The following is a 72,089-nucleotide window of genomic DNA, read 5'->3' as shown; positions in this document are numbered from 1 at the left end:
ACCATGAAATACTACTCAGCAATTGAAAGTAATTCTGATACATACAGAAAAATTGGATGGATCCCAGTGTAATTAGGTTAAGTGAAAAAAAAGACAGCCTTAAAAGACTACATACTGTATGGTTTAATTTATATAGCATTCTTGAAATAACAGAACTGTAGAAATGGAGAACAGCTTTGTGATTACCAAAATTTAGGGAAAAGGAGGGAGGGTGTGACTATAGGTATAATATGAGTGAATTGCTTTGTGGTGATGGAACCGTTCTTATCTTGATTGTGGTGATGGTTGCGTGCACTATCTATGTGATAAAATACCACAGAATTATACAAAAAGAAAAAAAATTACCTGGGAAAGAAGGTAAAATCCAGGTAAGATTTCTAGTCTACTGTATTCTTTAAGAAAAAAACGCATGCATTTATGTTTGTTTTCCAACTACACCCTCCCCCACCACAAAGTATTTTTGTAAGCAACACCATGGCAATTTTTTTTTTACGCTTTACTGGAAAAATATTACCATAATGCACTTACAAAAACATCTCACGAGGAAGAGCTCAGTTGGCAGACAAATGTAGAAGGTGTTCATTGTTTGCATAAAAATACGGTATTTAATTTTATTGTGCCTACACAATTTACAGGTTTTGATAATGTATTGTCTTTATCTAACATGTAAGAAGCTAGATGATGCCTATATGGGACCTCTGGTGAGTCCATACTTTCAAAATAAAACATTTTTTAAAAAATAGCGAGGAAGAGGGAAAGAGAAACCTCTTTCTTTCATAAAGATGCTAACTAATAAATATAGAAAGATTGATGGGAATAAAAAGTCACCGTTTTAAAATTATAATTGTAATAACAGATTCTAGTAAATATCATCAGTGTATGCTAGAACCATCAGGTTAAATGTTAGTGAAAAACAGGTTATTTACACAGTCTCAAAGTGTTGCTCCACAGGTTACTTATCAATTATAAGAGGGAAAGCCACCTTTACAGTGAAGAAAACTGGTAGACACAACCTTAACCAAATAATCAAGCCTAGTGTCATCAATGGAAACCTGGTGGTGTAGTGGTTAAGAGCTACAGCTGCTAACCAAAAGCTCAGCAGTTTGAATCCATCAGGCATTCCTTGGAAACCCTATGGGGCAGTTCTACTCTGTCCTATAGGGTCACTATAAGTCAAAGTTGGCTTGACAGCAAAGGGTTTGATTTTTTTTGGTATTAGTGTCATCAATAACGTGACAAACAGACCTCATGTTGCTTCTGATATGATGCTCTGAAAAGGACATGATACCAGCTAAGTGGAATCATGAACAAAAATATATTAACTCAATTTAATGATGAAGAAACAGGCAAATCTCAATAGACCTGCACATTTCAATAATATCTATTATTATTCCTAAATTTCATAAAAGTGAGATCATACAATATTTGTCTATAGAGACCATAGTTTATTAGTGGTTACCAGGGCCCGGTGGAAGTGAGGGGGAAGGAGGAATCGTTGCTTAGGGAACATGGAGCTTCTGTTAAGGGAGATGGAAAACTTTGGGAATGAATAAAGGTGGTAGTTAAACAACATGATGAACATAATTAATGTCACTGAAATGCACATGCAAAGGTGGTTGAAATGGGAAATGTTTTGTTACATATATATTTACTGCAGTAAAAATACTAACCCATAGATGAATTTCCTAGCTTGAAGGCTAAGGACCATAGACTTGGGCATCATCTATATCAATTTTTACAACATAGTTCATGAAGTTCTGCATCATACTTTCATGAGTAGCATCTAGGGTCTTAAAAGTTTGGCCATCTAAGAAACATCTCTTGGTCTCTTACCCTCCAGAACAAAGGAGAGTGAAGAAAACCAAAGAATCAAGGGAGTAATTAGTTTAAAGGGCTAATGGACCACATGAGCCTATACAACCCCAAACCCAGAATTAGATGGTGCCTGGCTGCCACTACCGGCCACTCTGACTGAGATCACAACAGAAAGTCCCAGAAAGAGCAGGGGAAAAAAAAAAAGAAAAAACTTGAAGAAAAAAAAATCAAAATCACAAAAAAGCCTGGACTTATTGGTATGACAGAGAGCTGGGGAACCCCCAAGAATATGGCCCTAAGACACTCTTCTGAACTGGGACTGAGGCCATTCCCAGATACCATCTTTCAGCCAACCACCAGCCCATAAAATAAACAGTAACACCCAAGAGGAACTGCTCCTTTGAACAATCAATTTTGAAGATCAAAAGGGAGATATTTGCCCAAAAGCAAAGATGAGAAGGCAGGAAGGGGTAGAAAATCAGGATGAAAGGAAACAAGGAAACTAGGACAGAAATGTGGAGACTGCTGACATATTGTGAGGGAATGAAACCAATGTTATGGAACACTTTATGTACCAGCAATCAAATGGGAAATGAATTTGCTCTGTAAAATTTCACCTAATGTACAATAGAAATTAAAAAAAAAAAACCCATAAAAAAAATCATGAAACATTTAATAAAATTGGTGGATAGAGAGTCTTCTAGATTAAGAAGGCTGGAGAGGTGAACATGAATCTTAACTTGATCCTGAATTTTTTTTTAAGGCTAAAATGTACATTTGATTGCGAATTGTTTATTAGACAATAGTATTCAAACTAGATTTCTCGGCTTTGTAGGAAAATGAGCTTGTCCTTTGGACATATACATTGAAATACTTATGAAAAAAGAGACAAGGAGAAGGGAAACAGGTGGAAAACTGAGAGAGAGAGAGAATGGATTTAGAAAAAAAAACCACAAGCACTGTCTTACTTATCTAGTGCTGTTAAAACAGAAATACCACGAGTAGGTGGCTTTAACAAGCAGAAATTAATTTTCTCACAGTTTAGGAGCCTAGAAGTCTGAATTCAGGGTACCAGCTCTAGGAGAAGGCTTTCTTTCTCTGTTGGCTCTGGAGGAAGGGTTCTTGTCTCTTCTGAGCTTCTGCTCCTGGGTGGTCTTCAAGTGGCTTGGCATGTGTCTTCCCTAACTCTTCTTGACTCTCTTGTTTAATCTCTTCTTTATCTCAAAAGAAACACTCTACTCTAATCCTGCCTCATTAACATAATAAAGACAACTCATTCCCAAATGGAATTATAACCACAGGCATCAACAAAACAAACCTAGTTGCAGTCAAGGCCCCCCAAATTCATGTCCTTGGCACATGTAAAACACATTCACCCCATTGTGTCACCCTAAAAGTCTTAAATCAACTCCAAGTCCAAAATCTCATCTTCTGAATCATCCAAATCAAATACGGGTGAGATTTTAGGCATATTTCATCCTGGGGTAAATTAGAGGATCAGCAAAAAGAGGAAGATCCTAAATGAAATGGAATGACATAGTGGCTGCAACAATGGCCTCAAGTATAGCAATGATTGTGAGGATGGTGCAGGACTGGGCAGTGTTTCATTCTGTTGTATATAGGGTCATTGTGAGTCAGAACCGACTTGATGGCATCTAACTACAACAAAAACTATCCTGGGGTAAAATTCCTCTTCATCTGTGAACCTGTGAAATATAAACTACAAACAATGCATTTCCAAAGAAATGGAACAGACACAAGGTAGACATTTCCATTACATATGGTAGAAATTGGAACAAAAGAAGTGATAATGGGCACCAGGCAAATCCAAAACTCAGCAAAACACATTATATTGGATCACAAGGCTTGAAAATAACCTCTGTTCTCTGAGACTATCTGAGCAAGGGCCCCACCCTCCAGAGTCTGGGTGTTGGCCGTGCCCCATGGATTCTTGGTACAGACCCCTTGACCCAGGACTTCAGCCCCACCTTCGAGGCCCTCTGGGATCGCAACTCCGCTCCTTCAGTTTTCGGCCCCATTCTGCTAGTCCTCCTGAATATCATGTACAATTCAGTGGCACTAGTTACATCAATCATATTATGCAACCATCACCAATATCCATTGTCAAATTTTCCAACACCATAAACAGAGTTTCCAAAACCATATTTTTCCCTTCCCCCTCCCTCCCTTGCATTAACCACTAACTTTAGTCTCTATATGTTTGCATAATCTATGTATTTCATATAATTGAGATCACACAATATTTGTCCTTCTGTGATTGACTTACTTCACTCAGCATGATGTTTGCAAATAAAACGGAAAATATTAAAGGAGTCAAAAATCAATTCATCAAGAACTGACCAGGGCTATTCTGTAAAATGTTTAGAGAAAATGGCTATTAAGATAAAAATCGTTGTGAATCATTTGTAAATACCATTTTTCAAAATTTTACCTTATTTCCATGGGATAACATGACATAGAAATAAATACAATTTATATTTTGCCAACCAAAACTTACCACTTTTAAATTAACACTCTATTAGTCAACTCAAACAGATGCATTTAAAGAACCCATATATTATTTAACCAGCAGTTAAAAATTATATTAGGGGGATTGAAAACCCATATGCACAAACTGTCTTTGGAGAAAATGAAAATTTACATTTTGAAGTGCATACTTCTTCCTAATCTGTCTTAGTCTGGAAGCTCAGCTGAAACCTCTCCTTCATGGGTGACCCTGCTGGTATCTGAATACTACTGGCATAGCTTCCAGCATCACAGCAACTCACAAGCCCCCACAGTACGACAAACTGGCAGACACATGGGGGCTTTGTATGCTGAGCAGATGATCCGAGAAGCTGGACTATACAAGGAAGAAGAATGGGACATCAGGATTGGAGGAAGACTTATTAACAACTTGTGTTATACAGAAGACACAACCTTGCTTGCTGAAAGTGAAAAGGACTTGAAGCACTTACTAATGAAGATCAAAGACCACAGCCTTCATTATGGATTACACCTCAACGTAAAGAAAACAAAAATCCTCACAACTGGACCAATGAGCAACATCACGATAAACGGAGAAAAAGTTGAAATTGCCAAGGATTTCATTTTACTTGGACCCACAATCAACAGCCATGTAAGTAGCAGTCAAGAAATCAAACGACACATTGCATTGAGTAAAGCTGCTGTGAAGGACCTCTTGAAAGTGTTGAAAAGCAAAGATGTCACCTTGAAGACTAAGGTGCACCTGACTGAAGCCATGGTCTTTTCAATTGCCTCTTATCCGTGTGAAAGCTGGACAATGAATAAGGAAGACTGAAGAATTGATGCCTTTGAATTGTGGTGTTGGCAAAAAATGTTGAATATACCATGGACTGCCAAAAGAACGAACTAATCTACCTTGGAAGAAGTACAACCAGAATGCTCCTTAGAAGCATGGTCGGCAAGGCTGCGTCTTACATACTTTGGACATGTTGTCAGGAGGAATCAGTCTCTGGAGAAGGACACTGTGCTTGGCAAACTACAGAGTCAGCGGAAAAGAGGAAGACCCTCAACGAGGTGGACAGGCACGGTGACTGCAACAATAAGCTCAAGTCTAACAATGATTGTAAGGATGGTGCAGGACCGGGCAGTGTTTTGTTCTGTTGTGTGAAGGGTTGCTATGAATCAGAACTGACTCAACGTACCTAACAACAACAACAGTATAGGATTGACTTGTTGGCAACCGGTTTTTAGGAGTCCCTGAGTGGCTTGGTTAAGTTCTCAGCTGCTCTCCAAAAGGTTGGCTGTTCAAACCTACATAGAGGTATCTCTCAAGAAAGGTTTGGTAATCTACTTCTGAAAAATCAGCCATTGAAAACGCTATGGAGCACAGTTTACTCTGACACACACACGATGTTGCTATGAGTCAGAAGCCACTCAATGGCAACTGTTTTGTCTTTTGTATATTTGTTTGTTTAAGATAAAAAGAACCAGTTACATAAAATTAGTTAAAAAAAATTCAAACTAGCAACTGATTCTTCCTCTGATATTTTTGAACCTGAAAGACAGTGGGGAACTTTTCATCTGTGGAGAGGAAAAGAGTGTTAAGGTAAGAAACCAATATGCCACAACATATCTAGAGAAATATAATTGCAGATGTAAAAGAAATAATAAGTATTTCAAATAAAGAAAATAACAAATAGTAGGGAGCTTTGCTGTGTATGTATACTACATAGATTACTCACACGTGTGCATAGTATTATGAAACAGCAGATTTCTTCAAGTTGCAAGCAGAAAACAACTTTGCTCTTTTGTTCCAGGGCCTGTTCAAAATCTGATACTTTTTTCATCAATCACAGGTGTTTAAATGTTCTCCAGGCACTTTCAGTCCTGAAACAGTCTGATTCATTACTAAAATGCGCAGTCCTGTGGCATATTCACAGCTGTGAACTCTCTGTAAAGGTACAGCTTCTTGGCCTCTCAGCTCTGGCTGTGCCAGGCTGATAAGTTGCCTGCAGAGGAGGAAAAGCAGCTGCTAACTGTGACCTGCCCTGTGCTTTTTCACCTCCCGTCACCCCCACACCTGCTCACTGCAGGCTTCAGCGTCTGATCCCACAAAGGTGGAGATGGCAGAGAGGGGAGTTGTAGGGCAGTGAGGTTCTTCTCTCAATGGCATGGACTATGTCTCATGTGAGTTCCTTCTAGCCATGTGTTTTAAGATGAGTTTTCTTTCAGGAAATACTCTTGGGGATGCTTAGACATCCACCATCACTGAGATCGCGCCCTCGCAACTCCCTTAATTTCATCCTGTGTCCCCTCTTGCTGGCTGCTACTACTTCCCCCATATCCCCTTGTTCCTGGAAGAACAATTCATAATTCTCTGCTCCCTCTCTACTGGTGTGACCCCATGGTGCACTGCTCTCTATCCCACTAAATCAATTTCTTCCATGGCACAAGGCTGGACCACCAGAAACTACATTTCTCAAAATCCTTTGCAGCTGGGTGTGGCCATGTGACTAACTTTAGGCCAATAGGTGTGAGCTGTAGCCAGTCTCCCAAATCTGCATTGTCACCAACCTAAAGACTTGGGGTGCTGTCCCTCCATTTTGTGGCCTGGAACCTGGCCAGTGATCAGCTTTGGCCACCCAGATGAGACGAATGTCCTCTCTCAAAGAAAAGCAACAAGCTGGAAAGAACCTCTGAGCTCATGGGGTGAGACAACCACACAAGCTTAGGCTGGCCTACTGGTAGCAGAAAAACAGACTTCTGTCTAGGAGTCCTTGAATTTAGGAACTTATTTGTTACAGTGTCTGGACACCGTCCCCTGGAAAAAAAACACCCCTTCCGGCTGTTCTCCTGAACAAAGTCCTGTGAAAACAGCTCTAGGTCTCCAAGGTGTCTGTTTCTGGTCCAGGAAACATCAATGATAATCCTTTATCCCAATAAACCCTTTGAACAATTCTATTTCCTCTCCAAATCCTCTCTTTTCATTTTCTCTAGAATCCAGTCCAGTCCAACTTTCATCCCCATCACTTCTTGAGGCCACTGCCACCAAAAGTCACAATGACATCAGCATCTCCAGATATAATGACAAATTATCAACCTTCATCTTTCCCCACTGGTTACCAGTGATAGATATCACAGATTCCTCCCTTCTACTTAGAACACTGCCTCACTTAATTTCTGGGAGATCACTGTGTTCTCTTTCTTCATCAGAAGCAGTTATTTTTGGTCCATTTTCCTGGCAAATCTTCATCCTTTCAACTTCTTAACTTTGCAGTGCTCAGTGCTCCCTGCTCAAGTGTCTCCTCATCAAATGCTTTCATTCCATGGGAGACTCCATCTAGAATCATGGTTGTAAATGTCATGTATGTGCTGAAAACCACCAAACATCTCTTTCTCTTTCATTTCCCCTGCACTCTGGACTTGGATATAAGTTGCCTCTTTAGTAAATATCTCCTCTTGTCTAACAGATACCTCAAACTTCCATATTCTAAACTGAACACTTGATTTCCCTCTTCTTATGTGGTTTCTCCAGTTCTCCCCATCTCAGAAAACCCTATTTTCCTCACATCTCAGGCAAATAAACCTTGATGTCCTGTCATACCTCTTTCTTCCTCACATAATGCACATCTAATCCATCAGCATGTCCTGCTTCCCTATAGTCAACCTATGTCCTAAAACCAATCAGTTTGCCACCCCAATAACCTCCTATCCCAAATCCCTGTTCTTAGGTTTTTGTCACTTTGTTCTTCCAACAGAAATATGCAAATCCCTTGCTCAAAACCCTCCAATTGCTTCTCATGTTACTGAAAGTCCAAATGTAGTGTAGTTAATGCTATCTTCTGTGACAAACAACTCTGAAATCAGAATAGACTCGACCGCACTGGTTGGGCTATAAAAAGAGTTTATTTCACACTAGTCAAGGTCCACTATGGATGTTTCTAGTTGTGTAGTTCTTCCAAGACAATAATCATGGTCCTTGCCCCTCCTTCTAATGGGAGTCCTCTACAGGGTCCTGTATATTCATTCAGGAGATAACAGAACAACAGTGGAAGCTCACACACCTCCTTCTAGGTTACTTTGGCACAGAAATGAAATGCACCTCACATTCCACAGGTGAAAACTGATAACATGCCCCCCCCAGGTATAAGGGAGAGAGGGAAATGTAGTCCCTCTTGGGACTACCACATCACGGTAATAACTCTACATTATACAATATAGACACATAAAAAATATGCCTTGTTTATTCTTTATTCAGATCTTAGTCCAAATGACACCTTAACATAGAAATCTCTTGTGACCATTGGGCCTATAATATAGCAACCATCAGTTCCTCTCTATTATGCTATCCTGTTTAGGTTTAGTCATTGGACATATCTCCACCTGACATGTTAGGTAATTATTTATTTGTATGTTATGTCTTGGAGTCCCTCAGTGATGTAGGCGGTTAACACATTCAGCTGCCAACTGAAAGGTTTGAGTTCACCCAGAGGTTCCTTAGCAGAAGATTGTGAAAGACCTGAATGTACTTTTGTATGTTATATGAAAAATCATCAGTTGAATCACTGGGTATTATGTAACATTACTAGTACAACTAGGTTTGAAAAATAAAATTAGACTTCTGGCAAATAGCACCATAGACAGAAGCACCACATTGTCCCTCTACAGCAAAGGCCCAAAAACTAAGTAAAACAGAAACAAATATCATTCCTGGAACCCAAAGTTTCAAATGAAGGAGAAAGAACTCAGCCAAACACCAAATGGAACAGGAAACTGATAGAAGACAGAGAGTGAGGAGAGATGTGAGTAGAGGTCCCCTATCAGCTAACGCAGCACATATTTGCCGTGTTGGACTCCTGTCAGTGATTGGTGGACAGGGAGCAGGGGAAAGCAGCTTCACAGAGCTCCCAGAAGGAAACAGAGCACCCAGTAACCAGAGATACATGCTTTCCCACCCCCCATCCTCTCCCAGCTGCTGTACCTCTGAGCTTCCTGACTTGCTGTGGTGACTTGGCTGGCTAAGAAGTGCAGTGTCCCTGCCACTTGGATTTGCCCCACCCACATTGAAGAAAGCAGCTTCACAAACTTCTCGGCAAGAGACAGGGCACTCAGTAATGACCAATATAAGGTTTCTTAACCCCCATCCTTCTTCCCCCCACCCCACTTTAGCCTCCTCTGCTTCCAGCCAGCTACAGTCTGTTGTCCAGAAGACAACTGCTTTGGTCTTGGGCCACTTGGATTTGCCCTGCCCACACTAGCTGGCTCTCTGAGCTGATGTTGCTTTTTTCTGTTTCTTTTGGTTTCTTCCATGCCATCAACCACCTCCCCCTCCTTCTTTCAAACACCTGGGTCTGTGTGCCATCTTTTCTTCTTCTTGGAAGGCTGTGAAGCCCCAGTTGACTGGAGAACCTCTCCCTCTGCCACGACGACACGCTGGTGGGTTCCCTGGGGCTTTTTGTTTGTTTGTTTTATTTTTCTTTGTTCTGTTCTGTTTTGTTTGTTTGTTTTCTTCTTCTTTTCACAGTTGGGAGCTCCTTCTAGCCAGACTGCACTGCACAGCTTAAGAGCCACTCTCCCAATCTGTGCAGCCACATAGGTGGGATCCCTGGGGGCATTTCTTTTTTCTCTTTCCTTTTTTCCCCCTCTCTTTTTCCCTTTCTGTGTTTCTTCATTTTTCACTTCTCATCTCTCTGTACTTACCTTCTTTTCCTCTCTCCTGAATACCTGATGCTGTGTGACATCTATACCCCCTCTAGCTAGGTTATACTGATCAGCCTGGAAGCCACGTCCCTAGTCTTCACAGCCCAACCAGTGGGATCCTGAGGCCTTTTCTTTTTTCTTTTTTTCTTTTCCAAATTATTATCTATGTGTTTTTTTTCTTTTACCCTTTTTACTTTTCCCCATTTCTTGAATTCTTATCTCTCCACTCCAATGGCAAGATCCATTAGCATTCTTTTTTTTTCACTTTGTTTTTTGTTTTGGCTCCTCTTTCTCTCTCCTGTCTCTCCTCTTTCCCATACCTATACTAGCTCCATACATCACAACCTGTCCCCTCTTTCCTCCCTGCTTCCATCATGAATTGCACATCACACCTCTGAGCACCACAGGCAGAGCATACTGGAACCTACCCAGTACTGACTCCTGGCCCACCCTATTGGCCCTAGCAAGTGCCAGAAACAACACATCCCAACGACTCCCTTTCGCTGGACCTGTCCTGCTGTGCCAAGGCTGAGTGACTGGCTCTGCCTATTGGACAAGGAGGTGAAAACAACAAAGAACACACAGCCCACCTGCTCAGACATAACCAAATTAAGAAAAAGGCAGGGTGAAACAAACAAATCTATAATCAAGAAATGAAGAAAGTAACTATGGGATGTCCTGAGACAGCAGGCAATATTGAAACATATTAAAAAAAAAAAAAAAAAAGGACAGGATGGTTCCAGCAGGCATCTAAAATAAAACACCAGATGACTTTCCAGTAGAAGAAAAGGCACTAGAATTACCTGACAGGGAATTCAAATTTCTAATATTCAGAGCAATCCAAGGTTTAAAGCAAAAAGCAGACAAAATGAAGAAAAAAACAGACAAATTTAGGAAAAGGCAGACAAATTCCTGGAAAACAGACAAAAAAGGAAGAGTTCAGAAAAAATGCAAGAACAAAATGCCAAATAAAATTCACAATTAGAAATCATACAAAAATGATTAGAAATTTAAAAGATAAACAGCCAGATTTCAGAGATGGACAGTGACTTAGAAGGGCTGAGGAGGAGGTTTGAAATGACAGCAGACAGGATCAGCAAAATTGAAGACAGACACTTGGATACAACTCTGCTTGAGGGAAAATCAGAAAAAGAACAAAGAAAAATGAGGAAACCCTGAGAATTATGTGGGATACAGTCAAAACCAAAAATTTGTGAGTGATCAGAGTTCCATAACAGGTGGAGAAAATGGAAAACACAGATAGGATCATTGAAGAATTGATAACAGAAAACTTCCCTAATATCATAAATGATGAAAAGCTGACCATCCAGGAAGCTCAACAAACCCCATATAGGATAGACCCCAAAAGAAAAACACCAATGCATGCTGTAACCACACTCACTAAAACCAAAGACAAAGACAAAATCCTGAGGCCAACTCAAAAAAAACAAGAAGTCACATTCAGGGAAGAAACAATAAGACTAAGCTCTGATTATTCGGCAGAAACCATGCAGACAAGAAGATAATGGGATGACATATATAAAATCTTGAAAGAAAAAAAATTGCCAACCAAAAATAATATATCCTACAAAACTTTCATTCAAATATGATGGTGAAATTAGGACATTTCCAGATAAACAGAAATTAAGGGAACAGGTAAAACAAAACAAAACTTACAAGAATTATTAAAGAAAGTCCTTCTGTCTGAGAACAAACAACATCAGACCAAAGCCTGAATCTAGGCCATAGGATTGTACCAGCTAGATACCAATGTAGGAAATGAACTCTAAAGGACTACCCAAAACCAAAACAATTGCAACAGGTAACCAGAGAGTTTATTCTGTAAATGACAACAATGTCAGAACAATAAAGGAGGGAATAAACGGTGTAGGTATAGAACTTTCTGATGCAGAGAAAGACAAAACCCAACAACAACAACAAAAAACCCAACAAAAAAATGTCTTAATGCAGAGAAAGACAGGCGATACCAAGTAATAGAAGACTGATTCAAACCTAGGAAGATAAGGGTAAATTTCAAGGTAACCACAAAGAAAGTTAACAAACCTACTCAACAAAATAAAGAAGAAAAACATAAAGTCTCAATAAAACCCAAATCTACAAAATCAAAAGAAATGAAAAAGAAATCCACAAACAGAAGGAACTCAGCACAGGAGAGTAAGAGAAAAAAAAAGAAAATGTTAGCTCCACACACACAAAAAAAAGCACTAAATTTGACATTAATAAACTCACATGTATCAATAATTACACTGCATGTAAATCGCCTAAAGGCACACATAAAGAGACAGAGAGGGACAGAATGGACAAAAAAAAAAAAAAAAAAAAAGATCCTTCAATATGCTATCCACAAGAGACACACCTTAGAAACAAAGATGTAAATTTATTAAAAATCAAAGGTTGGAAAAAACATATGAAGCAAATATCTACCAAAAAAGAGCAGAAGTGGCGGCACTAATCTCAGATAAAATAGACTTTAAAATAAAATCCACCATAAAAGACAAAGAAGGGCACTATATAATGGTATAATGGTTAAAGGGATGATCCATCATGAAGACTTACCCATAAAAACATTTGTGCACCCAATGACACGGCTCCAAAATACATAAAACAAACTCTAACAGCACGGACAAGAGAAATTGACAGTTCCAAAATAATAGTAGACTTCAACACACCACTCTTGGTAAAGGACAGAACATCTAGGAAGAAACTCCACAAAGATACAGAACAACTAAAGAACACATATCAGCCAACTTTATCTAGTAGACAAATATAGAACACTCTACCCAACAGCTGCAAAGTACACATTCTCTTCCAAAGCACATAGAATGTGTCCAGAACAGACCACATCTTCGGGCAAAGAGCCACCCTCAACAAAATCTGAAACACTGAGATAATACAAAGTCTCTTCTCTGACCACAACGCCATCAAAATAGAAACTAACAACAGGAAGAGTAAGGGAAAAAATCAATTACATGGAAACTGAACAACACCCTGCTTAAAAACCACTGGGTAATAGAAGAAATCAGAGATGGAAAAAAGAAGATATTTCTACAATCAAACGAGAATGAAAATATCATACCAAAATCTTTGGGACACAGCAAAGGCAATCCTCAGAAGTCAATTTACATTAATACGTGAACACATCAAAAAAGAAGAAAAGGACAAAATCAAAACATTAGCCACACAACTTGAACAAGTAGAGACAGAAGAGAAAAAGAAACACACAGCCACCAGAAGAAAGGAAATAATAAACATCAGTGCAGATATAAATGACATAGAGAAAAGAAAAACAATAGAAAGAATCAACAAAATAAAAAATTGATTCTTTGAAAGGATCAACAAAATCGACAAACCACTGGCCAAACTGACAAAGGAAAAATAGGAGAGGACTCAAAAAACCCAAATAAGAAATGAAATGGGGGACATTACAGCAGACCTAAATGAAATAAAAAGGATCATAACAGAGTATTATGAAAAACTATACTCCAGGAAATAAGAAAACCTGGAGGAAATGGACAAATTTTTAGATACACACTACTTACACAAATTAACACAAAATGATGTCGAAAATCTGATTGCACCCCTAACAAGGGAAGAGATCGAAAAGGTAATTAAAAAAAAAAAAAAAAAAAAACTCCCCACAAAAAAAATAAATAAATAAAACCTTGGCTCAGATGGCTTCACAGAAAAATTCTACCAAACATTCAGACAAGAACTTACATCAGTACTACTCAAACTACTCAAATTATTTCAAAACACACAAAAGGAAGCAATTCTTCTGAATTCATTCTATGAAGCCAGCATAACCCTGATACCAGAACCAAGCAAAGACAACACAAAAAAAGAAAATTACAGACCAATATCTCTTATGAATATAAAAAAAAAAGATGCAAAAATTCTCAGCAAAATTCTCAACAATAGTATTCAGCATCATATCAAAAAAATAATACACCACCACCAAGTAGGATTCATAGCAGTTACCCAAAGATAGTTCAACACTAGAATATCAATCAGTGTAATCCACCATGTAAACAAAAGGAAAGAAAAGAATCACATGATCATCTCAATTGACCAGAAAAGACATTCAACAAATTCCAAAACCATTCCTGATAAAAACTCTCAATAAAATGGATACAGAAGGGAAATTTCTCAACATAATAAAGGACATCTATGCAAAATGAATGGCCAACATCATTCTTAGAGAGAAGCAGAAAACATTCCCCTTTGAGAACAGGAGCAAGACAAGGTTGCCCTTTATCTCCATTCCTATTTAACATTGTGTTGGAAGTCCTATTTAGAGCAATAAGGCAAGAAATAGAAATAAAGGGCATGAAAATTGGCAATGAAGAAGTCCAAATTTGTTCAAGATATGATACTGTACATGGAAAACCCAAAAGACTCCACTACAAAACTATTGTAAAGAATAGAAAGTTTCAGCAGAGTAACAAAATACAAGACAAACACTTATAAATCAGCTGGATTCCTACACGGCAATAAAGGAACAATGAAAAGGAAATCAGGAAAACAATACCTTTTATAATAGCCCCTAAAACAGTAAAATACTTGGGAATAAATCTAACCAGGGGTGTAAAAGACTTACACAAGAACACTACAAAACACTACTGCAAGAAACCGAAAGAGATGTACGTAAATGGAAAAACATACTATGCTCACAGATAGGTAGACTCAACATTGTGAAAATGACAATTCTACCCAAAATGATTTACAAATACAATGCAATACCTATCCAAATACCAACAACATTCTTTAGAGAGATAGAAAAACTTATCATTAACTTTATATGGAAAGAGAAGAAGCCCCCCAAAAGTAAAGCACTATTGAAGAAAAAGAAAAAAGTAGGAGGACCCACACTATCTGACCTTCAGAACATAATATACAGCTATAGTAGTCAAAACAGTCTGGTACTGGTACGACAGATACATTAACCAATGGAACAGAATGGAGAACCCAGACTTAAAGCCATCCTTCTGTAGTCACCTGATCTTCAACAAGGGCCCAAAGTCCATCAAATGGGGAAAAGACAATCTTTTTAACAGATGGTGCTGTCACAACTGGATGTCCATCTGCAAAAAAATGAAACAGGACCCATACCTCACACCTCATACAAAAACTAACTCAAAATGAATCAAAAACTTAAATATAAAGCCAAAACCTATAAAGTTCAGAGAAGAAAAAATAGCATCAATGCTAGAGGCCCTAATACACGGCATTCAAGGTATACAAACCACAATCGACAGCACACAAGCTCCAGAGGAAAAGCTAGATAACTGGGATCTTCCAAAAATTAAACACTTATGTTCATCAAAAGAATTCACCAAAAGAATAAAAAAAGAACCTACAGACTGGGAAAAAATTTTGGCTATTACAAGTCAGACAAAGTCTAATCTCTAAAATCTACAAGAAAATCCAACACCTTTGCAATAAAAAGACAAATAGTCGAATTAAAAAATGGGCAAAGGAAATGAACAGACACTTCACCAAAGAAGACATTCAACTGGCCAACAGACACATGAGGAAATGCTCAGGATCTCTAGCCATCAGAGAAATACAAATCGAAACCACAATGAGATACCATCTCACCCTGGGAATACTGCCACGAATCAATAAACCAGGAAATAACAAATGTTGGAGAGGCTGTGTGAAGATTGAACCCTTATGCACTGCTGGTGGGAATGCAAAATGGCACAACAATTTTGGAAAATTATATGGCACTTCCTAGAAAGCTAGAAATAGAAATACCATATGATCCACCAATCCCATTCCTAGGAATATATCCTAGAGAAGTAAGAGTAGTCACACAAATAGACTACGCACATCCATGTTCATTGCAACATTGTTCACAATAGCAAAAAGATGGAAACAACCTAGATGCCCATCAACAGATGAATGGATAAAAAACTGTAGTACATACACACAATAGAGTATTACCCAATGATAAAGAACAATGAGGAATCTGTGAAGCATCTCATAACACGGATGAATCTGGAGGGCATTATGCTGAGTGAAATGAGGCAATCATAAAAGAACAAATATTTTATGAGACCACTACTGTAAAAACTCTTGAAAAGGTTTACACACAAAGGGGGCGGAGACAAGATGGCGGACTAGGCAGACGCTACCTCGGATCCCTCTTACAACAAAGACACGGAAAAACAAGTGAATCGATGACATACATAACAATCTACGAACCCTGAACAACAAACACAGATTTAGAGACGGAGAATGAACTAATACGGGGAAGCAGCGATTGTTTCCAGAGCCTGGAGCCAGTGTACCAGTCAGATACGGCACAAGCACAGACAGCTGCTCCACCCCCCTGAACTAACCCCGGGAGGGGGACCAGCCGGTTCCACGGGCGGCGTGGGACGCAGCCAGTAGGAGAAGTCCCCGGGAGGCAATGACTGGTCTTAGAGCAGAAAGAGCAGCGTCCGAGCCGGGGAACCATCCCACAGGGATATGAACTGGACACAGCGGATTTTCTGGAAAAACTAGTTTCCCAGTGATGGCTCGGAGACAACAATCCATATCAAACCACTTAAAGAAGCAGACCATGACAGCTTCTCCAACCCCCCAAATAACAGAATCAAAATCTTCCCCAAATGAAGATACAATCTTGGAATTATCAGATACAGAATATAAAAAACTAATTTACAGAATGCTTAATGATATCACAAATGAAATTAGGATAACTGCAGAAAAAGCCAAGGGAAAAAAAAAAAAAGCCAAGAAACACACTGATAAAACTGTTGAAGAACTCAAAAAGATTATTCAAGAACATAGTGGAAAAATTAATAAGTTGCAAGAATCCATAGAGAGACAACATGTAGAAATCCAAAAGATTAACAATAAAATAACAGAATTAGACACCGCACTAGGAAGTCAGAGGAGCAGACTCGAGCAATTAGAATGCAGACTGGGACATCTGGAGGACCAGGGAATCAACACCAACATAGCTGAAAAAAAATCAGATAAAAGAATTAAAAAAAAAGAAGAAACCCTAAGAATCATGTGGAACTCTATCAAGAAGGATAACCTGTGGGTGATTCGAGTCCCAGAACAGGGAGGGAGGACAGAAAACACAGAGAAAATAGTTGAAGATCTGCTGACAGAAAACTTCCCTGACATCATGAAAGACGAAAGGATATCTATCCAAGATGCTGATCGAACCCCATTTAAGACTGATCCAAAAAGAAAAACACCAAGACATATTATCATCAAACTCGCCAAAACCAAAGATAAACAGAAAATTTTAAAAGCAGCCAGGGAGAAAAGAAAGGTTTCCTTCAAGGGAGAATCAATAAGAATATGTTCTGACTACTCAGCAGAAACCATGCAGGCAAGAAGGGAATGGGACGACATATACAGAGCACTGAAGGAGAAAAACTGCCAGCCAAGGATCATATAACCAGCAAAACTCTCTCTGAAATATGAAGGGGAAATTAAGATATTTACAGACAAACACAAGTTTAGAGAATTTGCAAAAACCAAACCAAAGCTACAAGAAATACTAAAGGATATTGTTTGGTCAGAGAACCAATAATATCAGATATCAGCACAACACAAGGTCACAAAACAGAACGTCCTGATATCAACTCAAAAAGGGAAATCACAAAAACAAACAAATTAAGATTAATTAAAAAAAAAAATACACATAACAGGGAATCACGGAAGTCAATAGGTAAAAGATCACAAAAATCAAAAAGAGGGACTAAATACAGGAGGCAATGAATTGCCATATGGAGAGTGATACAAGGCGATATAGAACAATACAAGTTAGGTTTTTACTTAGAAAAATAGGGGTAAATAATAAGGTAACCACAAAAAGGTATAACAACTCTATAACTCAAGATAAAAACCAAGAAAAACAGAACGACTCAACTAACATAATGTCAAGCACTATGAAAATGAGGATCTCACAATTTACTAAGAAAAACGCCTCAGCACAAAAAAGTATGTGGAAAAATGAAATTGTCAACAACACACATAAAAAGGCATCAAAATGACAGCACTAAAAACTTATTTATCTATAATTACCCTGAATGTAAATGGACTAAACGCACCAATAAAGAGACAGAGAGTCACAGACTGGATAAAGAAACACGATCCATCTATATGCTGCCTACAAGAGACACACCTTAGACTTAGAGACACAAACAAACTAAAACTCAAAGGATGGAAAAAACTATATCAAGCAAACAATAAGCAGAAAAGAAGAGGAGTAGCAATATTAATTTCTGACAAAATAGACTTTAGACTTCAATCCACCAAAAAGGATAAAGAAGGACACCATATAATGATAAAAGGGACAATTGAGCAGGAAGACATAACCATATTAAATACTTATGCACCCAATGACAGGGCTGCAAGATACATAAATCAAATTTTAACAGAATTGAAAAGTGAGATAGATACCTCCACAATTATAGTAGGCGACTTCAACACACCACTTTCGGAGAAGGACAGGACATCCAGTAAGAAGCTCAACAGAGACACGGAAGATCTAATTACAACAATCAACCAACTTGACCTCATTGACTTATACAGAACTCTCCACCCAACTGCTGCAAAATATACTTTTTTTTCTAGCGCACATGGAACATTCTCTAGAATAGACCACATATTAGGTCATAAAACAAACCTTTGCAGAGTCCAAAACATCGAAATATTACAAAGCATCTTCTCAGACCACAAGGCAATAAAACTAGAGATCAATCACAGAAAAACTAGGGAAAAGAAATCAAATACTTGGAAAATGAACAACACCCTCCTGAAAAAAGACTGGGTTATAGAAGACATCAAGGAGGGAATAAGGAAATTCATAGAAAGCAACGAGAATGAAAATACTTCTTATCAAAACCTCTGGGACACAGCAAAAGCAGTGCTCAGAGGCCAATTTATATCAATAAACGCACACATACAAAAGGACGAAAGAGCCGAAATCAGAGAACTGTCCCTACAACTTGAACAAATAGAAAGTGAGCAACAAAAGAATCCATCAGGCACCAGAAGAAAACAAAACATAAAAATTAGAGCTGAACTAAATGAATTAGAGAACAGAAAAACAATTGAAAGAATTAACAAAGCCAAAAGCTGGTTCTTTGAAAAAATTAACAAAATTGATAAACCATTGGCTACACTGACTAAAGAAATACAGGAAAGGAAACAAATAACCCGAATAAGAATTGAAAAGGACCACATCACAACGGAACCAAATGAAATTAAAAGAATCATTTCAGATTATTATGAAAAATTGTACTCTAACAAATTTGAAAACCTAGAAGAAATGGATGAATTCTTGGAACAATACTACCTACCTAAACTAACACATTCAGAAGTAGAACAACTAAATAGACCCATAACAAAAAAAGAGATTGAAACGGTAATCAAAAAACTCCCAACAAAAAAAAGCCCTGGCCCAGACAGCTTCACTGCAGAGTTCTACCAAACTTTCAGAGAAGAGTTAACACCACTACTACTAAAGGTATTCCAAAGCATAGAAAATGAAGGAATACTACCCAACTCATTCTATGAAGCCACCATCTCCCTGATACCAAAACCAGGTAAAGACATTACAAAAAAAGAAAATTATAGACCTATATCCCTCATGAACATTGATGCAAAAATGCTCAACAAAATTCTAGCCAAGAGAATGCAACAACACATCAAAATAATAATTCACCCTGATCAAGTGGGATTTATACCAGGTATGCCAGGCTGGTTTAATATCAGAAAAACCATTAATGTAATCCATCACATAAATAAAACAAAAGACAAAAACCACATGATCTTATCAATTGATGCAGAAAAGGCATTTGACAAAGTCCAACACCCATTCATGATAAAAACTCTTACCAAAATATGAATTGAAGGAAAATTCCTCAACATAATAAAGGGCATCTATGCAAAGCCAACAGCCAATATCACCCTAAATGGAGAGAACCTGAAAGCGTTTCCCTTGAGAATGGGTACCAGACAAGGATGCCCTTCATCACCGCTCTTTTTCAACATCGTGTTGGAAGTCTTAGCCAGGGCAATTAGGCTAGACAAAGAAATAAAAGGTATCCGGATTGGCAAGGAAGAAGTAAAGTTATCACTATTTGCAGATGACATGATTATATACACAGAAAACCCTAAGGAATCCTCCAGAAAACTACTGAAACTAATAGAAGAGTTTGGCAGAGTCTCAGGTTATAAAATAAACATACAAAAATCACTTGGATTCCTCTACACCAACAAAAAGAACACCGAAGAGGAAATCACCAAATCAATACCATTCACAGTAGCCCCCAAGAAGATAAGATACTTAGGAATAAATCTTACCAAGGATGTAAAAGACCTATACAAAGAAAACTACAAAGCTCTACTACAAGAAATTCAAAAGGACATACTTAAGTGGAAAAACATACCCTGCTCATGGATAGGAAGACTTAACATAGTAAAAATGTCTATTCGACCAAAAGCCATCTATACATTTAACGCACTTCCGATCCCAATTCCAATGTCATATTTTAAGGGGAGAGAGAAACAAATCACCAATTTCATATGGAAGGGAAAGAAGCCCCGGATAAACAAAGCACTACTGAAAAAGAAGAAGAAAGTGGGAGGCCTCACCTTACCTGACTTCAGAACCTATTATACAGCCACAGTAGTCAAAACAGCCTGGTATTGGTACAACAACAGACACATAGACCAATGGAACAGAATTGAGAACCCAGACATAGATCCATCCACGTATGAGCAGCTGATATTTGACAAAGGACCACTGTCAATTAACTGGGGAAAAGATAGCCTTTTTAACAAATGGTGCTGGCATAACTGGATATCCATTTGCAAAAAAATGAAACAGGACCCATACCTCACACCATGCACAAAAACTAACTCCAAGTGGATCAAAGACCTAAACATAAAGACTAAAACGATAAAGATCATGGAAGAAAAAACTGGGACAACCCTAGGAGCCCTAATACAAGGTATAAAAAGAATACAAAACATTACCAAAAATGATGAAGAGAAACCCGATAACTGGGAGCTCCTAAAAATCAAACACCTATGCTCATCTAAAGACTTCTCCAAAAGAGTAAAAAGACCACCTACAGATTGGGAAAGAATTTTCAGCTATGACATCTCCGACCAGCGCCTGATCTCTAAAATCTACATGATTCTGTCAAAACTCAACCACAAAAAGACAAACAACCCAATCAAGAAGTGGGCAAAGGATATGAACACACATTTCACTAAAGAAGATATTCAGGCAGCCAACAGATACATGAGAAAATGCTCTCGATCATTAGCCATTAGAGAAATGCAAATTAAAACTACGATGAGAATCCATCTCACACCAGCAAGGCTGGCATTAATCCAAAAAACACAAAATAATAAATGTCGGAGAGGCTGCGGAGAGATTGGAACTCTCATACACTGCTGATGGGAATGTAAAATGGTACAACCACTTTGGAAATGTATCTGGCGTTATCTTAAACAGTTAGAAATAGAACTACCATACAACCCAGAAATCCCACTCCTAGGAATATACCCTAGAGATACAAGAGCCTTCATACAAACAGATATATGCACACCCGTGTTTATTGCAGCTCTGTTTACAATAGCAAAAAGTTGGAAGCAACCAAGGTGTCCATCAACGGATGAATGGGTAAATAAATTGTGGTATATTCACACAATGGAATACTACGCATCGATAAAGAACAGTGACAAATCTCTGAAACATTTCATAACATGGAGGAACCTGGAAGGCATTATGCTGAGTGAAATTAGTCAGAGGCAAAAGGACAAATATTGTATAAGACCACTATTATAAGATCTTGAGAAATAGTAAACCTGAGAAGAACACATACTTTTGTGGTTACGAGGGGGGGAGGGAGGGAGGGTGGGAGAGGGTTTTTTATTGATTAATCAGTAGATAAGAACTGCTTTAGGTGAAGGGAAAGACAACACTCAATACATGGAAGGTCAGCTCAATTGGACTGGACCAAAAGCAAAGAAGTTTCCGGGATAAAATGAATGCTTCAAAGGTCAGCGGAGCAAGCGCGGGGGTCTGGGGAACATGGTTTGTGGGGACTTCTAAGTCAATTGGCAAAATAATTCTATTATGAAATCATTCTGCATCCCACTTTGAAATATGGTGTCTGGGGTCTTAAATGCTAACAAGCGGCCATCTAAGATGCAGCAATTGGTCTCAACCCACCTGGAGCAAAGGAAAATGAAGAACACCAAGGCCACACGACAACTAAGAGCCCAAGAGACAGAAAGGGCAACATGAGCCAGAGACCTACATCATCCTGAGACCAGAAGAACTAGTTGGTGCCCGGCCACAATCGATGACTGCCCTGACAGGGAGCACAGCAGAGGACCCCTGAGGGAGCAGGAGATCAGTGGGATACAGACCCCAAATTCTCATAAAAAGACCAAACTTCATGGTCTGACTGAGACTGGAGGAATCCCGGCGGCCATGCTCCCCAGACCTTCTGTCGGCACAGGACAGGAACCATCCCCGAAGACAACTCATCAGACATGAAAGGGACTGGTCAGCGGGTGGGAGAGAGACGCTGATGAAGAGTGAGCTAATTATATCAGGTGGACACTTGAGATTGTGTTGGCAACTCTTGTCTGGAGGGGGGATGGGAGGATAGAGAGAGAGGGAAGCCGGCAAAATTGTCAAGAAAGGAGAGACTGAAAGGGCTGACTCAAGAGGGGGAGAGCAAGTGGGAGTAGGGAGTGAGATGTATGTAAACTTATATGTGACAGACTGGTTGAATTTGTAAACGTTCACTTGAAGCTTAATAAAAGTTATTTAAAAAAAAAAGTTAAAAAAAAAAAAAGAATTGTGACGGGGAATTTGAAAAGAGCTCAAAGATTGGTTACATATTAAATATGTCTCCTAAAAAAAAAAAAAAGGTTTACACACAAAAAGAAAAATCTTTGATGGTTACGAGGGTGGGGGAGTGGGGACAGAAAAACATTCAGTAGGCAATAGATCAGTGGTAACTATGGTGAAGGTTAAGACAGTATACAATATTGAGAAAGCCAGTGTAACCTGTACAACGCAAGGTCATCGGAGCTCCGTGGACACATAAAAACTCCATGAGGGACCAAATTGCTGGGCTGAGTGCTGTGGGGACCATGGTCTCAGGGAACATCTAGCTCAACTGGCATAACATAGTTTATAAAGAAAATGTTCTACATTCTACTTTACTGAGTAGCATCTGGGGTTTAAAAGCCTGTGAGCAGCCATCTAGGATACTCTACTGGTCTCACCCCTTCAGGAGCAAGGAAGAATGAAGAAAACTTAAGATACAGGGGAAAGATTAGTCCAAAGAACTAATGGACCACATCTACCACGGCCTCCCCAGACTGAGTCCAGTACAACTAGATGGTGACCAGCTACCCAATGACTACTCTGACAGTGATCACAGTAAAGGGTTCTGGACAGAGGTGGAGAAAAATGTAGAATAAATTCTAACTCAAAAAGAAAGGCCAGACTTGCTGGCCTGACAGAGACTCGAGAAACCCTGAGAGTATGGCCCCTGGATACCCTTTCAGCTCAGTAATGAGGTCACTTCTGAGGTTCATCCTTCAGCCAAAGATTGAACAGGCTGATAGAACAAAACAAGACTAAAGGGGTGCACCAGCCCTGGGGCAGGGACTGGAAGGCATGAGTGAACAGGACAGCTGGTAATAGAGAACCCCAGGTTGAGAAAGGAAAATGTTGACATGTCGTGGGGTTGTTAACCAATGTCATACAACAATGTATGTACTAGCTGTTTGATGAGAAACTAGTTTGTTCTGTAAACTTTCATCTAAAGTACAATAAAAAATAAATTAACTAAATTAAATACCTATTTAACAGTATACTAAAAAAAAAATAACACGGGTTTAAGAGCTACCTGTAATTTTTCAAATAGTATTGGAAAACGACATAGAATTTCTATATTACAGGAATGGGAAAGACCTTTCTAAACAAGACATGAAATTCCAAACCAGATAGAAAATATTAACATATTTGACATTATACAAAATATATACAAGGCAGAAAAAATACATATATGTTGAGTCTCACTTTTACAAAATGAATTACATATATAATGAATATATGTAATATACAAAGCAACAAGTTAGATAGAGGAAAACTATCCAGTGGATAATAAATAAAGCTTCTACATATATAATTCAGAGCATAAGACATGCTATAGGACAATAAACATATGCAAAGATGCTAAATCAAAATTAGTACGAGAAATACAAATCCAAAAATAAAATTTAGATAAAATCAATGATATGGAAAAAAATGCAAAGCATAGCAATAATAATGAGTGATTACATCAGAATCGAGGTAGACAGATGAGATGGATGGTGGCAGGTTTAAGGAAAACAACAAAAGGATGGAGAAGGACACAAAATCCACAACAAGTGGAAGCTATGGGCCTTGGGCCGGAGGAGCAGGAAGGAGAAGCACTTTCCAGGATACATGTGGCTGCAGGGCAGGACAGCCACTGGCAAGATCTAGAGCCAGATGTGGAAGAACTCAGCCACTAACAGTCTCAGCTGCCAGAGACAAGGCTGACGGAATGAGTATCCAGACGTCAGTGTCCTCCTATACTCCAAATCTCTCACTGAGGTATTTTAATGATGAAACCATCCAGAAGGCAAAGGGCCATGTAGACCCCTCACAATCACAGAGCAGACATGAAAGGACAGATAAGACAAACTAGGGGGAAGGCAGAAACTCCAAGCATAATGGAAAAATGAGAAATTGCTTATCTTTCCTCACTGATGGTGGGGTTAAATTGGTTTAGATTTTATATCATGCAAGTTAGTACTTTGTATCAAAAATTTTTAAATGATGATCATTTTGACCAATAAGCAGCTTCTTAGAATATGTCCTACAAAAATAATTATGCATATAAAGAAGGATATATACAAGACACTTTTTTGAATAATGATTTTCAAGATTCAGCAATAGCCCCATATGTCCATTAATAGACTCTTTTAAAATTGATGACATATCCACCCTGTGAAGTATACTCTATTTCCCATGTAGTGAACTAGAAAGACGCTCAATATAGGTAACTAAGTTAAAAAAAAAAGAAAAAAAAGCATCTTGTTGGACAATACTTTATTTTTCGATTTAAAAGGAATTTTGAATTGTACAAATCTGTTTTTCCTACCAATAATGTTAGAACTTTATATATTTTCTGAACTCAGTGTCAGACACAGAAAACATGTGTTTATAAAATAATGATCAGACAAAACTGTATTAAATGTGAATTTCAATACATCTAATTTTGTTTAAGTCTTATTTACTAATCAATCCCTAGGAAAAAAAAATGGTCTTGTTCATTCTGTCTCTCCAAACTGTATCCTTTAAACACACTTAAGAAAGCAGAACAGATAGCTCAACATTAGAAAATCAATCAATGTAATCTATCACATAAATAGAAGAAAAGGATTACATGATCCTCTCAATCCAAGTAGAAAAGGCATTTGATAAAGTCCAACAGCCACTCCTAATAAAAAACATCAGTAAAATAGGAATAGAAGGGAAATTTCTCAACATAGTAAAGGGCATCCATAAAAAACCAATAGCCAACATCATTCTTAACTGAGGAAAATTGAAATCATTCCCCCGAGAATGAGAACAAGGATGCCCTTTATCACCACTCCTATTTAACATTGTACTGCAAGTCCCAGCTAGAGCAATAAGATGAGAAAGAGAAAAAAGGGCATCCAACTTGAAAAGGAAGAAGTAAAACTATCCCTACTCACAGATGATATGATCCTATACAGAAAGAACCCCAAAGAAAACTACTGGAACTAATAGAGAGATACAATAGAGTAGCAGGATACAAATTCAACATACAAAAATCAGTTCCATTCCTATACACCAACGAAGAGAACTTCAAAAAGGAAAACATCAATACTTATAGTAACCCTAAAAAGATAAAACACTTAGGAATAAATCTAATAGGAACATAAAAGACCTATGCAAAGAAAACTACAAAACACTACTGTAAGAAACCAAAAAAGATCTACATAAATGGAAAAACATACTGTGCTCATGGATAGGAATACTCAACATTGTGAAAATGTCAATCCTACCTGAAGTGATCTATGGATGTAACACAATCCTAATCCAAATACCAACAGCATTCTTTAATGAGATGGAAAAACTAATCACCAACTTTATATGGAAAGGAAAGAGGCCGTGGATAAGCAAAGCATTATTGAAGAAAAAGGACAAAGTAGGAAGCCTTACACTACCTAATCTGAAAACCTACCATACAGCCATGGTAGTCAAAACAGCCTGGTACTGTTGCCAGGGTCTCTATGCCTTTAATTAAATAAGGTTCTTGCCTCTCACTGGTCAAGAATGAACAGGTAAGGCACAGGGAGTGTTCCACTCGAGGAAAGCTTTATTAAAAAAGGCTTGCAAATGGAGACAAGGGGGGCCTAGGCAATGCTTACCCCCATCTCGCAGAACAAAGGACTTGCACTGGTTTTTAAAAAATTCTTGGCCGGCGGTGGGGGGAAGATTCATGTTTATTCAGAGGCATAGGCGGGGTTTTCCAGCCAGTGGTCTGTTTTGGGTGGGGATAGGTTAACTAAAGTGTGCACACAGCAGCTTTTTAAGAGGCTTCTGGGATCTATAGCAGGACTTATTATGGGGTGTCACAGCTGCACAGTCACCTGTTCCCTGAGTTTGATTCCTCAGCTGCTGCTGCAGCCCCTCACTGCCCCTGGTGGAAGGTCACACAGTGGTCACAGGTGGATGTTTCACGCACGTCCCTGGGGCTGGTTTCATCCAGCTATTTCTGAAAGACAACTTCAAGGAAGTTTCTGGGTCTTTTTCTGATACCCTGCCCCAGTGTTCTGGGGAATGGCTTTGTTTCCGTGCCCTGGCCCATTTCCTGTTACTTTGTTACCTTAATTTGTTTCTATGAATTGCAGATTTGAGGGGCTCCTCTGTTCCCTGTCTTAGTCCTGCTACAACAACAGCCACACAGACCAATGTAACAGAATTGAGAACCCAAAGGTAAATCCATCTGCCCTAAGGCCAGCTGATCTATTGGTGCCATCACGTTCAGAGCAAAGGAGAATGAAAAAAAACAAAGTCACAAGAAAAATATCAGTACAAAGAACTAATGGACTAATGAAATAGTCTCCACCAGCTTGAGCCCACAAGAACTAGATGGTGCTTGAGTACCACCACTGACCGCTCTGACAGAGATTACAGTAGAGGGTTCCAGGCAGATCATGAGAAAAATGTAGAACAAAATTCAAATTCACACATACACACACACAAAAAGACCAGACTTTGTGGCCCAACAGAAACTGGAGGATCCCTGAGAATATGGCCCCAGACACCCTGCTAACTCAGAACTGAAACCACTCCCATAGTCCACCTTTCAGCCAAAGATTAGACACGCCTATAAAACTAACAATAACACAGGCGAGGAATATGCTTCTTAGTTCATTCAAGTACATGGGACTTAGTGGGCAACACCTACCCAAAAGCAAAGAAGAGAAGGCAGGAAGGGACATGAAACCTGGACTAATAAGCAGGGGGAATCCAGCTGTAAAGGCAAAGAGGGAGAGTGCAGGCACATTGTGGGCATTGCAACCAATGTCACAAAACAAGTTGTGTATACATTTTGGGATGAGAAACTGATTTGTGTTGTAAATGTTCACCTAAAACACAATTAAAGAAGAGGAAAAAATAATAGAGAGCATGTTCAGACAAAGCAAAATTAAGAGAATTTGATACTAGAGCCCCTCAGATGGAAGGTGTAAGAAGTAAGAAGGAATAGAAAACAAAGGAAGTGATAAATATGTGGTAAAAAGTAAAACAATACTTATAAAAGCAGTAATACATCTCTTAAGGGTTTATTTTAAAAGGAGAGATATAAAAACAGCTAACAGCATAATTTTTTTTTTTTTTTAACAGCATATAAATTGGGGAAGGGGATTGGAGTTTAAGTGTTTTAAGGTTGTAACATTACCCTGGAGTAGGAGCCCATTGTTGTGTCGGTTGTTGCAGCCACTGTGTCAATCCATCTCGTTGAAGGTCTTCCTCTTTTTCACTGACCTTCTACTTTACAAAGCATGATGTCCTTCTCCAGGGACTGGTCCCTCCTGACAACATGGCCAAAGTATGTGAGATGTAGTCTTGAAATCCCTGCTTCTAAGTGGCATTCTGGTCGTAATTCTTCCAAGACAGATTTGTTCATTCTTTTGGCAGTCCATGGTGTATTCAATGTTCTTCGCCAACACCACCACTCAAAGACATCAATTCTTCTTAGCTCTTCCTTATTCATTGTTCAGCTTTCACATGCATATAAGGTATTTGAAAACACTGTGGCTTGGGTCAGGTGCACCTTAGTCTTCGAGGTTAATATCTTTGCTTTTTAACACTTTCAAGAGGACTTTTGCAGCAAATTTGCCCAATGCAATGCGTCATTTGATTTCTAGACTGCTGCTTCCATGAGTGTTGATTGTGGATCCAAGTAAAATAAAATCCTTGACAACTTCAATCTTTTCTCCGTTTATCATGATGTTGCTTATTGGCCCAGTTGTGAAGATTTTTGTTTTCTTTATGTTGAGGTATAATCTATACTGAAGGCTGTGGTCTTTGATCTTCATCAGTAAGTGTTTCAAGTCTTCTTCACTTTCAGCAAGCAAGGTTGTGTCATCTGCAAAATCTAACATTGCAGACTGAAAAATATATATATATATATATATGTGCTATTTCCAGCAGAAGGCTAGAGTAAGTTTGAAGTTAAAAAAAACTGGAGAAAATACATTCTATACAAAGCCTAACCCAAAACAAATTGGTTCATTAGACAAATCAAACAGATCAGGCTCCCTCTCAGCCCCCTCAGGACAGTCCTCAGATTAGGCTTCCTCTCAGCCCTGCAGAACTCTTCTTGGCCTTGCATGCTCCCTCTTGGCCATGCAGACCTCTCTGCCTTTGGCCTCCCCAGCACCTGCCTCTTCCCTGCTAACTGGCACAGCTCATAACCAGTACAGAACATTGCTCAACTCTGTTAGCTGTGCTCCCAGTAGCAGCTTTCTGCCATCACCACCAGCTCTGCCAAAGGGTCCCTTCTGGGCTTGTTGCCACTGATTGTGTCATAGGCCTCATCTCAGGCCTCTTACTCTCTTCAGTGTTACAAGCCCTTCACTGATATTACAGCTCTTTTAGAAGATTTCTAGTCTCCGCTTTCTCTGCTTCTGCTCTCTTCTTGTCTCTAAAAACTTCTCTGTGGTTGGCTGCTTATATAAGCAAACTCCTTGTCAATTTCAGGACAAGCCCTTCCCAACAGCATCATAGATGATCAATCCCTTTGGTGGACTGCAAATCACCAAATCTGCAGAGTAAACTGACTGAGGTTCATACAATAGGCAAATTAACAAGGCAGACCGCAGCCCAAGGCTAGACAGAAAGCATCAAACCATCAACTTGTTTCGAGGTTACTAAGAAAATGTCAATAAATCTGGACAAAAGTAACAAACCCTCTGGGGTCAAAAACAACCTTGGAGCTCCACCTCCCACCCCGCCACACAAATTGCATCTTCAAAGAACTGGGGCAATTGTTAACTCTTCAGGGTTTAGGGGAAAAATTCTCCCAACTTGTTTTTCGAAAAAACCAAGGCAAAAAGCCAAATAAAGGAACACATTTCACCACAAAACCATAGTGGAGATTATTTCACAATCCCCTCTATATAATTGAAGAACAAATAGATAACAATTAATAAGATTTGAACAGCACAACACTAATACTAAGAAACCCTAATGGACATATAAAAAGCACTACACCCAACAATGGTGGAACATGTAGGACATTTACAAAAATTGATCATGCAAGGGGTTATAAAATACATTTTAGAAGATTGTAATCTCTGCCCACGATGTTTGAATCTAGAGCTCAATTAAAAGGGTAAATAAAAATGTCTCATTTGACTGTAGATTAAGAATTATTATTCTAAATAACACATGGGTCAAAATAAAAATTCCAAATAACAAAACCTAAAGGGTACTGCTTAAACAACACTTAAAGGAAAATTTAGAGGCCTAAATGTATATATAAAATTTTTTTAAATTATAAAATCAATAACTTAAACATCCTTTTTCAAAAAAAAAAAAAAAAAGGAAACGTAACAACAGATGGAAACCAAGGGAGGTAGAAGAAACAAAATATACAACAGGAAGCTCAACAGAGCCAGACAATCATTCTGTGAAAAGATGAATAATATCAATACACCTCTGCTGAGAATGACCAGGAAATAAGAGAGAAGACACAAATAAGAATTACTAGCAATGAAAAAAGGGACATTACTAGAGCTGCTGGAGAATTAAACAGATAATAACAGGATACACAATGAACCTGGGATATGTTTATTGATTCTGGAATACATAGAAATTCATACCACCAGGAAACGTGTACAAAAATACGCATAGTATTATTATTTGCAATTGCTAAAAATTGAATACAACATATTTATTCATCAATAATGACTGCATAAATAGATACATTTTTTTTTAATTGCCTTAGAGTCAATTCTGACTCATAGCGACCCTATAGGGCAAAGTAGACTTGTCCCATAGGGTTTCCAAGGAGCACCTGGTGGATTCAAACTGCCAGCCTTTTGGTTAGCAGCCATAGCTCTTAGCCACTATGCCGCCAGGGTTTCCAATAAACATATAGTCAGGTAATTAAATTGTATAAAGCAAAGAAAGTGAATACACTCATGAGGCTTGCAACAATGTGAGCAAATTTTGTAAAGGGAATAATGAGCATTAATAGAAGCGACTCACAAAATAATATGCAGAATATTATCTATTCATGTAAAACCAAAATCAATTGGTATTTTTAGGTATGCAGTAAATCTATAACAAATAAAGAAGAAAATCATTTCTATAAAATTCAGGAAACTGCTGGTCCTCTCTTTAAAATGCTCTTTTATCTCTTTTCATGGCAAATTATTTTTTCTGAGATCATTTCTGAGAGATGAGTTTCCCTCCTAGAAGCTTCATGGCTTCTTGATGCTCTTATGAACTGGGATCTCATGTCTATAGAGCTCTCTCCACCACTAGGAAATAGATACCTTGAGGTGCTTTGTTCACTACTGTACCCCTCATGAACTGAAGGTATTCGAAAGGGGTTAGATAAATAATAGAATGATTCAAGAGTCTAGAATTGTTTGCATTTTCAAAACACTTTGATCAGATGAGTAATATTTATATAAATCAAAATATACTTGGGTAAACAATCTGCGAGAAAAGGATGACATAAATTTTGTTCAAGATGGTTTTGCAGTTCAATGCAATATTTAGGGTAAAACAAAAACAAAACTTAGAGCTGTTTCAACAGAAGAGTGAACAAGTCCAGAAATACTGCTCAATCTTTCAACAGGTCCCTGGTGAGCTCCTACTGTGTCAGGTTCTACACTGCTTTCTCAGTGCACCATGATAAAACAATGTACATACTATGGACAGAGTCATGAGCAAGACCACCAAACATCCAGTCATACCTCAGAGGAAGGTGGGAGGGATTAACAGTTATCTAGACCCTTCAAGGGGCTAGGCCTTGGGTTGGGTATCTCCTATGTATTAAACTCAGTATTCAAAGCCTCTCAGTGACATTTATACTATTTATGTAAATGTTGTTGTTGTTGTGTGCTGTGGAGTCGATTCTGTGAATAGCAATTCTATATGACAGAGTAGATTTGCCCTGTAGGGTTTTCTAGGCTGCAGTCTTTACAGAAGCAGATTACCAGGTCTTTTCTTCCACAAGGCCACTGGTGGGTTTGAACCTCTGCTTTTTTGGTTAGAAGCCCAGTGCTTTACCATTGTGCCACCAAGGATTCTTCTATATGTATACAGTACTAATTTAATGATAAAGTAACCAAGACAGCGGTGAGTTAAAATAATCTGATTATGCGAATTGCTTTGTAATAGATTTAGGACTTAGCCTCAGGCGTCTCTGACTCTGCAATCACACAGTACTTCATGACTTGAAGGCAAACAAGTTGGGAAGAGACTCTAAGAGTGTAGAATGGTACAGAGGAGCAAAGGGAACTAACACATCTGATCAGGGAGTATGAGCTGTCTATGCATATTACTCCACTTGATTAGGAAGTTTTGCTTTCTTATTCTTAGAATGATATAAGGGGAACCCTGTGTGCTTATGGAAACTCACAAATGTTTCCCGACCTTTAGATTTTCAGTGGAAAGCACAGGTCTAGAACCCAAGACTGACTGTTTTTAAATTCAATCCCCTCTTACTTATTCCATCAATTGCAAAGTCACCCAGCCTAGTGGTAACTTCAAACTCAAGAGTTTAGTTTTTCTTAGAAAGACACATTTCTGAAATAATATAATAATATGTGACTTATTAATAATATCAATAATGTAATAATAAGGATAACTAACATGGTTAGGAACCCTGGTGGCACAGTGGTTAAAGCACTCAGTTGCTAAGCAAAGGGTCAGCAGTTCAAACTCACCAGCCCTCAGCCTGAGAAGATGTGGCCATCTGCTTCCGTAAAGATTTACCCAAACAAAGATTTACAGCCTTGGAAATCCTACGGCGTCATTAGGAATCAGAATCGACTCGACGGCAATGGGTTTGGCTTTTCGTTTCTTGTCTTAACATGGTTTAATTAGTTTTTCACCTATAGTGTACCTTTGGGCAGCTTTACTCCTTCGATTTCTTTAATCTGACTGATCTCTAAAATTAAGTTTTACCTGTCTGTAGACAAAATTGTGTTACTTTTCTGTAGTTATTTTTTTAGTCTGACTTGGTGGGATTATTTCCAAATTCAGACACATTCCTTTCATACACTGCAGAAAGAATCATCAGTTGAAGAAGCAGAAGTACTTAGCTCAGGTTTAATAAAAGGAAAGTGCCTACCAGCTGATTGAAAATGTAGTAAATCTGGAAACTCCGGAGTTCCACTTCTTGATAGTAAATAAGGCAAGTTCAGGGTTCTGTGCCATGTATACTAACTTAATAGGTTTGGAACCCAAAACACCTTGCCACACATTAACGTGAAAAGATATATTTCTTTCCCAATTTCTAGCAACCCAGAAACACCAGACTCAAATTATTTTGTTTATGAATATAATAATGATTTGATGCTACTGGTAGATTTGCAGCAGTAAATCTGGACGTGTACATGAGGTTCGTGAGAGGAAGTAAGAACAGCGACGGATGTAAAACCATTGTGTTATTTGTTCCACTTTCAGGATGAAAAGGCTGCAATTAAGATTTCCTAAATCTCCACCCTCTCCAAATATTTTAGTTAAAGCCTAATGAATCTAAATATGCAACTACATTTATTTATAGCTTTATGACTTGTGAAATCAGATCAACCTATTAACACTCTTGAAATTTAATGTGGATTGATACTTGATCTGGATAGTTTTAATGGCCAAATAGTATTGAAAACATTGGTGTGCACTTTATGAATCTCATTTACACTTGAACTAAAAACAAACAAACAAAATGTGTTCAGATGAACTTACTGAAGTTACAACTGCAGACACAAGAATGCAGTGACTGGCACAAGTGAACTGTGATTTGAAAGCTTTTGTAAACTGAGGGAACATCCAGTTTCCCTCCAGGTTTCTGCTAAGATATGAAATCTTCACAGTGATCTACTTTCAGGGTTAAAAGCTTTGACTCCCCAAATTTCATACTAAAATGGTCAATGAAGTTGGGATGGAAGATAAGATACAGGGTACTGTCTATGATCTGTCTTATGTCAACGATTGCATTAGAGACAATGGGACTCTGAGAAACTTAAATATAAGAGATAATTCAGGATAAAGCAGGGTGGAGGAGAAATACCACATGCATGGCAGGGAGGGAAGATCTGGGACAACTTAGTGTTGGGGCCCAGGAACCAGAGAATAGAATGAGATGAGAGATAGGGAATGGAGGAAAGAAGGAAGGAGAACAGGGAGATGGTCATTCTTAGGTTTTCACATTTCCAACTTTTCTCACTCTCATCCCTAATGGCATCATGCTTCTCAGAGCCTCTGTGACATCTTTGTTCCGGAGGCTGTAAATGAGGGGGTTCAGCACGGGGGTGATGATGGTGTAAAAAGCAGACACCATCATGTCCTGCTCAGCTGTGTGGTAGGATCTGGGGAGCATGTAGGTATAGATGGAAGCACCAAAAAAGAGCAGCACCACCACCATGTGAGAGGAGCAGGTGGCGAGGGCCTTCTTGCGGCCCTCAACTGAATTCATCCTGTGGATGAGGTGCAGGATGAACCCATATGAGGTGGAGATGATGGAGACAGGGACGAGGAGCATAAGAACACAGCACAAATACATGAGTGTCTTATATAGGAAAATACTAGAGCAGGAGAGCTTCAGCAGGGCTGGAGCTTCACAGAAGAAGTTCATAATTTTTCTAGAATGACAAAAGGGGAAACTCATGGTAACAGGGGTAAGCAACAAACCATCAACTGTTCCCAGGAACCAGCAGCCAGTCACAAGGATCCAGCAGACTCTCTGGTTCATGAGCAGCGGGTAATGGAGAGGTCTGCAAATGGCAGCATATCGGTCATAGGCCATGGCAGCCAGCAGGAAAAACTCAGCTCCAGCGAGGGTCAGATAGAAGAACATCTGGACCCCACAACCTAAGGGGGAAATTGTATTATCTCCCATAACCTGGTCCATGAGCATCTTGGGGATGGTCACACATATGTACATGAGGTCCATGAGAGAGAGTTGGCTAATGAAGAAATACATGGGGGTGTGAAGGCAGGACTCCCTGTGGATTAGGAGGATGAGAAGGGCATTTCCAGTTAGGGCCATCAAGAACAAGACGAAGGACAGACTGTAGAGGAGGACTGCATGCTTTGTTGAAACAAAGAGCCCCACCAGGATGAAATCAGTGCTTGAAGTTTGATTTACTGAGCGCATGGTCCAGCTTCCAGTTTTCACCTGGGGAAGAAAATAAGGGTCATTGTTTCTAAATGTTCCCTGTATATGTTACTGTCCTAACCTTTGTGCAGTAGGGCATGTGCTTTTAGCTATTTTTACAAAGTGAGATTGAACCAATATAGAATGATGACATCAAATGCCAGTGAAGCCACACCAAGAAATGATGAGAAGCAGGGTCAGGAATCAAATACACCTGGGAGGGTGGACCCCTTGTGAGCTGTATAAAGATAAAGCATTTAAACTCTTTAAATCTTATTTAGTTCTCCTAAAATTGAGAATTTTACAGGACTCACTTCATGGGAAGTTATAAAGATTAAATGAAACAATGCACATTAAGTTTGTAACACAATGTGAGTGTTAGACAATTCACTAAAGCTCCCACTCTACTTTTAGATACAGTGGCTTTCAGTAATAGTAGTCGTAGCTGATGCTAATCTCTTATTAATATCATTAATAGTACTCACATCATCATTGAAATTTTCTGAAAAGTTGGAGGTCCTTTGAAATCTCCTCAAATACCATCTAGCCATCATATCTCTCTATTAACACCCTTACCCTCACTGACATATTTCATTTGTATTCGACTCTTCCTCACATGATTGAGCTCAGTAAACAGCAGCACTCTGCATCAGGAGCGGGGGGGTGAGCCCAGGTGCTGGGGAAGAGCAGCTCAGGGCTGCAGGGGGCAGGCCAGGAGAGCAACAGTGTGCTGGCTGGTCCCTTTCATAATGGAAAAAGGGATTAATTTGGCAAATGAAAATATAATCCTCTTTCTCAATGTCACAGAACAGAAACTGTAAATGCTGTAAATAATAAGTAGTTAATTGGAAAATGAATTAAGTTGTTATTTGTTTTCCCTTTGCAGATACTATTTATCCCCCAGAACAGTGCTTAATACGTTAGACATTTTGTACACACTGGTAGAAGGAAGTTCAAAGGGCTGGATGGAGCAGTTGAGTCATAAAACACACAAAGCTGCAGCCCTACACCCCAGCCTAGGGGTCCCTCCAGGTCTCCATCTCTATTTATTTAGAAAACTAGCAAAATTCCCCACTCTATAAATTTGAAGCTTAGCTCAGCAACTGCCTTGCCTGAATATTTTAATTTTCCAGTTGAAATGCTTGAGTCACACCTCTCTCTTTAGCAGAGAGAATTAAGTCCTCAGGTATGGAAAAGTCAGGAACACAATGACCAGACCTAGCCCACCTCAGTGTTCTTATATCCACTATTAATGCTCAGAGTTGCTATACCCTCAATTAATGTGCAGAGGAAAATACATGTAAAACTAAGACACAGAGAAAGATGAATAAAATATATTGCACCCAATTAAAAAAAAAAAAAAAGGCTGGGACTCCAGGAAATCTGCAGAGTAACATAAGAAATCAAACAAGAATCAGATTATCTGCTCCTTATTTTGAAAGTTTGTAAAGGCCTGAAGAGATACAATAAAAAGCCACATTCCAGGCAGAGAGAGGAGTACAAGGCATGGAGAGCTCATACCTTTTTTGCCTTAATGGACGGTAGATATGAACCAAACTGGCCAAGTGAAGTGATCAGCTGCTCTCTGCCAATCAAGGAGAGGCTGCCCTGGTTTGAATTCAGGGAACAACATAGGGAAGTTATATCATCAGTATAATCACAGTAGGGAATTAGGATAAGCTACTGCCCTCAAGTCCTTTGGCACTGTTGAACAAGTGTAAAAGTAACAGCACTAAAGAAGTCAGGAGGGATTTTCAATTTTCTTTATTATTCATATTCCCCACACAATGATTGACTCTTCCTTGGAGTTTCTATTTTCTTTAAAATCCTCTCAGAATTCATCATTTTCCAAAGAAATCTGCATCTGAAACGGTATCCACAAGTCTTAGCTTTCCGACTCTGTTCACTTTCCTATTTTCATTGGAATCCTTAGCCTAATGTGGTTGCGATTGGATGGAGGAGGCCAGGAGTCACGAAATAGAATATCATAATAGAAAAAACATTTGACTTAAGGTTCCAAAAACTTGGATTCAAGTACTACCTTTGCTTCGAATTCAATGTGTAATCTTAGTCAAGCCACTAAAATCTCTTCATGTCAGCTTCTCAGAATTAAACAAAGAAACCGTATTATGTACTTCTACACTTTTTTGGCTCTCAAGACAAGGAGGGGGTATCCTCCATCCTATGCCCTTAACCTAAACGGCTCAGAAAATTGCCTTGAAGATTACTCCCATCGAACACAAAGTAATGCTTCTATCATTTTGTACAAGTGGACCCTGACACCAGGAATCAGAACCAGCACCTTCCCTCCTGCATGGGAGCCCAGCCTCCCCTCCAATTTATTTCCCACCAAGGTCTCATACTGCCTTCTTCAACTTGGACACCTTCATATTTTCTGTCATAGCTTCTCTCATGCTATGTCCTTGCTCCACATTCACTCCCTCCAGTTCTGTCTAGATTTTAATATTCCACAAATGCTCACCTTAAATGACAACTTATGCTCGAAGTCTTTCTCTACTCCCCAATCATTGAGAAATCTCACACCTGGACTTTGACTTCTCTCACAAATTTTGTTTTCTGTTCTTTTAGTTGCTTTTTAAAAAATTCAAAAGTAATAATACAGTTTAGTATGCGTATTAAGAAGAACAGTCTCTGAATTCTGAGAGGCCACAGGATGAAAAACACTTTCCAGAAAACATGGCAGGCATAGCTGCAGGGCAGGACAGCCACTGGTGAGACCCGGGGCTAGAGGTGGAAGAACTCAGCCACTGACAGTCTCAGCCTGTCAGGGACCAGGCTGATGGAATCAGTACCCAGCCCCCAGTCTCCCCCTATCCTCCAAATCTTCCACTGAGGTCTCCTATTGATCAAATCATCCAGTAGGCCCCTCAGATCACAGAGCAGACGTGGAAGGGCAGGAAGACATCTAGGGGCAGGGTAAAGACTCCAAGCATAGTAGGAAAATGAGAAGTTGCTCATCTTTCCTCACTGAAGGTGGGGCTCAATTGGTCTAGACTTTTATATTACACAAATTACTACTTTGTATCAAAATTTTTTTAATGTTAATAATTTTAACCAATAAATCCCTTCTTGGAATGTCTCCTACAAGAATAATTACACATGTAAAGAAAGATATATGTTGGAATTTGGATTGGATTTGCATTGTATCATTAGATCCCTTTTGGTAGAATAGACATTTTTACAATGTTAAGTCTTCCTATCCATATAGAGTGTACAAGACACTCTGTTTTGATAAATAATTTTTATTTTTTTATTGTGCTTTAAGTGAAAGTTTCCAGATGAAGTCAGTCTTCCAAAAGGAGCTGCCCGCATAGTCTCATGGGTCTACTTTGCCAAGAAGCCCAGTTGTCATCAGTATCATTTTCTGTCTTATAGTCTACTCCAATACCTGTTTGAAGAGTTGGCTTTGGGAATGGTTCCAGTCTTGGGCTATAAGAGGGCCTGGGGGGCATGACCTCAGGGGTTGCTCCAGTCTCAGTGAGACTCCAAAGTCTGGTCTTTTTATGAGAATTTGAGGACTGCATCCCACTGTTTTCCCTCTCCATCAGGGATTCTCTATTGTGTTCCCTGTTAGCTTTTGGTTTAGTCTGGTTGTGCTGACCTCTCCTGTATTGTGTATTGTCCTCCCCTTCACCTAAAATAGTTCTTGTCTACTATTTAATTAGTGAATACCCCTCTGCCTCACTATCCACCTTTGTAACCATCAAAGAATATTTTCTTCTGTAATTAAGTTTTTTCTTCAGTTCTTAAAATAGTGGTGATGTTAAGTTTATTTCTTTTTTTTAATTTTTATTGTGCTTTAAGTGAAAGTTTACAAATCAAGTCAGACTCTCAGACAAAAATTTATAAACACCTTGCTATATACACTGAATTGTTCTCCCCCTAAAGAGAAAGCACACTCCTTCCCTCCTCTCTTTTCATGTCCATTTGGCCAGCTTCTGACCCCCTCTACCCTCTCATCTCCCCTCCAGACAGGAGATGACAACATAGTCTCATGTGTCCACTTGATCCAAAAAGCTCATTCTTTACCGGTATCATTGTCTACCCCATAGTCCAGTCCAATCCCTGCCTGAAGAGTGGGCTTTGGGAATGGTTCCTGTCTTGGGCTAACAGAAGGTCTGGGGACCATGACCTCCGGGGTCATTCCAGTCTCAGTCAGATCATCGGGTCTGGCCTTTTTGTGAAAATTTGGAATCTGCACCCCACTGCTCTCCTGCTCCCTCAGGAGTTCTGTGTTGTGTTCCCTGTCGGGACAAACATCAGTTGTAACCGGGCACCATCTAGTTCTTCTGGTCTCCGGCTAATGTAGTCTCTGCTTTACATGGCCCTTCTGCCTCTTGGGCTCAAAGTTAACTTGTGTCTTTAGTGTTCTTCTTTGTCCTTTGCTTCAGGTGGGTTGAGACCAACTGATGTCTCTTAGATGGCCTCTTGCTAGTGTTTAAGACCCCAGAAACCCCACTCCAAAGTGAGATGCAGAATGTTTTCTTAATAGATTTTATTATGCTGATTGACTCAGATGTCCCCTGAAACCGTGGTGCCCAAACCCCCACTCCTGCTACACTGGCCTTCAAAGCATTCACTTCATTCAGGAAACTTCTCTGCCTTTGGTTTAGTCCAGATGTGCTGACCTCCCCTGTGTTGTGTGCTGGCTTTCTTTTCAGCTAAAATAGTTCTTATCTACTGTCTAATCAGTGAAAACTCCTTTCCCCTCCTCCCTCTCTCCCTGCTCTTGTAACCATCAAAGAATATTTTCTTCTGTGTTTAAACTATTTCTCCAGTTCTTATAATACTGGTCTCATACAATATTTGTCCTTTTCCAGCTGACTAATTTCACTCAGCATAATCCTTCCAGGTTCCTCCATCTTATGAAATGTTTCACAGATTCATCATTGTTCTTTATTGATGCATAGTATTCCATTGCGTGAATATACCATAATTTATTTATCCATTCATCTGTTGATGGGCACCTTGGTTGCTCCCATCTTTTTGCTATTGTAAACAGTGCTGCAATGAACATGGGTGTGCATATATCTGTTCATGTAAAGGCTCTTATTTCTCTAGGATATATTCCAAGGACTGGGATTGCAGGATCTTATGGTAGTTCTATTTCTAGTTTTTTAAGGAAGCACCAAATAGATTTCCAAAGAGATTGTACCGTTTTACATTCCCTCCAACAGTGTATAAGTGTTCCAGCCTCTCCACAACCTGTCCAACATTTATTATTTTGTGATTTTTGGATTAATGCCAGCCTTGTTGTAGTGAGATGAAATCTCATTGTAGTTTTGATTTGCATTTCTCTAATGGCTAATGATTGCGTGAATTTCCTCATGTATCTGTTAGCTACCTGAATGTCTTCTTTAGTGAAGTATCTGTTCATATCCTTTGCCCATTTTTTAATTGGGTTATTTGTCCTTTTGCAGTTGAGTTTTTGCAGTATCATGTAGATTTTAGAGATCAGGCACCGATCAGCAATGTCATAGCTAAAAACATTTTCCCAGTCTGCAGGTAGTTTTTTTTAATCTTTTGGCAAAGTCTTTGGATGACCATATGTGTTTGATTTTAGGAGCTAGTTTCTCTTCTGCATTGTTAGTTATGTTTTATATACTGCTTGCCATATATTAGGGCTCCTAGCATTGTCCCTATTGTTTCTTCCGTGATCTTTATCATTTTAGATTTTACATTTAGGTCTTTGATTCATTTTGAGTTTGTTTTTGTGTATGGTGTGAGGTATTGGTCTTGTTTCATTTTTTGCAGGTGGATATCCAGTTATGCCAGCACCATTTGTTCAAAAGACTGTCTTCCCTTTTAACTGACTTTGGGCCTTTGTCAAATGCCAGCCCACTAATATGTGGATGGATAAATGTCTGAATTCTCAATTCTGTTCCATTTGTCTATGTGTCTGTTGTTGTACCAGTACCAGGCTGTTTTGACTACCGTGGTGGTAAAATAGGTTCTAAAATCAGGTAGAGTGAGCCCTCCCACTTTGTTCTTCTTTTTCGGTAATGCTTTACTTCTCCGAGGGCTCTTTCCCTTCCATATGAAGTTGGTGATTTGTTTCTTCATCTCATTAAAAAATGTTGTTGGAATTTGGATCAAAATTGCATTGTATCTATAGAATGCGTTTGGTGGAATAGACATTCTTACAATGTTAAGTCTTCCTATCCATGAACAAGGTATGTTTTTCCACTTATGTAGGTCTCTTTTGGTTTCTTGCAGTAAAAGTGTCTTGTAGCTTTTCTATGTTTAGGTCTTTTTTGTCTCCAGTAAGATTTATTCCTAAGTATTTTATCCTCTTGGGGGTGACTGTAAATGGTATTGATTTGGTGATTTCCCCTTCGATATTCTTTTTATTGGTGTAGAGGAATCCAACTGATTTTTTTTAATGTTTATGTTGTATCCTGATACTCTGCTGAAGTCTTCTATTAGTTTCAGAAATTTTCTTGAGGATTTGTTAGGGTTTTCTCTGTATAAGATCATGTCATCTGCAAATAGAGATACTTTTACTTCTTCATTACCAATCTGGATGCCCTTTATTTCTTTATCTAGCCTAATTGCTCTGGCTAGGACCTCCAGCACAGTGTTGAATAAGAGTGGTGATAAAGGGCATCTTTGTCTGGTTCCGGATCTCAAGGGGAATGTTTTCAGACTCTCTCCATTTAGGATGATATTAGCCCTTGGCTGTTGGCTTTGTATAAATGCCCTTTATTATGTTGAGGAATTTTCCTTCAATTCCTATTTTGCTGAGAGTTTTTATCATGAACGGGTGTTGAATTTTTTCAAATACTTTTTCTGCATCAATTGATAAACTCATGTGGTTCTTATCTTTTGTTTTATTTATATGATGGATCACATTAATTATTTTTCTAATGTTGAACCATCCCTGCATACCTGGTATGAGTCCCACCAGGTCATGGTGAATTATTTTTTTGGTATGTTGTTGAATTCTACTAGCTAGAATTTTATTGAGGGTTTTTTCATCTAAGTTCATGAGAGATATAAGTCTGTAATTTTCTTTTTTTGTGGTGTTGGTATACCTGGTTTTGGTATCAGGGCTATGTTGGATTCATAGAATGAGTTTGTGAGTATTCCATCCTTTTCTATGTTCTGAAATACCTTTAGTAGTTGTGATGTAAATTCTTCTCTGAAAGTTTGGTAGAACTCTGCAGTGAAGCCATCCGGGCCAGGTTTTTTTTTTGTTGGGAGTTTTTTTGTTACCTTTTCAATCTTCTTTTTTTATGGTCTATTTAGTTGTTCTATCTCTGTTTTTTTTTTTTTTTGCTGTCTTCTGGTGCTTGAAGCTTTCTTTTGTTGCTCTCTTCCTATTTGTTCAAGTTGTAGGGATAATTCTTTGACTTTGGCCCTTTCTTTTTGGATGTCTGCATTTATTGATATAAATTGACCTCTGAGCACTGCTTTCGTTGTGTCCCAAAAGCTCTGATAGGAAATGTTTCCATTCTCATTAGATTCTATGACTTTCTTTATTCCATCCTTAATGTCTTCTATAACCCTGTCTTTTTTGAGCAGTTTCATTCTTCAGTTTCTAAGTGTCTGATTTCTTTTCCCTGCTTTTTCTGTTACTGATTTCTATTTTATGGCCTTATGGTCTGAGAACATGCTTTGTAATGATTCGGTGTTCTGGATTCTGCTAAGGCTTGTTTTATGACCTAAAGTGTAGTCTATTCTAGAGAATGCTCCATGTGCACTAGAAAGAAAGTATACTTGGTTGCTGTTGGGTGGAGCATTCTGTATACGCCTATAAGGTCGAGTTGGTTGATTGTGGCATTTAGATCTTCTGTGTGTTATTGAGCTTCTTTCTGGATGTTCTGTCCTTCACCGAAAGTGGTGTGTTGAAGTCTCCTACTAGAATTGTGGAGCTGTCTATCTCATTTTTCAATGCTATTAGAGTTTATGTATCTTGCAGCCCTTTCATTGGGTGCATAAATATTTAATATGGTTATATCCTCCTGGTATAATGTCCCTTTAATCATTATATAATGTCCTTCCTTATCCCTTGTGGTGGATTTAACTTTAAAGTCTATTTTATCAGAAATCAATATTGCCACTTGTGCTCTTTTTTTATTGTTTTTGCTTGATTTTTTTTCCATCCTTTGAGTTTTAGTTTGTGTCTCTAAGTCTAAGATGTGTCTTTTGTTGGTAGCATATAGGCAGATCATGTTTTTTTATCCATTCTGCCACTCTCTTGTCTTTTCCTTGGTGAATTTAGTCTGTTTACATTCAGTGTAATTATGGATAGGTATGAATTTAGTGCAATCATTTTGATGTCTTTTTTTGTGTGTGTTGTTGACAGTTTCTTTTTTGCACTTGCTTTTTGGGCTTAGTTTTTCTTTAGGTACTGTTTTTTCCTCCTTTTCATTGTTGATGATTTTGTTTTTGCTAAGTCTTTCTGTTTTTCTTGTATTTTATTTAGATATGTAAAATTGCTAGTCTCCTTTGTGGTTATCTTAATATTTACTCCAATTTTTCTAAGTTTAAACCAAACTTTTATTGCCCTGACTTCCTCTCCATATGAAAGATCTTTGACTACATTTTTTAGTCCCTCTGTATAGATTTAACGTTGTCATCTTTTGCACTGTTTCCCTGTTTTGAGTGTTTTTTATCTTAATTTATTTTTGCAATTCCCCTATCTGGGTTGATACCTGGTTGCTCTGTACTGTGTTCTAGTCTTGGGTTGTTATCTGATGTTATTAATTACCTACCCAGAGAACTCCCTTTAGTATTTCTTGTAGTTTTGGTTTGGTTTTTGCAAATTTCCTAAACTTCCATTTTTCTGGAAATATTCTGATTTCACCTTCATATCTGAGAGACATTTTTGCAAGGTATGTAATTCTTGACTGGCTTTTTTTTTTTTTTTCTTCAAGTCTTTATATATGTCATCCCATTGCCTTTCACAATATCAGGGATGTTTTCTGCCAACAAATCTTTGACAGTTCTCTCTGTATTTTCTGTTCTGCCTCCCTGTTCTGGTACTCTAACACTCATAGATCATTTCACTTGATAGAGTCCCACATCATTCTTAGAATTTCTTCATTTTTTTAATTCTTTTATCAGATTTTTCTTCCAATATATTGTTACCAAATGTTTTATCTTCATTCTCACTAATTCTGCCTTCCACTCACTCAGCTATGCTCCTCTGACTTTCTATTGAGATGTCTAATTCTGAAGTTTTAATGTTAATCTTCTGAATTTCTGTTTTCTGTCTCTGTATGGATTCTTACAGCCTATTAAATTTGTCATTGTACTCTTGAATAAACTTCATAATTTCCTCAACTGCTTTATCTGTGTGTTCTTGGCTTGTTCTGTGTTTTGCTTCATCTGCTTCCTGATCTCTTGAAGAGTTAAGTATATCAATCTTTTGTATTCTACATCTGCTAATTCCAGGCATATATCTTCATCCAGAAGATTCCTTGATTCTTTCTTTTGGGAGCTCATTGAAGCTATCATGTTCTCCTTCTTTATGTGATTTGAGACTGACTGTTTCCAAGCCATCTATAAATTATTGTATTAATTTATTTTATGTTTGCTTACTGTGTCCTAGCTTCTTGCTTTGTTTTATTTTGATATGCCCAAATAGACTGCTCAAGCTAGCTAGTTTGATCACTGGCATCGTTGAAGCTCTAACTTCTTGACACCAGATGACTAGAGCTGTTACCATGTATATGAGCCCAGGATTCAGCTAAGGTGTCGTGGTAGTTGGTCTCTGAGTATGTGGTGCAGGCTCACACCTACAGTCTTAGAGGAGCATGGGTGCTTGGTGGAGGCACAGATATCTGGTTGCAGTGTGCGGTCACTCTCTGAGCAAGGCAGGAGTGTGTCAGCCATCCCCTGGGTGTCTGTGAAGAAAGTGTGTCCCTGTTCCCCAGGGGTTGGAGATGAGTGGGCTCTGTAGCTTGACCATGTGTGCCCAATGCTTTTGGCTGTAAGAACTGGAAGGCACCACTTATTCTTGGACCCCTGTCACAGGTGGCTAGGTAGCATGGGTGGAGCTACCAGTCCTTAGGCCCCTGATGTGTTTAGGTGAGGACCCTGCTTAATTGGTAGGGTGGTATCAAACATCGAAAAGCCACTTCTCTTCCACACAGCTGAAACAGTTGAAATCAGACCTCATGCACATTCACCTTTGCACTGAGCCAACACGTGCCTAAACTGCTGTAATGTGTCCACACAGGTCCATGCAGGGGTGAAAGGTATTCAAAGTTCATGGATCATTTGTGTTTGTGCCCTGGGAAAGTAGCCACTTCTGCCCTGAGTGCCTAGCTTAGGGGAGCAAGCTGATTATTTTTTCCCAGTTTGTTAATTTGTTCCTTCCCCAAGGCTAGAAGAATGGCTCAGGGTGCACAGCTGGACCTATCTCAAGCACGGGGGAAGCGGCCACCACAAAAGCTTGCACAGGGTCTGAAGCATAGTGAGAAGGATCAGATAAATGGGAAACACATCTTTCGAAAGGGGTGCTTTTTGGACCACACAGTAAATTAGACACAAGAACTTAACCTCAGCCAAGAGTGTTCTTCATCCTTGATTCCAGAGGCATAAGTAGACTCTGTGCTGCTTGCTCACTCTCTCTCTCTGGGGAAACTGTGTTCTGAACACTACCACCAGCCCCACCACGGTTGTGCCAGGGTATCGGGCCTCTGGGGCACTGATTCTTGCTGAGTCAAGTCCAGTAACTGCTCGCTTCTTCTGAACCATCTCCCCCCACCCTACTGCTCAGTCTAATTCCTAACCTTGCCTTTAATGTTCAGGGCTCCTAGCTTGTCATATATATAATTGATTCACTTGTTTTTTCTGGTCTTTGTTGTAAAAGGGACTGCCTGAAGTGTCTGACTACTCCACCGTCTTGGCCCTGCATCTGAATGATAATTTTTAAGATTCAGCAATAGTCTCATACATTCACTATAAAACCCAACCCACCACCATCGAGTTGATTCTGACTCATAGCGACATCCATTGTAGACTCTTTTAAAATTGATGACATAGTCATCCTGTGGCATATAAGCCCCCCATTTCCATTTACTGAACTAGAAAGATACTGAAGATCGATTACTAAGTTAAACATAAGCATGCTGAATGTCAATATTTTCTGATTCACCCCCCCCCAAAAAAAAAACCAATTTGAATTATACAATTCTCAGGTTTTCCCTGAAGTAACGTTAAAATTTTATATATTTTCTGAACTCAGTGTCAGGCTCAGAAAACATGTTTAGAAAACAATAATCAAACAAAAGCCAGGTAGAACTGCATTAAATGGGAATTTCAATACATTTAATTATATTTATTAAGCCTCAGTTCCTGATCAATCCCTAGAAAAATGGTCACCTTCGTTCTGTTTCTTCAAACTGTGTCCTTGGAATACACTTAAGAAAACAGAACATTTGTGAAAAATGATGCCAGCTTATGTGCTTAATCATGTGTTGATTTCTTACTAAATTTGATGATGAATTCCAATCAAAGTTCTTTAGTTTATACTGCTTTACAAGGTATAGGAATCCTGAAGCCTTTTTAACATGTCAAAAAACAATTAATTTGGTAAAATATTCTTGGCATCACAAGCTTGAACACGTGAACAAATTCTGAACTTTAAAAATTTTTAAATAATTTAGGCCACAGCTGCTTATTTGACACTGTAGAAAATTCAGTTGCAGAATCCATTTCATTTCTGTTTTTGAACTCTAGGTATAAGAAATTGAGAGCAGTAATAGTCTTTCCATTTCTAGGAAGAGTAAAGAATAAAAAGAAAGACACTATATATAACTTGATAAAGAATTTTCCCAGCTGCACATATTATAAATCATTATTAGTGGAGACAAATGGAGATCCTTATTTTACAGGTATGAAGTAATTGAGTATATCAGTGGGAAAAGAGAATCTGACTTTTGAAACTGCCTGATTCTTCACAAGTTGGATACAGTCAACTGTAAAATGGTAGACATGCAACCAGGTTTGTGCTTTTATTTAACATATTTACTAAGACCCCCTTAGCCTATATATCTACCACCTCAGTCGCAAGTGATGTTTAGGTGTGTTTCCACTTAGCATCATACAGTTCTCCATCATCACTCACCTGGTCTCCCTGCCTCCACTCATGCACTTCTCCAAATAATTATCATCAATGTAACATTTCTAAAATGAAAACCTGGTAATTTCACTACTGTTTATAAAATCTTGGGTCACAGGCAAGAAATGAGGCTAAAAATTGAAGGAGGAAAGGAGATGCTCTTTTAGTTATCTAGTGCTGCTATAACAGAAATACCACCAGTGATAGCTTCAACAAACAAAAATCCATTCTCTCTCAGTCCAGGAAGCTAAAAGTACGAACTGAGGGTTCCAGCTCCCAGGGAAGGTTTTCTTTCTCTTTCAGCTCTTGGAGAAAGTCCTTATAATCAGTCTTCCTCTTGTCTAGGAGCTTCCCTGGGTCCAGAGAATGCACTCTCTTCCAGGCTGTCCATTCCTACTGGAAGGAAGTCCCTATCCACTCTGCTCAATTCTCTTGACTCAATGTATAACCTAATCCTGTAGATTAAGTCCTGCCTTATTAATATAACTGCCTCTAATCCTGCCTTATTAACATCTTAGAGGTAGGATTTACAACACATAGGAAAATCACATCAAAACAGAAAATTGCGGCCAATCACACAGTATTGGGAATCACGGTCTAGCCAAGATGATACATATTTTGGGGGGACACAATTCAATCCATAACACCCCAAAGTTCATGTCATTGCCACATGTAAAACAAATTCATCCCATCATATCATTCCAAAAGTCTTAAAAAAAAATCCAAGTCCAAATTTCAACTCCCTCTTAATCTGTGAAATCTAGAATACAAGTTATCTGCTTCCAAAGTACAGTGATAGTACAGGCACAAGCCAGACATTTTTATTACAAATGGGAGAATTGGAGGGGAAAAAGGGATAACAGGCAGCAAGAAAATCAGTAGGACACATCACATTAACTCTGAAGCCTTAAAAATAATCCTCTGTTCTCTAAAACCATTTAGACAATGACCCTGTCCTCCAGACTCTGGGTGTTGGCCACAGTCTCCGCATTCTGGTGGAGGCCCCAGCCCTGGGCTTCAGCTCTACCTTCCAGGCAAAGTGGATAGCAACTCTGCTCCCTCACATTTGGGCAGCCCCATTCTCCTAGTCTATCTAAGTGGTGATTCTGCCCCTTTGGCCCCAGCAGGCTCCGTTCCTCTGCACCTAGGACATGGCAAACTCAGCCCCTCAGCTTTGGGTGGTGGATCTGACCCATCCTGCTGGCACTCATGAAAGGCAGCCCCACACTCTGGAGCCAAGTTGGTGAAGATCCAACTCTTTGAAACCTAGCAAGCTGTGGCTCTACCTTTTGAGACCCCAGAGGCCATGGCTCCAGCCCTTTGGGATGCCAGAGGTTGTGGCCCTACCCTTTGAGATTGAGGCAGTTCTGGTCCCTATGTTCCCTGTCTCTTCAGCTTCTGCTTCCTCCTTCCTTGGCCTCTTGCCTCCTCAGGCCCTTGAACTAGCCAGGTGTCTGCCCTGCTTTGGCAAGTGTTCCAAAATTATTTAGCTTTACTAGTAAGAGCCTAGAGGCACACCACTCCACAAGTAAACCTCAGCCTGAAGGCATCCAGCTCTTGCTTTGTGGTCAGACAAGCCTAGCTGAGCAATAAGTGCCCAGAGGCATCCCACTCAGCTCTCACACACCATGAATTGGCTCCCACGCAGTGTAGCACTAATCTCTTGGTTCTGCTGCTGCTGTTTCTCTGCTGTTGCTTCTCACCAACTGTGCTGTCTCCAGTGTAATAGCTCTCTTCACTTCCTTCTGACTCCTCACCAGAATTCTCCTCAATGTCCATAATTCCACCAACAGTCTTTTCAAGGTAATCGAGGCTTTACTATTACCCAGAAAGAAACCCAGTGCTGTTGAGTCAATTCCAACTCATAGCCTCTATTCATTCACAGTTTGAAAACTGCCCCCATATTTTAGGTATCTGTTAGAGCAGGACTCCACTCCTGGTATCAAATTCTGCCTCCATTATCTAGTGCTGCTATAACTGTAAAACCACAAGTGGATGGCTTCAACAAACAAAAACCCACCCTCTCACAGTCCTGGAGTCTAGAAGTTTGAATTCGGGGTGCCAGCTCTGGGGGAAGGCTTTCTCTCTCTATTGGCTCTTGGAGAAAGTCCTTCTCATCAATCTTCCCCTGTTTTAGGAGCTTCTCATCTCAGGAATCCTGTATCCAAAGGACAGACTCCACTCCTGGTCCTACTTTCTTGGTGGCTTGAAGTCCCTTCTTGCATCTGTCTTTTACATGCGAAAAGAGATTGACTCAAGTTACAGCCTAATCCTGTAGATTGTATCTTGCCTCATTAACATAACTGCTTCTAATCCTGCTGAATTAATATCATAGAGGTTAGGATTTACAACACATAGGATAAATACATCAGATGACAAAATGGTGAACAACCACACATACTGCGAATCAGCCTAAACCAAGCTGACACAATTGAGGGGACACAATTCAATCCATGACAGATGCCATGGGAAGACTTAACATTCTTGCTTGGTCAACCCACTTGTCTTTGCTCCATCTGTGCCTTTTTTCAGACATCATATTCCTCAGCATACCCCCTCCTGGTACCCAGCCTCACATACTCATATATGGGTAAAATGGGTAACTTTTCAAAATTTAGTTCCAGGGTCTTCCCTCAGTCACTTTTGTTTAGACAAAACTTATATGTCATAGATTGAAAAGATGTGTTCATAAGAGCTGTTCTCTTTGTGCATGATGAGCAAAGCAATTTACATACTTTATTTCACCTATTTGCATATCAAACTGCACTGAAAGTTCAAAACCATTGGGGGCAACAGCCATGTATTTTTTCGATTTTAATCTCATTTGCCTATGATTTTGGGTTGTAATATAACATAAAAATGTTTGTTGAATAAATGAAGGATTGAATATTTCCTGTCCCACCTCTCCTTCTTTCTCTAATAAATCACATATTTCAAAACTCAGGTCAGATATCACCTCATGCAGAGAACCGTTCCTAAATCCTCCTTCCACTCTGGGTTAATGCTCATCCCACAGAATTCTTATGAAGTTCTGGATTCTCAATCTATTATGAAGTACTAATAGTTTCAAATTATTTCTGCTCACTTGGAGTCTCTGAGGCAGAATTGACTTCATGGAAAAGGGCTTTTTGTTGTTGTTGTTGTTTAGATGTCTTTAAAGCTGCCACGTGGCACTCCTCAGTAAAAGAGTGCAGATATATTCAGCATACTCAGTAACAAATATAATCAGTAATGAATAGTCATCTTCAAGTGAATACTTTTTCTAAGGTATTTGTCACACTGCCACTAGAGATTAAGAGTTCAAAAAAGTGAATAGGGGAACAAGGACCGATATTTAACTTTTTATTTGGAATTAATTTCAAGTTTACAGGAAAACAGTATGAATAAGAACAGTACAAAGCATACCAATATGCCTCTTATTTAAACTCATCTACTCAATATTTTCCACCTTTTCCTTCACCATTTCCCTCTTTCTCTCCCTCTCTCTCTCTCAACTGAGAGTCCATTTGGCTTTTAATTCTAAACATTTTCATTATGTTTTTCCTAAGAATATGACTTGTCTTCATATTCAGGCAAACAACTTCTTTTAAATAAGGATGAAAGTGATACAAGGCATTATGATGTGACAGTGTGAGGGATAATATTGGCATAAGAGCCCAAAATTTTGATATGTACAGAAAAGGAAAGAAACTGTTCCTACCAAAATATCTTACTTTATAGTTCTTTGAAACACAGGTTCCACATTCAACATTTTCTTCACAGCTCCAGTGACATCTTTATTCCTAAGACTATAGACTAAAGGGTTTAGCGCAGGGGTGAGGATAGTATAAAAGAAAGACACTACCAAGTCCTTCTCCGGGATGTAGTAGGAGTTGGGGATCATGTAAGTATAGATGGCAGCCCCGCAGAAGAGGAAGACCACAGTCATGTGGGAGGATCAAGTGGTAAAAGCCTTCTTCCGGCCCTCTGCTGAGTTCATCCTGTGGATAGTAAGCAGGATGAAAGAGTAGGAGCTTGAAATGACTGTCACAGGAATGAGGAGCATGAGGACACAGCACAGGTACATGAGTCTCTCAATGAGTGAGGTGTCAGAGCAGGGGAGTTTCATTATGGCAGGAACCTCTCAGAAGAAGTGATGGATCTCCCTGGGTCTGCAGAAGGGGAAGGTCATGGTGATGGGAGTGAGCATGAAGCCATCCACTGAGCCCAGAAACCAGCAGCCAGATGCCAGGAAGAGACATATTCTGTAGTTCATTAGGACAGGGTAACGGAGTGGATGGCAGATGGCCATGTATCGGTCATAGGCCATGGCAGCTAGAAGGAAAAATTCTGACACTACTAATGTCAAATAGAGGAACATCTGTATCCCACATTCAGGAAATGAGATCTTTTTGACACCCATGACCTGGTCCATGAGCATCTTAGGCACAGTGATAGAAATGTACATCACATCCATGACAGACAACTGGCTAACTAAAAAGTACATGAGAGTGTGGAGGTGGGCTTTAGAGAGTATCAGGAGGAACAAGATGGTGTTTCCAGTTAGGGCCATCAGGAAAATCACAAAAATGACCACACAGAGCAGAGTTGGGTGTTTGGATTGACTGAAGAGTCCTAGCAGGATAAAATAAGATATTCCAGTGTGGTTGGCCAGCCACGTGGTGCTATCCATGAGGCTTCACCTAAGGCATCAAGGAGAGTTTTGAGGTTACACATATCACTCATGAGGATGTGACCCTCTGAAATTCATGTTTGGTGGGTGCGTGTGTTTCTATGGGTGGGTGGGTGGGTGTGCAACCATGTGAGACCAATTTTATTAACAGAATATTCTGCAGATTGTAGAACTTTGGTGTTGATGTGGGAATTATAAATAACTTTTCCCATAAAAAAAATAAGTGAATTCACAACTGTGGGTTGAAAGGATTGGTAACATACTCAAGTTGCCAGAGTTCAGGGTAATGAAGTTACCTGATGAAGGTGTCCATTATCAGCGTGTAGTAAGGACTTGAAAAATCATTTGTCCATGTAACACAAAGAAAAAAAGGGAAATTGAGGAAAAGACTAAGAGAGAGAAAGAGTGAGAAAAATCAAATTTCTGATTTCTGAATTGTTTGTTAAATTGAATTGAATTAACCTTTGCGATTAAGGAATCACTGGGATCTTAAAGGAAACACTGGTGGTGTAGTGGTTAAGTGCTATGGCTGCTAAAAAAAGGGTCAGCAGTTCGAATCCCCCAGGCACTCCTTGGAAACTCTATGGGGAAGTTCTACTCTGTCCTATAGGTTTGCTATGAGTCAGAATTGACTCAACAGCACTGGGTTTGGGTTTTGGATTAGGATCTTGAAACTATTGTGGCATGGCTAACCCATAAAGAACCCAAGGGGCAGAGGAGGGAGGGGCGCAAACTCTGCAACCAGACTACCGTCCTGGATCCAGCTTCCTTTCTACTTGCACTGTAAGTTACTAAACTCTCCATTCCTTGGTCCACTCTATAAAAAGAATAAAAATAAAGCTGACCATAACGTATGGCGGTAATTGTTGTTGTAGGTACCACTGAGTTGGTTCCAATTCATAGCAACCGTGTGGACAACAGAACGACACACTGCCCTCTCTTGCGACATCCTCACAATAGTTGTTATGCTTGAGCGCATTGTTGGAGCCATTGTGTCAATCCATCTTGTTGAGGGTCTTCTTCTTTTTCATTGACCCTCTACTTTACCAAGCATAACGTCCTTTTCCAGGGACTGGTGCCACCTGATAACATGTCCAAATGTGAGACAAAGTCTCACCATCCTCCCTTCTAAGGAACATTCTGGCTGTACTTGTTCCAACACAGATTTGTTCATTTCTGGCAGTCAATAGTATATTCAATATTCTTTGCCAACACCATAATTCAAAAGCATCAATTCTTCTTCAGTCATCTTTATCCATTGTCCAGTTTTGAATGCATAGGAGGCGATTCAAAATACCATGGCTTAGGTCAGGTGCACCTTGTCCTCAAAGTAACATCTTTGCTTTTTAACACTTTAATGAGGTTTTTGAGCCCTATTGGCCTGGTGGTTAAGAGTTTGGCTGCTAACCAAAAGGTCGGCAGTTCAAATCCACCAGTAACTTCTTGGAAACTGTATATGGGAGTTCTACTCTGTCCTATAGAGTCACTATGAGTGAAAATCAACTTGTCTGCAACAGGGTTTTGGTTTGCAGCTTTGCCCAATAGAATATGTCATTTGATTTCTTGACTGCTGTTTCCACGGGTGTTGACTGTAGATCCAAGTAAAAAAAAAATTAAAGCATTTTTAGTGTTTTCTGCATTTGTCATGATGTTGCTTATTGGTACATTGTGAGGATTTTTGCTTTCTTTAAATTGAGATGTAATCCATAATGAAGGGTGTAGTCTTTGATATTCATCAGTAATTGCTTCAAGCCCTCTTTGTTTTCAGCAAGCTAGGTTTTGTCATCTACATATAGCAGGTTTTTAACGAGTCTTCCTCCAATCCTGATGCCATGTTCTTCATCATATAGTCCAGGTTCTAGGATTACTTGCTCAGTATACAGAGTGAATACATACAGTGAAAGGATACAGCCCTGACACAATCCTTTCCAAATTTTAAAACACACAACATCTCTTGCTCTGTTTGAATGACTACCTCCTAGTCAATGTACTGTTTCTGCATAAGCACAATTAATTGTTCTGGAATTCTCATTTTTTGAAATTGTTATTCATATTTTGCTTTGACCCACACAGTCGAATGTCTTTACATAGTCAATAAAACACAGGTAAACATCTTTCTGGAATTCTCTGCTTTCAGCCAGGATTCATCTGACATCAGCAATGACATGGTGAGCAGTAAATTACGTAAAATAATGACAATACTTAGAACTTTACCTGGCACAGATGAATAAACACGTAAACTATTAGCTCAGAGCATTAATATCTAAGTATGTTATTGCACAGAAACTGTAAGAGCTGGCTCTCACTATTGTTGTCTGACGACATGAGATACACGAGTTCTCTGATTTCAGTATCATAGCCACCTTTTTTGAAAATTTGAATCTAATAATTTTTGTAGTGAAGACAACTTATTCGTTTCTTTTATTTTTTTATATATTAGGGTCACTATCAGTGAGAATTGACTCAACGGCACTGGGTTTGGTTTGGTTTGGTTATCAAAAAATCAAACACTCTCAATGATGAAGCATGCATTTCATTAATTAAAAAACATAATATCAAAAAAAAATTTTTAATTGGGCCCTGAAAAAGTGAACGTAGAGCTTTATGGAAAATTCCACCTCCTTTCTGTCAACTACACGCTTCCTTCAGGTGAGATTCATCTCCATTATCTCTTATTTTCTCTAAATCTCAGGGGAAAGGGATGAACTAGCATTTATAAGATCACTGACATTTACCACACAAAGCTTAGTATGTTCAGAAACATTGTCACCTTTGCTGTTCTTCACAATCAATCTTTCATGGAAACGGAGATGCAGAGAGAGAAACTGCAAAACACTTAGGGAAGTCTCTCACTCCAATTTACCGCTTTCCTCCTCTATCTCACTTCATATGGCCTTTCTCTGAACACGAATTAAAGATAAATTAAACTTGATTGCATTTAAGGAAGTCAAAATCTGTCTACCAAGGAAAAAAAGAAAAGCTCATATAAATACACCTGGCTTTCCTGAAATGAATCAGTAATAGCATCTTCCACATTTTTCTCAAGGAGATTAAACCTTTGAAACTTTTCAGTTTCTGAAATATTAAGATTCAAAAGCCCTTACCAGCAGGAAGTAAATATCACATGATTTTGATGGGAAGAGTTTAAAAGTGTTATGATGCATACATATTTCAGGAAGAGTTTACAACACTTTCAAATATGTTTTATACACTTGTAGTAATTCCAAAGACTATGAGAGTCAATTTACTAAACTCCTAAATTTTGGTGTGCTAAATCAATAGGCAGTGATGCAACCAGATTTGACGTTAATGTACACAAACCTGGGACACGTTGTGTAAATAAAATGTGTATACTCTATCCCATTGCATATAATCTATCAAAACCCACTGCCACTGGCAGACTGAACCTAAGTTCTGTACAACAGTGAAAAACAGCCCTATAAGCTGCAAAACACACCTGCCGATCTCGTTTCTATGTGTGGTCGAAATGAAGTGAGGATTCTTGCAGAGTCTGGCACTCATGAAGACCTCAAAGCAATTTGCCAAATGAATGGAGCAGTGGGGTGGAAGGAGATGGGCAGGAGGGCAGGGGTGGGCACTGGCAAATCTCTCCTGCAGTTTTGTAAATGGTATAACTGCCATCAAGCTGTGTTGAATGGTCCTTGTTCATTCTTACTCTTCCTAATCCAATTTCTTGAGCTTAATACCAAAAGTTTTACACATGTTTAACTTAGGAAATCATTGATAATGATGATGGAGCAATATAGAACCGTTATTTGGAGTTCACTGAAGCTCAGGAATTGTTCTAGTGCTTAAAAAAAAAAAAAAATTTACCACCTAATATTCCCCTGGAACCTATGAGAAATTATTTTGTTGTTGTTGTTTTTACTGATTAGAAAATTTAGGTTCTCTGCCCATCTGCACATGATCCCCCAGCTGGCCACAGGGAAGACTCACTTCTCAGGTGTTGTGCAGAGCCCAGAGCCTCTAATTCTGCCTCATGCTCTTGTGGACCTAACTCTACACCTAATCCAAAAGTCTTCAATTGGGCTTTTAGACTATCCTGTGTTAGTTTCCTCAGAGAAACAAAAATACGATCCAGACGTGTTGCTAGTGTTTTCTATCAGACATAATGCCCACTGGAAGTCAAATCAGTCACTTTTCTTCTGTAAAATTTCAGTCTCAGAAAAATGAAAAAATTATCCAAAATCCAAGGAAGAATATTGTTTTGGCCATAAATAATTGGAAATTAAAACAAAAAATTCCTTATATGTTGAAACAATAAGTGTTTTATAAAGAGATTTGAAGGAAAAAGTATATTTGCTTTTCTTCATAAAAAATAGGTGATAAGAAATAGGAAGACATTGAGGAAATATTGTCAAGAACCCCTAGGATGTATCAGAGCAGAGCAATGATTTGGGGATGTAGGTTCCACTTTGCTCCTGTCTGGAGCAAAGTTCTGTCTACATGTCTGGTTAAACCACTATCAGATGATGTGCAAGCCTCATCCACATGGGTTTGTGGTGTGTGGTTGTGGTTAAGTTTGCAAAGAGAAGTGGAGAAGTGACATGACCCCTGGCTTTTCTCTGCCCAGTAGGGGCTGGAAGAATGTTTCTGTTGATAAATTTCCTCTGGGACATTGAAGAAGAATGCAAGTAAGTGGGTTAAGAAGCTAATAGATCTCTCCATGGCACTTCTTTTGTTGTTGTTTTAACTTTTTTCTCATGTCTTTTCATCTCCTTTTCTTCTTAAACTCAATGTTCATTGACAGTGGCATCACTAGGGTTGGTGTCACCCAGTGCAGTACTCATGTGCCACCCACACCAAGCCTGGGGTGGGCAGGGATGGCCAGTAAACCCCTTCCAACTCCCACCCATGTGGCTTATCAAATCTCCTCCCCCAGGCCATCGGCCAGGTGGAGATACTCCTCTCCACCTAAAGGTGAGTGTCAAGGCCCAGCTGCCCAGGCCCTGAATGGTGTGTGATAAAAAGGGTGACAAATTACACACTGAGTAAAACCAACCATAGTGACTGGTAGGTGAGGGGGTTGGTGACAAGATACCTCACTGGGTGATGGGTGACATCAACCCTAATGATGCCACTGCCCTCATGGCCCCTCTTCCAATACCACTGGCTGACCCACTACTGCAACTGACCCTGGGGTCATTTTGGTGTCAGTGCCTCTGACAGTGTCAGAGAGTGCAGTCTGCACCTGCCACAACCTTCTAGTGATGCCACGGTGCATTGAAATCTTAACCAATATTAATAACAATGTTAAGTCTCATCATTGGCAATAAAATCTTATCTATGAACTATGAACAAAAACTTATGAACTATGAGTTAATTTATATACAGATTTTGTCATTTTACAAAATTTTTGTGTGTTTGCATATGTATCCTCACTTAATCTTAAGGTAATTTTGTTTTTTTGTTTTTTTCTTTCAGAGTGATGGAATCTGAAACTCAGAGTTCAACTGACATGTCAAAGATGACCTCAGTAATCGGTACATACTGTGGTCTCAACTAGGACTAAGGTTGTCTCCACATCTTTGTCTCTATCACTTGTGAGTAGGTTACTGGTTGTTCTCTTTTGATCTATGTTGTTTTGTTTTTGCATCTAATTTTAAAATGCTTGCTTTTATGTTAAATGATAGCAGAATAATTGCAAAAAAATAAAATCTAAAAGCACAAACTGGTATAAAGAAAACTTAAAAATTAACCACAATGTAATCATCCAGACAAAAACACTTCTTAAAAGTCATGTGTTGCATTCATACCACAAATATTTACGGAGTACATGCCATATGCCAAGTACCTAGGATAAAACAGGGAACAAGATTGAAACAATCCTTACCCTCTTCCAGCCAAATTCTTCTGAACCTTCTATCTGTTTGAGGGTTTTGGAAGAATTTTGATCACATTCTCGTAGTGTTAAAAAATTTTGGAATACATGGCTCGTTGCGATACCTTTCATCCAGAAAGTGTGCTTTGTTTGTCAGGTCCACACTTACCTGAGGTGCCCTCCTCTGAACCTCCAAGGCTCCAGGCTGTTGGCAGCACTTTCTGAAATCTTTGCCAACTGGCTCCTGAAGGCTCTGAGAGTGTAGGAACTGGGTAAACACCTGAAGGTGGAGGAAGAAACAAGGATTTCTTCTTTTCCTCTTCTAGTGATGGTCTCTGACAGCTCAGCAGCAGCTGTGGGCAACTGGGGACGATGTGGAGAATATAGGCTCCATCACTCCAAAGGCAGTCTCAGCTGCATTGCAGGGAACGCAGCATCTGCAGTTACTACTCATCAGCAGTTGTGGGTTCCACCAGCAGCCTCAGGAGCGTAGCATCTCCATCAGCTCAAAGGTGAGAAATCTATGGAGCTGCTTCCTATCATCTATTTTTGTGGAAAATAACAACGATTATATTTTTCTTTCAATTTCTTTATATAACACATATTTCTGGTCCTGTGGAAACAACACATGCCTGCCTTCCTTCTCCAGGTTTCTCATCCCGCCCTTTTGCCACCTCTGTAACCAATCTCTGACCTTAAATCACTGCAATTTGGAATGTTAAAAGGGTTTTTGTACAACTGAACACTAACTAATGTGTTTAATATTCTATGAATCAACTCTACCACAATTATTATTCTCTTTTCATATGGAAAACTTACATTGTGTTCAAATTTCTAAATTATAAGTTGTGCTGAAATAAAAATTCTTTCATAAAAATCATTCTCTAATGTATTATCCCCTAAAGATAACTTACCAGGCGGGTATCAAACCTTATCATGAACTTAAAATACACAACGTTTAACTGATTTTACAAAAGCTTCTGCAAATTTGTGCTATAACATACCAGGCCCTTCGGGACAGACCCCTCCCAGTCAAATCAGGACATGACCCATCCTGGGCCCCTCAGGACTGACTCCTTCTAAACCAATCAGGATAGGCCCATCCTGGCCCTTCAGGACAAGCCTCCTCCCAGCACCTTCAGAACAGCTTTACTCCTGGACTCCTCGGTACAGGTCTTTTCTCAGCCCGATCAGGAACGACCTCCTCTTAGGCACGCATGCTCTCTCCAGCCATGCGGGACTCATCTTGGCTGTGCATGTGTCTCTCAGCCATGCAGGCTTCTCTGCCTTTGGTTGCCCCACCTTCTGCTTCCCTAATACTAAGTGGCTCAGCTCATAACAACAAATGAAAACCAAAGAAAGGAGAAACAACAAAATATATATCAGGAGCATCAACACAGCCAGATAACAGTTCTTTGAAATGATGAATGATACTGATGCACTTCTGCTGCAAATAACCAGTAAATAAGAGAGAAGGCACAGATAATGATTATCAGCCATGAAGAAAGGGACATTACTAGAGATGCGGGAGAGTTAAATGGATAATAACAGGATACTAAGTGAACCTGGGAAATGTTTATTGATTCTGGAATACATACAAATTCACAGCATCAGGAAACAGGTACAAAAGTGTGCATAGTAGTATTATTTGTAGTTGCTCAAAATTGAATACAACCTATATGCTAATCAATAATGAGTGAATAAATGGATAATGATATAGTCAGGCAATTAAATCCTATAAGCCGAAGGAAATGGATACACTCACGATGATTGCAACAAGGTGAACAAATTTTATAAATGGAATAGTGAACATAAATAGAAGCAACTCACAAAATAATATGCAGAATATAATCTCTTCATGTAAAAGCTATGTATAAAAAAAAACAGGTCATAAATCTCTAACTGAAAATAAGAAAATAATTTCTATAAAATTCAGGACACTGCTGGACCTCTCTTTAAAATGCTCTTTATCTCTTTACATAGCAAATTATTTTTCATGACATCCTTTCTGAGAGAGGAATTTCACTCTTAGATGCTGCATGGCTTCTCAGTGCTCTTATGAACTGTGATCTCATGTATATAGAGCTCTTTCCACCACTAGTAAATAGAGAGTGTGTTTTGTTCACTGCTCTACCCTTTGTGAACCACACAGCATAGGTGGCACTGACGGTATTCAAAAGTGGTTGGATAAATAATTGAATGATTCAAGAGTCTAGAATTATTTTCATTTTCAAAACAGATTGATTGGTTGAGTAAAATTTATATTAAATCAAAGTCAATTTGGGTAAACAATCAGAGAGAAAAGAACAACATAAACATTGTTCAAAATGATTTTGCAGTTCAATGCAACACTTAGGAAAAGATGTCTAACTAGAAGATGGAAAAAGTCCAGAAATACTGCTCATTCATTCGACAGACCCCTGAGGAGTTCCTATTGTGTGTCTCATTCTACACTGCTTTCTGAGTGCACAATGATAACGTACCATGGCCAGAGACATGGGCAAGACCAACAAACATTCAGTCATACCTGGGAAAAAGTAACAGTTTTCTAGACCCTTCAAAGGGCCAGTCTTGCGTTGGCACCTCCTACATATTAAAATCAATATTCCAAGCCTCTTGGTAGTATTTATTCTATTTGTATATGTGTCGTTCTTGTGTGACATGGAGTTAATTCCGACTCATAGCAATTCTTTATGACAGTGGAATTGCCCACAGGGTTTTCTAGGCTGTAATCTTTACAGAAGCAGATTACCAGGTCTTTCCTTACAAAAAGCCACTGGTAACCAGCCAAGAGCTTAACCATTGCACCACCTGGGCTCCTTCTATATGTATACAGTACTATTCTAATGAGAGAGAAACTAAAGTGGCAGTGAGATAAAGTAATCTGATCATGAGAATTGCTGTGTAACAAATCTAGGACTTAGCCTCAGGCCTCTCTGACTCTGCGATCATACTATACTTCATGACTTGAAGGCAAACATGTTGGGAAGAGATACTAGGAGTGTAGAATGGTACAAAGGAATAAAGGGAACTAACACATCAAAGCAACCAGTATGTGCTGTCTGTGCATATTACTCCACTTGATTAGGAAGTTTTGCTTTCTCCATCTTAGAATGAAGAAAAGGGAACACTGTGGGCTTATGGAAACTCACAAATGTTTCCCAGATCTTTAGATTTTAAGTGGAAAGTGCAGGTCTGGAACTCAGCACTGACTGGCTTTAAATTCAATCCCTGCTCACTTATTCCATCAATTGTAATAGTCCCCCAAAACCTAGTCGTAACTTCAAAGTCAATATTTTAGTTATTCTTAGCACAATATCCTCCAGGGTGACAAGCAGATAAACAAAACACACATTTCTAAAACAAAAATACTACAAAAGACCTGCTAATAATATCAATAATGTAATAATAAGGATAACTAACCTGGTTTAATTAGTTTCCATCTATAGTGTCCCCTCGGGCAGCTTCACTCCTTCTTTTTCTTTACCTTATTCTAACTGATCTCTAAAATTAAATTTTACCTATCTATAGACAAGCTTCTCTTATGTTTAAGGTGTTATATTTTTAGCTTGACTTGGTGGGATTATTTCCAAATTCAGGCACATTCCTTTCATGCACTACAGGAACGATCATCAGTTGAGAAGCAAAAACTTTTAGCTCAGGTGTCGTAAAAGTCAACTGATTGAAAATGCAGGCCATATGGAAACACCTGAAGTTCAAGGGGCTGGATGGAGCAGTTGAGTCATAAAAAATACAAAGCTGCAGCCCTACACCCCAGCCTTGGGGTCCCTCCAGGTCTCCATCTCCATTTACTTAGAAAAGTAACAAAATTCCCCAATCTATAAATTTGAAGCTTAGCTCAGCAACTGCCTTGGCTGAATATTTCAATTTCAATGCTAGAGTTACAACTCTGTCTTTAAAGGAGAGAATTAAGTTCTCAACTATGGAAAAGCCGGGAGCACAATGATCAGACCTAGCCTACCTCAGTGTTCTTATATCCTCAATTAATGCTCAGTGTTGCTGTATCCTTGATTAATGTGCAGAGGAAAATACATGTAAAACTTAGACAGAGAAATATTAATGAAATATATTGCACCCAACTAAAAAAAAAGGCTGGGACTCCAGGAAATCTGTAGTCAGAATAACATAAGAAATCAAAGAAGAATCAGATTATCTGCTCCTTATTTTGAATGAGATACAATAAAAAGCTACATTCCAGGCAGAGAGAGAAATACAAGGCATGGAGAGTTCATACCTTTTTTGCTCTAATGGACGGTAAACTTGAACCAAACCAGCCAAATGAAGTGATCACCTGCTGTCTCCCAATCAAGGAGAGGCTGCCCTGGTTTGAATTCAGGGAAAAACATACGGTAGTTATATCATCAGCATCATCACATTAGGGAATTAGGATAAGCTACTGTTCTTAAATCCCTCAGCACTGTTGAACAAGTATAAAAGGAACAGTACTAAAGAAGTCAGCAGAGATTTTCAATTTTTTTTTTTTTTTTTTTTTACTGTTCTTAAATCCTTTGGCACTGTTGAACAAGTATAAAAGTAACAGTACTAAAGAAGTCAGGAGGGATTTTCAATTTTCTTTATTATTCATATTCCCCACACAATGTATTGACTCTTCCTTGGAGTTTCTATTTTCTTTAAAATCCTCTCAGAATTCATCATTTTCCAAAGAAATCTGGATCTGAAATGGTATCCACAAGTCTTAGCTTTCCGACTCTGTTCACTTTCCTATTCCCTCTGGAATCTTCTGCCTAATGTAGTTGGAATTGGATGGAGGAGGCCAGGAGTCACGAAATAGAATATCCTGATAGAAAAAATATTTGACTTAAAGTTCCAAGAACTTGGATTCAAGCATTACGTTTGCTTCTAATTCAATGTGTAATCTTAGTCAAGCCACTAAAATCTCTTCATGTCAGCTTCTCAGAATTCAATAAAGAGAAACCGTGTTATGTACTTCTACACTTTTTTGGCTCTCAAGACAAGGAGGGGGTATCCTCCATCCTATGCCCTTAACCTAAACGGCTCAGAAAATTGCCTTGAAGATTACTCCCATCGAACACAAAGTAATGCTTCTATCATTTTGTACAAGTGGACCCTGACACCAGGAATCAGAACCAGCACCTTCCCTCCTGCATGGGAGCCCAGCCTCCCCTCCAATTTATTTCCCACCAAGGTCTCATACTGCCTTCTTCAACTTGGACACCTTCATATTTTCTGTCATAGCTTCTCTCATGCTGTCCTTGCTCCACATTCACTCCCTCCAGTTCTGTCTAGATTTTAATATTCCACAAATGCTCACCTTAAATGACAACTTATGCTCGAAGTCTTTCTCTACTCCCCAATCATTGAGAAATCTCACACCTGGACTTTGACTTCTCTCACAAATTTTATGTTTTGTGTTCTCGTAGTTGCTTTTTTAAAATTTCAACAAAAAAATTCAAAAGAAATAGTATACTTTAGTATTTGTATGAAAAGGAAGAGTCTCTGAATTCTGAGAGGCCACAGAATGAGAAGCACTTTCCAGAAAATATGGCAGGCATAGCTGCAGGGCAGGACAGCCACTGGTGAGACCCGGGGCTAGAGGTGGAAGAACTCAGTCACTGACAGTCTCAGCCTGTCAGGGAAAAGCTGATGGAATCAGTACCCAGCCCCCAGTCTCCCTCTATCCTCCAAATCTTCCACTGAGGTCTCCTATTGATCAAATCATCCAGAAGGCTATGTAGGCCCCTGATGATCACAGAGCAGACGTGGAAGGGCAGGAAGACATCTGGGGCAGGGTAGAGACTCCAAGCATAGTGGGAAAACGAGAAGTTGCTCATCTTTCCTCACTGACGGTGGGGCTCAATTGGTCTAGACTTTTATATTACACAAATTGCTACTTTGTATCAAAATTTTTTAAATGTTAATAATTTTAACCAATAAATCCCTCCTTGAAATGTCTCCTACAAGAATAATTACACATGTAAAGAAAGAAATATATATTGGAATTTGGATAGGAATTGCATTAATGTATAGACTTCTTTTGGTAGAATAGACATTTTTACAATGTTACGTCTTCCTATCCATGAGCAAGGTATGTTTTTCCACTTATGTAGGTCTCTTTTGGTTTCTTGTGGTAGTGTCTTGTAGTTTTCTATGTATAGGTCTTTTACATCTCTGGTAAGATTTATTCCTTAGTATTTTATCTTCTTGGGGGCTACTGTAAATGGTATTGATTTAGTTATTTCCTCCTCGATGTTCTGTTTGTTGTTGTAGAGGAATCCAAGGGATTTTTCTATGTTTATCTTGTATCCGGATACTCTGCTGCAATCTTCTATTAGTTTCAGTAGTTTTCTTGAGGATTCTTTAGGGTTTCCTCTGTACAAGATCATGTCATCTGCAAATAGGGATACTTTTACTCCTTCGTTACCAATCTGGATGCCTAATTGCTTTATCTAGCCTAATTGCTCTGGCTAGGACCTCCAACACAGAGTTGAATAAGAGTGGTGATAAAGGGCATCCTTGTCTGGTTCCCGATCTCAAGGTGAATGCTTTCAGACTCTCTCCATTTATGTTGATGTTGGCTATTTTCTTTGCATAAATGTGATTTATTATGTTGAAGAATTCTTTTGATTCCTATTTTGCTGAGAGTTTTTATCATGAATGGGTGTTGAACTTTGTCATATGCCTTTTCTGCATCAATTGATAAACTCATGTGGTTCTTGTCTTTTGTTTTATTTATATGATGGATTACATTAATTGTTTTTCTTATGTTGCATCCCTGCAGACCCGGTATGAATCCCACTTGGTCAAGGTGAATTATTTTTTTGATATGTTGTTGGAGTCTATTGGCTAGAATATTGTTGAGGATTTTTGCATCTAATTTAATGAGGGATATAAGTCTGGAATTTTCTTTTTTGTGGTGTCTTTACCTGGTTTTGATATCAGGGATAAGCGGGCTTCATAGAATGGGTTCTGGAGTATTCCATCCTTTTCTATATTCTGGAAAGCCTTTAGTAGTAGTGGTGTTAACTCTTCTCTGAACGTTTGGTAGAACTCTGCAGTGAAGTGGTGAGGGCCAGGGTTTTTTTTGTTGGGAGTTTTTGGATTACTTTTCGATCTCTTCTTTTCTTATGGGTCTATTTAGTTGTTTCCCTCTGTTTGTGTTAGTTTAGGTAGGTAGAGTGTTTCTAGGAATGCATCCATTTCTTCTAGGTTTTCAAATTTGTTAGAGTACAATTTTTATAGTAATCTTATACGATTCTTTTAATTTCATTTGGGTCTGTTGTAAAATCACCCATCTCATGTGTTATTTGTATTATTTCCTTCCTCTCCTAGTTTTCAGTTTGGCCAGTGGTTTATTTATTTTGTTAATTTTTTAAAAGAACCAGCTTTTGGTCTTGTTAAGCATTTCAATTGCTTTTTCTGTTTTCTATTTCATTTAATTCTGCTCTAATTTTTATTATTTGCTGTCTTCTGGTGCCTGAGGCTTTCTTTTGTTGCTCTCTTGCTATTTGTTCAAGTTTTAGGGATAATTCTTTGATTTTGCTCCTTTCTCCTTTTTGCAGGTGTGCATTTATTAATATAAATTGACCTCTGAGCACTGCTTTCACTGTGTCCCAAAGGTTCCAATATGAAGTGCTTTCATTCTCATTGGATTCTATGAATTTCTTTATCCCATCCTTAATGCCTTCTATAACCCAGTCTTTTTTGAGCAGGGTATTGTTCAGTTTCCAAGTGTTTGATTTCTTTTCCCTGCTTTTGCTGTTATTGATTTCTACTTTTACAGCCTTATGGTCGGAGAAGATGCTTTGTAATATTTCGGTATTTTGGATTCTGCTCAGGCTTGCTTTAGGACTGAATATGTGGTCTATTCTAGAGAATGTTCCCTGTGCACTAGAAAAGAAAGTATACTTGGCTGCTGTTGCGTGGAGCTTTATATATACTTTTTTATGAGGCCAAGCTGGTTTATTGTGGCATTTAGATCTTCTGTGTCTTTATTGAGCTTCTTTCTGGATGTCCTGACCTTCACCAAAAGTGGTGTGTTGAAGTCTCCTACTATAACTGTGGAGCTGTCTCTCTCACTTCTCAGTGCTGTGAGAGTTTGTTTTATGTATCTTGTAGCCCTGTTGTTGGGTGCATAAATATCTAATATGGTTATATCCTCCTGGTATATTAACCCTTTAATCATTATATAGTGTCCTTCCTTATCCTTTGTGGTGGATTTAACTTTAAAGTCTGTTTTGTCAGGAATTAATATTGCCAGTTCTGCTCTTTTTTGATTGTTGTTTCCTTGATATGCTTTTTGCCATCCTTTGAGTTTTAGTTTGTTTGTGTCTTTAAGTCTAAGGTGTGTCTCTTGTAGGTAGCATATAGATAGATCGTGTGTGTTTATTCATTCTGCCAGTCTCTGTCTTTTTGTTGGTGAATTTAGTCCACTTACATTCAGCGTAATTGTGGATAGTTATGAGTATAATGCAATCATTTTGTTGTCTTTTTTTGCATGTTGTTAACAGTTTGTTTTTCCCACTTACTTTTTGGGCTTAGTTTTTCTTCACATATTGTCTTTCCTCCTTTTCATTGTTGATGATTTTGTTTTTGCTGAGTCTTTATGTTTTTCTTGTATTTTATTTAGATGTGTAGAATTGTTAGTCTCCTTTGTGGTTATCTTAATATTTACTCCAATTTTTCTAAGTTTAAAACAAACTTTGTCTCTTTATATTGCCTCAACTTCCTCTCCATATGAAAGATCTATGTCTACATTTTTTAGTCCCTCTTTATAGGTTTAATGTTGTCATCTTCTAAATAATGACATCACTGTTTCCCTGTTTTGAGTGCTTTTTATCTTAATTTATTTTTCTGATTTCCCTATCTGGGTTGATATCTGGCTGCTCTGTACCATGTTCTAGTCTTGGGTTGTTATCTGATGTTATTGATTATCTAAACAGAGAACTCCCTTTAGTATTTCTTGTAGTTTTGGTTTGGTTTTTGCAAATTTCCTAAACTTCCGTTTTTCTGGAAATGTTCTGATTTCACCTTCATATTTGAGAGACATTTTTGCAGGATATATAAGTCTTTCCTGGTATTTTTAATTTTTTCCTTCAAGTCTTTACATTGTCATTCCATTGCCTCCTTGCCTCCATGGTTTCTGCTGAGTAGTCTGACCTTATATTTATTGACTCTCCTTTGTAGGTGCCTTTTTCTTTTTCCCAGCTGCTCTTAAAATTCTCTTTATCTTTAGTTTGACAAGCTTGGCTATAATATGTCTTGGTGGCTTTCTTTCAGGATCTACTTGACATGGAGTTCCATCAGAATCTTGGGTACATATCTTCTCGTCTTTCACCATATCAGGGAAGTTTTCTGCCAACAAATCTTTGACAGTTCTCTCTGTATTTTCTCTTCTGACTCCTGTTCTGGTACTCCAATCACTCGTAGGTTATTTCACTTGATAGAGTCCCACATGATTCTTAGGATTTCTTCATTTTTTTTTTAAATTCTTTTATCTAATTTTTCTTCCAATATATTGTTCCCAAGTGTTTTATCTTAATTCTCACTAATTCTGACTTCCACTCACTCAATTCTGCTCCTCTTACTTTCCATTGAGTTGTCTAACTCTGAAGTTTTCTTGTTAATCTTCTGAATTACTGTTTGCTGTCTCTCTATGGATTCTTGCAGTCTATTAAATTTGTCATTATGCTTTTGAGTAATCTTCTTAATTTCCTTGACTGCTTTATCTGTGTGTTCCTTGGCTTGTTCTGTGTTTTGCTTCATCTCCTTCCTGATCTCTTGAAGAGTTTAGTATATTAATCTTCTGTATTCTACTTCTGCTAATTCCAGGAATATATCTTCATCTGGAAGATTCCTTGTTTTTTGGCTTTGGCAATTTGTTGAAGCTATCATGGTCTGCTTCTTTATGTGATTTGATATTGACTGTTGTCTCTGAGCCATCTATAAATTATCATATTAATTTATTTTATGTTTGCTTACTGTCCTTGCTTCTTGCTTTGTTTTGTTTTGATATGCCCAAATAGGCTGCTCAAGGGAGCTAGTTTGATTATTGTCATCATTGAAGCTCTAACTCCCTGATACCAGATGGCTAGAGCTGTTACCATGTATATAAGCCCAGGAGTCCATTCACTTTTTTGTATGGATTCAGCTAAGGTGTCGAGGTGGCTGGTCTCTGAGTGTGTGGTGCAGTCTCACACCTCCAATCTTAGAGCAGCACAGGTGCTTGGTGGACACACAGGTATCTGGCTGCAGTGAGGGTTTATGCTCTGAGCAATGCAGGGGTGTGTCAACCATCACGAATGTCTTCAGGAAAGCATGTCCCTGTTCCCTAGAGGCCATAATGGGTGGGTTCTGTAGCTTGATCATGTGTGCCCAATGCTTTTGACTATAAGGACTGGGAACCACCACTTGTTCTTGGACCATTATCACAGGTTGCTAGTTTGCATGGGTGCAGCCACCAGTCCTTAGGCTTGTGATTTGTTTAGATGAGGACCCGGCTTAATTGGTAGAGTGGTATCAAACATCAAAAATCCACCTCTCTTCCACACAGCTGAAACTGTTGAAATCAGACCTGAGGCACGTACACCTTTGCACTGAGCCAACACGGGCCTAAGCTGCTGTAATGGGTCCACACAGGCCCATGCAGGGGTGAAAGGTATTCAAACTTCATGGAACTTTTGAGTTTTTGCCCAGGGAAAGTACCCACTTCTGCCCTGAGTTCCTAGTTTAGGGGAGGAAGCTGATTATTTTTTCCCAGTTTGTTAATTTGTTCCTGCTCCAAGGCTAGAAGAATGGCTCAGGGTGCACAGCTGGACCTATCTCAAGCACTGGGAAAGTGACCACCACTGAAGCTGGTACAAGGGCTGGAGCATAGGGAGAGGGATCAGATAAGTGGGAAGCAGAATTTTCGAAGGGGGTGCTCTTTGGACCACACAGTAAATTAGACTCAAGAACTTAACCTCAGCCGAAAGTGCTCTTCACCCCTGATTCCAGAGGTGTCAGCAGACTCTGTGCACTTTGCTAACTCTCCCTCTCTGGGAAACCGTGTTCTGAATGCTATAGCCAGCCCCACCACAGTTGCGCCGGGGGATCATGCCTGTGGGTCACTGGTTCTTGCTGAGTCAAGTCCAGCAACTCCTTGCTGCCTCTGAACCATCTCCCTCCTCCTGCTGCTCAGTCAAATTTCCTAACCTTGCCTTTGATGTTCAGGGCTCATAGCTTGTCATATATATAATCAATTCACTTGTTTTTTTCTGGTTTTTGTCATAAGAGGGACTGCCTGAAGCATCTGAATACTCTGCCATCTTGGCCCTGCATCTGAACAATAATTTTTAAGATTCGGCAATAGTCCCATGCATCCACTAACAGACTCTTTTAAAATTAATGACATATCCATCCTGTGGAATATAAGCCTCCCACCCATTTCCGTTTACTGGACTAGAAAGATACTGAAGACCCATCACTAAGTTAAAAATATGCTGAGTGTCAATACTTCATTTTCTGATTTAAAAAATAAATAAACAGTTTGAATTATACAATTCTCAAGTCTTCCTTGCTGTAGTGTTAAAATTTTATGTATTTTCTGATCAGTGCCAGGCTCAGAAAACATGTGTTTACAAAGTAATAATCAAACGAACACCAGACAGAACTGAATTAAATGTGAATTTCAATAGATTTAATTTTGTTTATTAAGTCTCCTTTCCTGATCAAACCCTAGAAAAATGATCACCTTCATTCTGTTTCTTCAAACTGTGTCCTTGGAACGCACTGAAGAAAACAGAACATTTGTGAAAAATGATGCTTAATCATGTGTTGATTTCTTACTAAATTTGGTAATGCATTCCAATCAAAAGTCTTTAGTTCGTAGTGCTTTACGAGGTATAAGAATCCTGAAGCCTTGTTATCATCTGAAAAAACAATTATTCTGGTAAAATATTGGTGGCATCACAAGCTTGAACATGTGAATAAATTCTGAAGTTTAAAAATATTTAAATACTTCAGGGCACAGCTACTTTTTTGACACTGTAGAAAAGTCAGTTGCAGAATCTGTTTCATTTCTGTTTTTCAACTCTAGGTACAAGAAATTGGGAGCAGTAATAGTCTTACCATTTCTAGGAAGTGTAAAGAATAGATACTATATATAACTTGACAAAAAATTATCCTAGTGCACAGTAATTACAAAATATTATTAGTAGACACAATTGGAGATCCTTATTTTACATACATGTAGTAATTGAGCATATTAGTGGGAAAAGAGAATCTGACTTCTGAAACTGCCTGATTTTTCACAAGTTGGATACAGTCAACTGTAAAATGGTTGACGTGCAACCAGGTTTGTGCTTTCATGTAACATATTTATCAAGAACCCCTTAGCCTATATATCTACCACCTCAGTCCCTCATGATGTTGAGGTGTGTTTCCACTTAGCATCATACAGTTCTCCATCATCACTTACCTGGTTTCCCTGCCTCCACTCATGCACTTCTCCAACTGATTATCGCCAATGTAGCATTTCCAAAATACAAATCTGGTAATTTCACTACTGTTTGCAAAACCTTCCTTCACAGGCAAGAAATGAGGCTAAAAATTGAAGCAGGAAAGGAGATGCTGTCTTAGTTATCTAATGCTACTATAACAGAAATACCACAAGTGATAGCTTCAACAATCAAAAACCCATTCTCTCACAGTCCAGGAGGCTAGACGTATGAATTCAGAGTTCCAGCTCCAAGGGAAGGCTTTCTTTCTCTGTCAGCGCTGAGGGAAGGTCCTTGTCATCAATCTTCCTCCAGGCTAGGAGCTTCCCTGGGTCCAAAGAATGCACTCTCTTCTTGGCTCTCCATTCTTGGTGGTAGGAGGTCCCCATCCACTCTGCTCAATTCTCTTGACACAAGTTACAACCTAATCCTGTAGATTGAGTCCTGCCTTATTAATATAACTGCCTCTAATCCTGCCTTATTAACATCTTAGAGGTAGGATTTACAACACATAGGAAAATCATATCAACTCACAAAATTGCAGACAATCACACAATAATGGCAATTATGGTGTAGCCAAGTTGACACATATTTTGGGGGGACACGATTCAATCCATAACATCCCAAAATTCATGTCGTTTCCATATGTAAAATGTATTCACCCAATCATATCATTCCAAATGTCTAAAATAAAATCCAAGTCAAAATTTCAACTTCCTTTTAATCTTTGAAATACAGAATACAAGTTATCTGTTTCCAAAGTACAGTGGTAGTACAGGCACAAGCCAGACATTTTTATTACAAATGGGAGAATTGTAGGGAAAAAAGAGTTAACAGGCAGCAAGAAAATCAGTAGGACATGCCACATAAACTCTGAAGCCTTAAAATTAATCTTCTGTTCTCTGAGATCATTTAGATAATGACCCTGTCCTCCAGGCTCTGGGTGTTGGCCACACTCTCTGGATTCTGGAAGGAGACCCCAGCCCTGGGCTTCAGCTCTACATTCCAGGCCCACTGGATAGCAACTCTGCTCCCTCACATTTGGGCAGCCCCATTCTCCTAGCCCATCTGAGTGGGGACCCTACCCATTTGGCCCCAGCAGGCTCTGTTCTTCTGCGCCTGGACCATGGTAGCCTCACACCCTCAGCTTTGGGTGGTGGATCTGACCCATCCCGTTGGCACTCATGAAAGGCAGCCCCATGCTCTGGAGCCAAGTTGGTAAAGATCCAACTCTTTGAAACCCAGGAGACCATGGCCCTATCCTTTGGGACCCCAGAGGCCATGGCTCCACAATCTGGGATGCCAGAGGTTGTGGCTCAACCCTTTGACACTGAGGAAGCTCTGTTCCCTATGTTCCTTGTCTCTTCAGCTTCTGCTTCCTCCTTCCTTGGCCTCTTGCCTCCTCAGGCCCTTGAACCAGCCAGGTGTCTGCCCTGCTTAGGCAAGTGTTCCAAAATTCTTTAGCTCTACCAATAAGAGCCTAGAGGCACCCCACTCCACAAGTAAACCTCAGCCTGAAGGCATCCAGCTCTCACTTTATGGTTGGACAAACCCAGCTAGATCAATAAGTACCCAGAGGCACCCCACTCAGCTCTCACACACCATGGGTCGGCTCCCACACAGTCTAGAACTGATCTCTTGGTTCTGCTGCTGCTGTTTCTCTGCTGTTGCCTCTTAGCAACTGTGCTGTCTCCAGTGTAACAACTCTCTTCACTTCCTTCTGACTCCTCACCAGAATTCTCTTCGAAGTCCTTAATTCCACCAACAGTCTTTTCAAGTTAATCTAGGCTTTTACTATTAGACACTTTCAAATTCTTCCACCCTGTATTCATTCACAGTTTGAAAACTGCTCCCACATTTTAGGTATCTGTTAGAGCAGGACTCCACTCCTGGTATCAAATTCTGCCTCCATTATCCAATGCTGCTATAACAGAAAAACCACAAGTGGATGGCTTCAACAAACAAAAACCCACTCTCACAATCCTGGAGTCTAGAAGTTTGAATTCGGGGT

The 72,089-nt window shown here is 39.1% G+C and overlaps 1 protein-coding gene and 1 pseudogene across 1 annotated transcript; both read right to left on the bottom strand.

Annotated features, from left to right (window-relative positions):
* Positions 1-34,034: 34,034 nt before the first annotated feature.
* On the bottom strand, positions 34,035-34,994 carry LOC126068090 (olfactory receptor 2T3-like). Its single transcript, XM_049870469.1, has one exon. The coding sequence runs from the start codon at positions 34,992-34,994 to the stop codon at positions 34,035-34,037; it is 960 nt and encodes a 319-aa protein (XP_049726426.1).
* A 15,803-nt stretch (positions 34,995-50,797) lies between these two features.
* On the bottom strand, positions 50,798-51,760 carry LOC126070431 (olfactory receptor 2T4-like; annotated as a pseudogene).
* Between the last annotated feature and the right edge of the window lie 20,329 nt (positions 51,761-72,089).

Source organism: Elephas maximus, chromosome 2 (genome assembly GCF_024166365.1).
Source record: "Elephas maximus indicus isolate mEleMax1 chromosome 2, mEleMax1 primary haplotype, whole genome shotgun sequence".
Lineage (NCBI taxonomy): Eukaryota > Metazoa > Chordata > Mammalia > Proboscidea > Elephantidae > Elephas > Elephas maximus.
Note: the sequence above shows the minus strand (reverse complement) of the source record. Positions and strands in the feature narration are given on the sequence as shown.

Bases quoted from the DNA above. Each gene is read 5' to 3' on its own strand.
- LOC126068090 (XM_049870469.1), bottom strand. From the start codon at position 34,994: ATGCGCTCAGTAAATCAAACTTCAAGCACTGATTTCATCCTGGTGGGG.